The sequence below is a fragment of the Eutrema salsugineum genome, unplaced genomic scaffold (genome assembly GCF_000478725.1).
Source record: "Eutrema salsugineum unplaced genomic scaffold, Eutsalg1_0 scaffold_14, whole genome shotgun sequence".
NCBI lineage: Eukaryota > Viridiplantae > Streptophyta > Magnoliopsida > Brassicales > Brassicaceae > Eutrema > Eutrema salsugineum.
In genome coordinates this window covers 8,505,224-8,575,491 of record NW_006256877.1, presented here as the reverse complement: position 1 = coordinate 8,575,491, position 70,268 = coordinate 8,505,224, and the positions used below count along the sequence as shown (strand labels likewise).

At 39.1% G+C, this 70,268-nt stretch overlaps 6 protein-coding genes and 2 pseudogenes across 6 annotated transcripts; 4 read left to right on the top strand and 4 right to left on the bottom strand.

Annotated features, from left to right (window-relative positions):
* Nucleotides 1-12,586: 12,586 nt before the first annotated feature.
* LOC18022885 lies at nt 12,587-16,991 on the bottom strand (annotated as a pseudogene).
* A 14,030-nt stretch (nt 16,992-31,021) lies between these two features.
* LOC18022883 lies at nt 31,022-32,291 on the top strand. The gene is made up of 2 exons (XM_024158897.1): nt 31,022-31,087; nt 31,454-32,291. The coding sequence occupies exon 2, from the start codon at nt 31,456-31,458 to the stop codon at nt 31,993-31,995; it is 540 nt and encodes a 179-aa protein (XP_024014665.1). The 5' UTR covers nt 31,022-31,087; nt 31,454-31,455; the 3' UTR covers nt 31,996-32,291.
* A 1,862-nt stretch (nt 32,292-34,153) lies between these two features.
* Nucleotides 34,154-37,731, top strand: LOC18022882 (protease Do-like 10, mitochondrial). Its single transcript, XM_006405897.2, has 8 exons — nt 34,154-34,556; nt 34,981-35,226; nt 35,613-35,808; nt 35,983-36,242; nt 36,326-36,453; nt 36,597-36,800; nt 37,062-37,112; nt 37,290-37,731. Exons 1-8 carry the CDS (start codon nt 34,154-34,156, stop codon nt 37,536-37,538), a joined length of 1,737 nt encoding a protein of 578 aa, XP_006405960.1. The 3' UTR covers nt 37,539-37,731.
* Nucleotides 37,732-40,042: 2,311 nt separating this feature from the next.
* On the top strand, nt 40,043-41,558 carry LOC18022881. The gene is made up of 2 exons (XM_006405896.2): nt 40,043-40,445; nt 41,253-41,558. The coding sequence occupies exons 1-2, from the start codon at nt 40,262-40,264 to the stop codon at nt 41,477-41,479; spliced, it is 411 nt and encodes a 136-aa protein (XP_006405959.1). The 5' UTR covers nt 40,043-40,261; the 3' UTR covers nt 41,480-41,558.
* A 258-nt stretch (nt 41,559-41,816) lies between these two features.
* On the bottom strand, nt 41,817-42,929 carry LOC18022880 (NDR1/HIN1-like protein 6). Its single transcript, XM_006405895.2, has 2 exons — nt 42,366-42,929; nt 41,817-42,262 (listed from the first exon to the last, which is right to left on the bottom strand). Exons 1-2 carry the CDS (start codon nt 42,829-42,831, stop codon nt 41,967-41,969), a joined length of 762 nt encoding a protein of 253 aa, XP_006405958.1. The 5' UTR covers nt 42,832-42,929; the 3' UTR covers nt 41,817-41,966.
* Nucleotides 42,930-45,736: 2,807 nt separating this feature from the next.
* Nucleotides 45,737-48,130, bottom strand: LOC18022879 (B3 domain-containing protein REM14). Its single transcript, XM_024158837.1, has 7 exons — nt 48,077-48,130; nt 47,668-48,003; nt 47,402-47,497; nt 47,081-47,312; nt 46,681-46,775; nt 46,124-46,567; nt 45,737-46,034 (listed from the first exon to the last, which is right to left on the bottom strand). Exons 1-7 carry the CDS (start codon nt 48,128-48,130, stop codon nt 45,861-45,863), a joined length of 1,431 nt encoding a protein of 476 aa, XP_024014605.1. The 3' UTR covers nt 45,737-45,860.
* A 550-nt stretch (nt 48,131-48,680) lies between these two features.
* LOC18022878 (probable glycosyltransferase At3g07620) lies at nt 48,681-51,481 on the top strand. Its single transcript, XM_024158836.1, has 5 exons — nt 48,681-49,414; nt 49,506-49,636; nt 49,780-50,125; nt 50,630-50,955; nt 51,083-51,481. Exons 1-5 carry the CDS (start codon nt 48,911-48,913, stop codon nt 51,432-51,434), a joined length of 1,659 nt encoding a protein of 552 aa, XP_024014604.1. The 5' UTR covers nt 48,681-48,910; the 3' UTR covers nt 51,435-51,481.
* Nucleotides 51,482-60,320: 8,839 nt separating this feature from the next.
* On the bottom strand, nt 60,321-61,781 carry LOC18022876 (annotated as a pseudogene).
* Nucleotides 61,782-70,268: the final 8,487 nt, after the last annotated feature.

Here is a 70,268-nt window from a genome sequence, read left to right as displayed (position 1 = left end):
CAACCACCGTGAACCACCGCAAACCACCGTGTCGAGGGAAGTTAAGGTAGGTCGTTTAAGTCTAAAGTCTTACCTACCTAACCTAGTTTTCCATCCTGAGTCTGAATCTGACCTCCGCTTGGCACGGTTCTGGTTGGATCTCTGTAAAAACTAAGTTGTGTAGGTGAACGAGGGGGTTATCCGAAACCTTAAGAAACCATAATTTTCTCGGAAAGCCAAGGTGAGTCTCGGTGAGGGTTGCTTGTTGCTTGACTGCAAAGCAAGTATATATATATATATATATATATATATATACATATGTATATTGCGTGTTGCATTGCGATATGAATCCACGGCACGTGCACTAGCACATATTATAGTGTCGTATGGATGAGAGATGTGAGTTTTGATGCCATGTGTCGCTTCCTTCAGCCATGTGATGTGATGAGATATCCGGGCTTGCGAGACGGATATGAGAATGTTGTGAAATCCCGGGTTGAGGAGTGATGCATGATAGAAAACAGTCGCGACTTTTTAGCCTGTGTGGCTGGGGTCCGATTTGTGCAAAATGTGAGATTTTTCTTTGTGCGGGATCCGGTCAATGGCATCTGAGAGATTTGGCGTTGAGTGTATATTGGGTGTATGTATGGATAATACGTATATATTATCATGCATCTGATGTGATGATTATTGTTGTTGTGTGATGCGTGTTTTGTGTGATGTTTGGGGTTTTGGGTTATTGCATGAACGGTTAAGGGAAACCGAACTCACTGAGCAATTAATTGCTCATTACTCTACTTATTTTGCAGGTAACCAATAGAAATTACCCGGGATCAAAGGAGCTTAGGTCAGGCCGGTGTAGTTTGCTACCCTTTTGTAAAACAAGTATGTGTTTAATATGTATAATTATCTTTGAGCACTGAGCTCTCGGCCGGATATATATGTATTTTGTGATGACCTTTTAAACCTTAGTATTATATAAATAATAACGGTTTTGTGAAACTTGGGTTCTCATATGATATTAGTCCCTGTACGGGATGAACCAACCATCAAGCAAGCCTCGGGTTGAAAAGCCTAGAGACATGTCCGGTGGGATAGCACGTGCGGTCTCGACCTTGGGCTCTTGGACGTGCATGTTCTTGTTTGATTGGTGCGCGGCTAAGAACCTCAGGCCATCAGTCTGTGCATGCAAATGTAGCACCGTCGATCCGGTTCTGTTCTGAACGGTTGGTCATGCATGTTCTTGTTTGATTATTGCATGGCCGGTCATTGCACTCGGATCTAGACCGAGTCCAGGGTGTTACACTCTGGAAGCTTAATCAGACGTTAAAGCTCCCCGTACGAGTGATCTTTGAGATGTTTTAGCCGAGAAACTTCAGCAGCCGGTACGTGCTCAGGCTGAGAAATCCTGCCCTGGATTGTAGCCGAGAAACATCATCCTGCGGTACATTCTTTTGCCGATGAACTCCAAAATGCTTCTTTCACCATTTCTGATACTTTCTCCACCATTTTAATACCTGGTCTCATCTCTCCACTCCAAATAACCTCCAAATGAACCTGTTTAACACTCCAAACCATGCAAAACTCTCTTGGATCTAATGCAAGCTCCTAAGTCCTAAATCAATGCTTAAAGACCCAAAATGTATGCAAATAAGACATGATTTGGACTTAAATGTACACTAAATGATGCATTTTATGAATATATCAACTGGTCCTCTGAGACCTCTATGGGATTTCCATCTCCGGAGAGATGGTACTGCATGCTTTCTATCCGATCTGCTAGGAGGACGACCCACAGAAATACGACTTGTTCTTTCGCGAAGGTGCACTTTCTCTCGTCGTCCCTCCAGAGTGGGTGGTCGACCACCCCGTTCATAGAAGCTTTATCTATGTTGGGTATGCCGTCGCAGGGGTGATCAGGTCCGACTAGGCGCCCGCCGGTAAGTAGCTCTTCTAGCACTCCTATAACTTGTCGTTGTCATCTCTTCCATGACATTCGCTGACTAAGAATGTCCGCAGATTCCCCGAATTTTCAAAGCCCCACTATGGCTTTTCCATGGGCCTTTTTCGGGCTGGATGAGGACCTGAGGGATTCTGTTTTTCTTCTTCACCCATGAGTCGTCGACAACACTTCTCTCAACTCGTCTCCTGGGTCTCCCTTTGTGCCCCCAGGTAACCATACTTCTTTCTTCGACTTAGGCTTTTCCTTTTGTCCTCTTAGTCGTTTTCTTGTTGAGACCCATTCCTCCCTCTCATCCCTCATCAGAATATTTGAGTGCCTTGACGGAGGCTTATATCAGGTACGACCTTCACCGCTCGTCTGCTGATCCATTCCCATATGCCCCCCTTTCAGAAATCGAGGTCCCTGACAAGGGCTCTCTGCCAACCTGTAGGAGTCCGACTCCTTCTGTATTTCTTCCTGTGAGTGGGTCTCTTGGTTTTTGGCTGTCTTTTTGTTTTGATTCTTTTACGGTGGCGTGTTTATTCTCTCTTTGCGCCTGTCGCAGACTCCTCCGACTCCTAACAGGAGAGAGGATACTCTTTCTCGGGATGAAGGGGGGTTCCCACCGATGAAGAGGTTTTCTTCCCAGTCCGGCTTGCTTACTTTCTCCGCCACCCATCATGGTCTTCTTAAAAAACTTTTCATGTTGAGACCATCGCCATGGAGGGGTCTCACCTTTCAGCTTCTCGTGCCCACCTCGAGGACATACGATAGGCCCTTCGCGACGACCGGAGCGTTCCTAGTCACTACCAGTTGACGGGAAGTTCGAGGAACCCAAAGAGGCCACGCAGTTTGCCCTAGCTTCCTCTTTTCTTTTGTTTTGTTGTTGTTGTTCGGACCTCTTCGACTTATCTTGTAAATCCAGGATTTATCAGATGTATTTATATGTTTCTTTTTGCGTACTACCTCCTGGGTTATTGTCTTCCATTCCGACGCCCTTTTGGTTTCGCCGGTCTTGTGTTTCTTGGTTCATCTGCGCTGAATTCTTCGCCACTGACCGCTTTTGCTCGTGTTCCTGGGTTGTTGTCCTTGGATCTGAGTTTTATTGCTGATTTCTGACTTAGGGAAGGAAGATTTGTTTTCCTTAGAGAGTGTTGTCCCCCTCCTTTTAGGGCCAAACTGTTTAGGAGATTTTTGGTCCTCTTGTGGGGGCAAGTCTCCTGCAAAACCGAGAAATATGTGAAGGCAAGGAAAACACAATGGGGGTGTGTTTTCCAAAGGCTCTCCGATGCTCAAGTCAGAAACCAACCGAAAAGACCATCAAGTAACTAATCGGAAAGAATGGAGATATTGGAAAACGAGTGAAGGAAAGTGGGCTGAGAGGTCGTGAGAAGTGTGTGAGTGGAAACTCGCACAATCAATATTTGTTAAGGAAAAAGAGGGATCCAAAGCTTCTAAGTGAAAATCTCAAGAACAAAGATCGAAAAGTAGTTTTATTGCTTAGGGTTTCTGCGATTGCATAAACCGCCTAGCCAAGAATCTCGGGAGAGATTCTCGAAGATCTTCCTTTTCTTTTGTGCGCTGCCGACTCCGATCCCTTCTAGGGTAAAATCTCTTGAACTTGTTCATCGGGCCTCCGCGACTATCCGGTTCAGCCCGTTAACGCTTTCAACCTTCCTGCTCGGCCCATTCTACCGAGCCAGCTCATGATTTGGCTCGGTTCACGATGTCAATCGGTTTTGGTTTGGCTTTATCGAGGTGATCACTCGGTCTGTCGTGATTCAGATTGGTCTACGGTACCTGCTATGTTTCTGTTTGGCCCTTTTTTCAAGGAAATCGCGAAATTGGGCTTTCCGAAGACCAATTTTAACACTTAGTCTTTTTTAGGCCGTTAAACTTAACGGGGTGAAAACCGACTCCAACAGTTTGCCCCCAAGCTTGTTAGTTCGTATACGATGTTAACTGCCGGATCGCGCGATAAGTCCCTTTGCTGAGGCTTTTGGCTCGGATCAGTTCTTTGTTTCGTCCTTTTTTTAACCGAGCTGGGACACGTCGAGATGAGAACGCAATACCGAGCCAGTATCGCAAATTTATCTTGCCGAGCCAAAAGAATGCGCTTAAGGTACGTTTGATGATCCAAGCTAAGACGATGATGCTACTCCTGCTTTTACTGAGCCGAGATTAGTCGAAACGATGCGATGCCATAGAATTGCCGAGGTGAATTGCTTGGCTGTTTTGTTTCTGAGCCGAAGCGAAGAGGAGACTAGAGCGGGTTGTATTGCCGAGCCGAGGCAAAGAACAGATCAATGCGGCTGATGTTCCCAAGGGATCAGTGTTGGCTCGACGAGCTGCTCTCGATGAATAAAGCTGCGACTTATTTCGCCGAAACATTTTTATACGAATAGACAAGTTGACGAATTTTATCAAGATGAAGATCTTCCGAGATGAAAAGAGTTCCGAGCTACTTTGGAATAGGAATATGCCAAGGCTGAAAGTCATCGAGCCGAATTTTTCTTTTTTTAGGCTCGGCCCTGGGCCCTAAAAATTACTTTTGCTTCCCTGAGCCCATTATAGTTTGCTATTTCCCTTGGCAAAGTGGCCTCCACGCCTAAGTCCCTATATATACTCGAGCTTCATTACTTCCTTCTCACAATTTTCACTTCTCCAAAATTTCCAAAAAGGTAGCTCTCCCCTCTCTCCTCTCTGATCTCTCTCGTTTTTTTTTTGTTAGTTTTTTTCTGGGCCGCAGCACCCCCTAGTGTTTTTCATACAAGGTGTGGCGAGTTCTTTGATGTTTCCGATCTGCTCGAAAGTTTTTCGATCCACCTTCAAACTTCCTGATCCTCCTCCGACATTCTCTAGCTCCGCCTATCTTTTCCTGATTGTCTTTCGTAATCCGAGATGGCGATACAAACTGAGGCGGGCACTTCTTCCGATTCCGCGAGTTCCATTTTGCACGTCCACTGAGATACGATGGATCTCGCACCGAGCCCGTTTACAATTCGTCTCCTTGGGATTTGATGACGTAAAGCCCGAACTCGAGGGGTTTGATTTCCATCCTGCTGCGGCGAAACGGGAGCTCGAAATCACGATGGAAAAGTTTAGAGTAGGTCCTTCGAAGTCGTGAAGTTCTCAGAAGACAAAAAAGAAGAAACCAGATCCTCATGGTTCATCTCTCTCGCCAGAAGAATCATTACGAAGCTTGAGGCAACGTTGTAGGATTTCCGAGGAGATAGAATTTGTCGCGCCCGAGCCCTTTGACCGAGCCAACGATCCTTCACCGAACCATTTTACAGTTTACGAAAGTTTTTTCGAGCTGTGTTATCTTTAGTTTCCGTTGGCCAAGCCAATATTGCAATATCTCTGGTTACACGGGATCTCCTTAGGATAAATCATGCCACGAGGTCTCCAACATATGATTGGAATTTTTGTCCAATGCTACGAGTGCGGTATCAAAATCGGAGTCGACCATTTCTGCAATTTTCTAGAGATTTTGCGATCCTCTAAACCAGGGAGATATTATATCTCGAATAAAAGATCTTGGAGGATCATCGGGGGTTTTCCGAGCAAAGATAACTCTTGGGACGTTTACTTTTTCGACATCCCTGTTGACGAGGTTTCCGTCGAGAACGAATTTCTTAACTTGACCAAGACAGATAGGGGATCACTTGGTAGTCGACTCGCAGTTATTGTTTGCTTGTATCGTATTTCTTGATTTTGACGTTCTTCTTTTTTTTGTTCTTGCAGTTCGCGATCCGCTTCTGCCAGTTCTGGAGGATATTGCTCAGACCAAGGAAGTTCTTGATGCTCGTAAAGTTAATTGGACGAAGCATTTCTCGTTCAGGAGAGTTGAGAAAGCGAGAGCTTTATTTGCCGAAGCCCCTCTTAGTTCGGATTCTTCTACTTCTTCACACGATACGATCGGAAAGATGGTGCGATTATCTTTTCGCGACGAAAAGGAGAAAGCTGACAGAGAAAAAGCAAGCTGAGCCAAAGGAGCAGAGATATCGACCTCTCAAGGCGAGCCGACCCTTCCTCACTTAAAGAATCGGACGCCGAGGCTGCAGCAATAACAAAGAAATTCCTAAGGCTGTCGAGACAAACTCAGCTGACGCTAATGTTTCGGAGAAAGATCTCGAGATCCCTTTCGAGGAATCGGTAAGGATTTCACCGGATCATCCGAGGTTACCGCATCCGGTGACGAAGATTATGTCATCGTCTTAGATTTGCCGAGCCGATCGAGACCTTCTACTTCTGTTCTGACGAAGCACAAAGGTGGCTTGAACCAGAAGCAATCTGCTACAGGATGTGACAAGAGAAAGGACGTCGCTGTGCCGAAAAATAGACGCACCATACCGATCGATGGTGAAACCGCACCTTCTATCATCGATGACACTTCTGCTTTGGCAACGTGGCTCTTTTAATGAATGTTAAGAGCTAGTTGACTGGAAGATAGGTTTAAGTGTGTAGACTTTCGCATGACAGATCAACGGACTAGTTATGCCTGTACTTTGGTGAGAATTTTCGCATGACAGAGCAAGCTCAAATTTGGACATAAGATAGAGAAGACAACGAGCTTCCTAATTCAATTGGATTGGACGCAATCCAACGGTTGTATCATAAGTTATTTCCAATTTACTGAAGACATTTTCTGCAGTCTTGCGAAAAAAGCAAGAGAAGGAATGAAGTTTGGACATCATAAGCCAACCACCGCGGTCCAAGAGCTCGTGACCACGGTGAACACCATCCTCGCCACGTCTGAGAGCCTTCAACCACGGTGGACAAGCATTTACCAAACTTGGAGAAGCCCAACTCTGCGACAAGCCCATAAACGGTCCAATCGCCTGTTTTCAAGTCCAACTCATTCTCTCTTCACAAGAAGCCCTAAGGACGACCAGAAAAACTTGGAGACCTATAAATATGTATTTTATAAGACCTAATTTCGTGTGTGCTCCTTTCCCCTTGATAGGGAGACACCCAACTTTTGTTTCTTAGGTTTAGAGTAGGGAGATAGAGATTCTTCTCTTGAACCTTTGCTGTTTCTTTTCATCTATCTATTCAGTTTATGCAATCTCTTTTACTTTACTGCTTTTCTATTTCAAAACCAATGATGATGTTGTCAAGCTCAGCCATGTCTGAGTAGTCACCTTGCTGGGTGAAAAGGGCCATCAAAAGGGACCCCATGATCGATGAGATCTAGGTTTCTTAGGTTAAATGATTTCAATTTTAAATGATTCTCTCATTCATTCAAATCTTAACCGGTAACGCTGGAGTGGCTAACCAGTGTCCGATCCTAGGTTATAGCCGAGCCACGAAAGTTGATATGATCGTGACCAGCTCAGAGCACTCGTTCCAGAGCTAGAGAGATGGCTAAGGAGGCTCACACACTCATTGCCACAGAGGACAGCGATCACCAGGAGGTCGGAGCTCACATCTTCAACATCTCTATCTTGAAGAATGAAGAACCCAGTAACAATGACTAGGTAACTTAGATGATGATTCTGTACTCTTTTCCTTGGTGAGGATTTTGGAAGGCAAGGAGATTCTTCTCCAAGGTTTTTAACGAGGCAGAAATCATTGCTACGTCGAGTTACTTAGAAGTTGTTACTAATGGGTAATAATGTGCAAAGTCACAATGACTTGTGCACTTAGTATTTTGGCGCACCACTTAGGAATTTAGGGACGCCTCGCTGTTTTATTTTTTAAATCAAACTTCTTGTCGTTTTTATTTCAAACTTCATGTAGTTTGTTTCTTAGGGCTGCGATTTCTCTCTAAGTCTATTTAAGAGAGACCCCATGTATGATAAGGAACTCTATGCCCTAGTTCGCGCCTTACAGACTTGACAACATTATCTCTGGCCAAAGGAGTTTGTAATCCACACGGATCACCAGTCATTAAAGCATCTTAAGGGGCAGCAAAAGCTAAACAAGCAGCACGCGAGATGGGTTGAGTTTATTGATACATTTCCTTACGTCATTCAGTACAAGAAGGGAATGGACAACATCGTGGCCGACGCTTTGTCTCGACGGTACAGCCTAATCTCCGCTTTGGACGCGAAGATACTCGGTTTTGAGATGATAAAAGAGGCTTACTCCTCTGACTCAGACTTCTAGGAAGTTTATCAATCTTTCTCTAAATTTGCTAATGGCAAATATTTTAGAAATGATGATTTCCTGTTTTATGAAAACCGATTGTGAATACCTAACATTTCACTTCGTGATCTTTTGTTTAGGGAAGCACACGACGGCGGCTTGATGGGACACTTCAGAGTTACTAAGACCCTCAGCGTGGTCCAAGACCATTTCTTCTGGCCACATATGAAAAGGGACATGGAAAGAATCTGTAGCCGGAGTGTCACTTGTAAGTTTGCTAAATCCAAAAGCCAGCCACCAGGTATGTATACGCCATTACCCATTCCTAGTTCACCATGGACCAATATCTCTATGGACTTTGTTTTAGGCTTACCAAGAACTAGGAAAGGACAAGACTCGGTCTTCGTAGTTGTAGATCGATTTTCGAAAATGGCCTACTTTATCCCTTGTCACAAGACCGACGATGCATCTAACGTAGCCGATCTGTTCTTTAGGACCTAGAACCATAATCTCAGATAGGGACACTAAGTTTCTCAGTTACTTTTGGAAGACTCTGTGGTCCAAGTTAGGTACTAAGCTATGTTTTTCTACCACCTGTCATCCCCAAATCGATGGACAAAACGAGGTAGTGAATAGGACTTTGTCGGCTTTGCTTAGATCTTTCATTAAAAAGAATCTCAGGACTTGGGAAGACTGTTTGCCACACGTAGAGCATATAATCATGCGGTGCATTCTACTACTTTGTTTTCTCCTTTCAATTGGTTTATGGCTTTAACCCCCTTACCCCACTTGATCTTTCGCCTTTACCATTGTCTGAGCATGTAAGCATGGATGGTAAGAAAATGGCCGAGTTTGTCAAACAGATGCATGAAAAGGCTAAACAAATCATTGAGCGAAAAACAGAGTTGTACAAGAAGCACGCTAACAAGGGCCGGAACAAGAGAATGTTCGAACCAGGAGATCTAGTGTGGGTCTACCTAAGAAAGGATCAGTTTCCTGAAGAAGGAAAGTCCAAATTATTACCTCGTGTAGATGGTCCCTTCACAGTCCTTGACCGGATCAATGACAATGCATACAAACTCGATTTGCAAGGTAAGTATTCAGTAAGTTTTAGTTTTAACGTTGCTGACATACTTCCTTATGTTTCAGATGGTCCGGACTTGAGGACAAGTCCCTTTCAAGAGGGGGAGGATGATATGATCATGGACCCAGAGCATGACCCAGATAAAGAAGTCGAGGTTCCGTAAGCCCACTTAGCCGTTCCAGAAGGACCCATGACGCGATCCAGGGCTAAGAAGCTGGAAGGGGCGGTTCAAGCTGTGCTTTAAGTGATCAAGGATGGACCACACGACCCAGCATCACCCAAGATTGTGACCGTGCTCATGAACGTCGGCTGTAGCTAATCTGGTCCGGGTGATGGCTTAATACTCTTTTTCCTTACACCTGGGTTTGTCCCAATGGGTTTACCGGGTGGGGTTTTAACGAGGTTAAATCCATTGCCCACCTCTTGACCTAGATTCTTTTTACGGTCTGGTTCATGGGTCGGAAGTCCAAAAGTCCTTTTCCGTGGAGCAGTCCAAGAGTCATTCTGAGAACACCGAAGAGTCATTCAACGTTTTTAGTCTTAGCATTTATTTTCTTTTAATTTCCTAAGTGTAACCTTTGAGCTACTTGGCCTTCTATATAAGGCCTTTGTATTCTCATTTGGAACTCATTCACTTTTTTCTTAAAATTTCGAGATTTTCTCTTTGTTCTTTTGAGAACTATTTTTGATTCTAAGGTTGTCAGCCTCTTGAATCTTTCTTTTGGTTTATTGAGTTCTTTTCATCGGACTCAACGCAGCCTTCGATCCATCAAGCCTAAGTTTTCATTTTAAGTTGATTTAGGGGCATCAGGATTTTTGGGAACCTCGTTCTCACGCCTAATCATCTTAGATCCGCGGATTCTTATCTTTGTGCAGCCACCCCTCCCCCCTTTGTTCGTGATGATCACCGCAAGTTTGGTCCTAGGAATATTTGGGAGTTTCCACTCTCACGCCTTAGCATCTGCTTCGTGAATTTGATCTTGCCAAAGATCTATCTACCTCCATTGCCCAAGTGTGTCCGGTCTTTGGAGAAACGTATCAAAATGGAATGATTCCAACTTCAGTGGAAAGAACACTCAAATATCTCAAACTTTGGTGAAGAAACCTTCGGCGCTTTGGGATTGGAAGGTTCCCCGGCCGGCTCATCTCTGAAGTGCATTGAAACGATCAAAAAGGGCTTCTGGACCAGTGTTTACTCCGGAGACGCTATCTTTCAGCAAATGGCTTCAAAATAGATGATCTCAGATGTTCTGGAAAGAGTACTCAAAGACTTTGAATCTTGATGAAGGCCCCAGCAACTGAATCAGATTGGAAAGGCATCGTCCCACGCAATCTTTGTGACTCATCGGATCGGTCTTGAAGCTGTAGCGAGACACGTGTGTCTTCTGGTGGCCGTAACTCTCAGCTCACGACTCCAAATCCAATGATTTTACCTGTTCTGGATCCGTGACCTGATCTTATCCAACCTTTTTGAAGACCCTGTAAGCTGAATCGGTCGTTACAACTCCCCGGACAGGTAATCTTTCAGACGTATCTGATTGCTCCGGAATGGCTACGAGACAGGTCTGTCTTCCGGTGGCCGTATCTTTCAGCTCAATGCTCCAAATTCATCGATTTTAAATTTTCTGAAATCTAAAATCAATTAGCTTGATCTTTTCTGAAGACCCCGGAGGCTGAATCGGCCGGCAAGACCTTCCGGTAATGTGATTTCGGAGATGTGTCTGCACCCAAGATTTTTGGTCGAGAAACTTGAACAGCCAGTATATATTTTGGCCGGATTGATTTTAGCCTAGAATCTTCGACCATCAGTAAAGCATTTTTCCTAGAAACTCAAAATTGCTCCTCTACACCATTTTTGATCATTTCAACTCCACTTCTTCATCTGAATCACATTGTCCACTCCAAATAAGCTCCATAAGCACCTGTTTAACACTCCAAACCATGCAAAACTCTTTTGGACATATTGCAATCTCTAAAGTCCTAAAACAATGCCTAAAGACCTAAAATATATGCAAATGAGACATGATTTGGACTTAAATATGTGTACTAAATGATGCAATTTATGAATATATCACTGCACATTAAACTTTTCCATCATTGCCGCGAGCATCTTCTTCACCTCGTCCAAGGGTTCTGCTGTTGCGCCTGCATCTGTCGGAGGAGGGTTCTCCTTGCTTCGGGTATGATCTCCATCGTTGTTCTGGTCGTCTCTCCGTTCGTCTCTGGACATCTCTTCAGATCTCGTTCAAGAAAATTCTTGGTGTAAGAAAGCTTTATTTCCCTACAGACGGCGCCAAATTATGTCAGTCAAAACTCGCACAATCAATATTTGTTAAGGAAAAAGAGGGATCCAAAGCTGCTAAGTGAAAATCTCAAGAAAAAAGATAGTTTTATTGCTTAGGGTTTCAGCGATTGCATAAAAATTACATAATGAAAGAATTACATCGACTATTTATACTAAGTCTACAAACCGCCTAGCCAAGAATCTCAGGAAAGATTCTTGGAGATTTTCTTTTTTTTTTGTGCGGCTGCCGACCCCAATCCCTTCTAGGGTAAAATCTCTTGGATTTGTTCATCGGGCCTCCGCGACTATCCGGTTCGGCCCGTTAACGCTTTCAACCTTCCGGCTCGGCCTATTCTCTTTCTTCTTCGGCCCAATCCACTTCTCGTTTGCAGGTTACTCCTCTGCTCAGGTGCGCAGGGAATATCCCAAACCGGACCGGTTCGGCTCGGTTTCTCCAATCTTCCTGTGGTTTGGCTCGGTTCTTCCTTGACCAGCCGAGATTCCTCCGATTTATCTTGGTTTTACCGAGCCAGCTCACGGTTTGGCTCGGTTCAAGACGTCAATTGGTTTGGTTTGGCTTTATTGAGGTGATCACTCGGTCTGTCGTGATTCGGATTGGTCTATGTTACCTGCTATGTTTCAGTTCGGCCCTTTTTCAAGGAAATCGCGAAATTGGGCTTTCTGAAGCTTAATTTTAACACTTAGTCTTTTTTTTTAGAGGCAGTTAAACTTATGGGGGTGAAAACCGACCCCAACAAGAAGGGTGGAGTCAACTCTGGCCTTTAGCGGTGATGGGATTTTTGTGGTGAAATGAAAAGAAAATAAGAGTTTGTGGGTTAAAATGCTCCACAGTTCAGGAACCGCCGAAGAGAGGAAGTGAAGAGACGATCGGAAGAATGATTGGATTGTATGAGGTGCTAGTGCTCAAGGGTCACAAGTATCTAGAGAGATAATATGAAACTCGAGATTGCTAAGAAAGTGATCCCCTTCCTCGTTGGAAAGGACAAAGTATTTATAAGATTTTACCTGACCCGGGTTAGTATACCGGGTTGGTCTATGGATAGTAAGTCGGGTGGATCGGTCCATGATTCAGCTTGACTGGGTTCGAATCTTATGCTTGCGTCACGCTTCTGATGGTCTCACCAACTTTTCTTGGCGTGTTCTGCCTGCCACGAGACCGTTCCTTGGCGCGTCCCTTTCATCCTCAGTGTACAGGCTGGTTTGGCGGTTCAGGCGCAGTATGGCTCGCATTGATCCTCTGCTTTTCCCTCTGGTTCTTGTGAAAGGTCATTGTCGCCTGATACATGTAAGCAAGATGCATTAAATGCCAATCTTGTGGGTTTGTAAGGGTATGGGTGATCAAATTAGACTAAAGCATATTCCTATTGTCGAATGGAGAGAAATTTGAATAGTGTTTCCCGCTTATGGGTTTACTCATACCTGGCTGAATCCCTCGATACTTGGGACTTGACTGCCTGGATTGCTTGAACGCTTCAGCTCTCCGTGTACCTGTGCGGGCCACCTTTCCTTATATCCCGACCCTTCTGGATCACTGAGCTTGGGTCTAGGACATAGAGACCTCTCCTCCTCCTGACTACTTAGATTCCAACCTCCTTGTGCCTAATAGTGTGGCCTACGCTGTCAGATATGACGAACCCAGGAACAGGTGGCCGATCGTTTAGGGTTTAGATCGTATGGGGTCATAAGTCCAATGTGAGTCCTAATTTGACCCAGGAGGACCGTACCTACAAAAAAACATAAACACCATGTGCAAGCTAGTTATTTGTCCGAAGGATCGAATTAAGAAGGATCAAATTTATGCGTAAAATAGTGTATGCATTAAACTGAGATGGAGTTGGTTAATGTATGCCTTCATATATGTTATATAATGAGCCAACATTTACATACATAATAAAAAAAAATTATAATTTAATTATCATAATCAGTAAATATTTTTTCGGTTCCAAAATTAATTTATCAACCAAATAATAATTTGGTAAATATATTCCTCTTCAATAAAATATTTAGTTTTAACATTATTAATTTATAGAAGTTCGACTATAATGTAATAAACATGATCAATTAAATTAATAGCTAAACCAAAAATCATATGTAAATTGTGTTCTTCTGTCTTTCCTTCTTTATATGAGAATCAAATGTATACATAGAATATCCAATATATTCACAGAAAACATAATCAGAACAGTTAAACTTTACAAATATGATTTTTTAGTTTGCTATATATGAACTCCATTGAATGAATCAGAAGCAGGCTTGGGATTTTACCAAACCAAGAGTATCTCCAAGGACATTGACACAAGAATATTTTGCAGCTTCATTAGCATATCTCAAATTAATGTCATTCATTCTAATATGTGTGCATGGAGATTTAGAACTGCAGTCCAATTTTACGGCAATTTTTGTAGCTGATGTTCCTCTTATTCCTTGATATATTACATCGTTTATCCTCACTCCTGATTCCTAGATCATTATCAATAAATAAAAAAGTAATTAAGATACTTAGTTAGCTCCTTTAACTCTAGCTCATGTACATTTTTGTCAAGCATGTATATATTGATGATCTTCTTTCTTAAGTTGCACGTTTAGTTATGCATTGTAGTAGATTAGCTTTTACACACAAAACATCTAAGAAAATTTTGGAAAACAAAAAAAAAATTCCTTCTTTCTATATTTTTCGTATAAAGAATTCGAAAATTTTTCGTTAATATTAGAAGTTGAGAACTTATAACAATTAAAGAAAAAAAAAAAGTTACCTCAGATGGACAGTTAATGTTATGAGGACAATAGTGTTGGTCAATGATGAGAGGAAACTTGACATTGAACATGAGAGATTCCAAAAACCGAACCCTTTGAACAAACCAGATGTTGGATTAGCCCATGATTTAATCCTTAATCCATTGTCTGTTCCTACAAACACTGTCTTCTTCACCGTCACATTTTGTACCCCTTCCTCTTCCCTATCCTTTCCCAAGCTCCCAATGCTGCATTTTATTGAACCATATATTACAAATTTTCTATATATAGACACGATTCATGTGAGTGCATATAACATATGTCCATGCATGGTCTTGCACATTTCCTATAACATTTATTAGTTTAGTTGATTTCTGTCCACATGGATAAGTTCATCTGGATAAACTCTCTCTGCATTTTTATCTTTGCTTCAAGCCCATGCATTGTTTAATTGTATGTCAAATTATGACATATATGTATACAAAATTTTATATTATATTGCTACACGTTATATGTTTAGTGCATTGGATGAATATATTCATATATATATGGCTTAGAATTATAAAAGTTACGTAAATACAAAATGGTGACTCACCTGATTCCATGACCAGGGCCACATGCCCACATGTGACTCGTTCGACCCACAAGTTCTTGGTTCCAGGTCCAATGGAGATACAATCGTTACCGGTTTTGATGGAAGCGTTATGGATTTCAACATCAGTGGAAAGCTGAACATGAATGCCATCTGTGTTTGGGCTTTTTCCATCAGCCAAGATCCGAATATCTTCGATTTTAACATTGCGGCATCGGTTAATGACGATGTGGAACATTTGGCTGTTCAATGACAGCAGTCCCTTCACCTTGATTCTACTCGAACCCATAAAACTTATGGTCTGTATGATTTACATACAAATGAAAACAAATATTCAGAGATCTAGTATCATAGACATCTAATACTAGTCTTGCACTACGTAAGAGACCATGATGCTTATTTTCAAAAGTATATTATTAAATTCTCATATCACTATATGAAACGGTATCTAATGTAAAATATAAAACATATGAACCATTCCGTTCATTGTCATTTAGTTTAGAAGAAAAAACCCATATTTTGTAGAAAATTTGATAAATAGTTTTCTGCTTTGTAGAATCAAGAAAAAAAATTATGGGTTATGAGGAAGGACGTAATCATCTCTAATAGCTTATTAAAATATTTAAAAAAAAAAAAAAATCTAATTGATTTTAAATTCGAAACCGTTTATCGTAAGATATCTATATGGTTTAATCTATGGACAAAAATACCTAAATCCGCAATTCCGTATTTTGATAAAAGAACAATACTAAGCAATAATCCTTTTATTGACTCGCCTATCGTACCGTAGCACCAGATGGACAGTTGTTGCTGGAGGAGCCCTTGCAAGCCCACAGCGAAGGTCCCTTAGCGTCAAGAGAACCACCGATAACAGAAACTCCAGTGACTCTTTCAAAGCTGAGCCATGTTTCTTCTCTCCCAAGACACCTAAAATCCTCCGAACCAACAAGAGTACCATCGATCCTCAAAAAAATATCAAGGCTCTTACAACTTTCACCTTTGAAACGAATCGGGCTAAGCAGATATCGCCCTTTCGGTACGTATATAACCGCATCATCCGTGGAACCGCAAGCTGCCCCCACGCCTTGGCAAAGGCTGGAGCTGAGTCAACAATACCATTAGGTTTTGCTCCGAAGCTAAGCACATTTATTTGTTTTCTTGCATAAGATGGTCTTGTTGACAAAGACAAGAATATTATTATTGACGTAAGTATGTAAACGACGTATGGCTTTGTGCTTTGGACCCTCTCGATTTTGTTTCAAATGTGTTCTTACTTTAAATCTAACGGAGTTGAAAACAATATAATGAACTAATAGTGCACCCTAAAAAATCGTTAGTCTATTACTTATAAGCGTTTTTAGTATCATTTTGAAAGGTATTATAATAAGAATATAAAACTATATATATATATATATTAAAGATAATATTCAAAAGAAAAATAACTTATAATAATATATTGACCCCGTAGAAAATAGTTTCTTACGTCCACCACTGATGAACTCACCGGCGCGTCACCTTCACAGGATACTCCCTCTTATACTGCTATCTTCAAGCACTTCATTAAGTTTGGGTTCCGGTCCCGGGTTCCTCACTTGATAGCTGAAGTATGTCGCAAGCTAAAGTTTTTCCCCAGCCAGCTGACTCCAGTGGCCTGGGGTCTCTTATAAGTGATCTTTCTGGGATAGAAATTTCTGGAAAAGATCTCTGTGGCGCTTATAACGTGAAGCCAGTGCTTGAGGATGAAACTTCGGACGACGTTCGCTTTGCTCTCCAGATCCCGAACAAAGCCAATGCTCTGATCGCATCTCCTCCGGAGAACCCCAAGAAGTGGTGGCAGTTTTTATTTTTCTTCGTGTGTCTAGTTCCCCCGGTTACCGCATTAAATGGACTCCTTGCTGTGAGCTTGTCTTCGCCGCCTATTTCATCTAGTCTTCCCTTCTCACTCAGCTTACTTTCGTTTACTATGACAGATTTCTTTTTCCACTCCAGATCCTCCAAGGTGCGCCTTCCGCAGCCTTTATTACATCTTCTGCAGCAACTGAGGTTGTTCACTTTCCTGCTGAGTTAATTCTGCATCCGCGCCAGCTCTCTCTATCTCCTGGAGGAAATTCCCTACACTTTCAAATGTACTTCTGCTTTCTCTGGATTTTCCCTGATCTTGTACCCATATGGTTCTTTCTCTAACTTTCCTTGTTCCTTTTCTTGCATCTGCAAGCACGCGGTACGTCCATCTAGAAAATATCAAATTTATCCCTAACACCATTCATCAAAATAAATATGCCATAAATCTCTATTAGTATTTAATGAAATACAGTTTCTCATAAAACCAAGAACTAGACGAATTAACTTGTTTATTCTTTTGATAGATTCTTATAATTGATTTGACGTGAAAGAGATCCAATTGAATTTGAAATTAATTTTATATTTTTAATTAGTTATTTTTTTATTTGTTATGGAATTCAATTCTATTAGAATTCAAAATGGTAAATTTGACTGAGCACATAATCTAAATTTTTAATTAAAGGAGCTAAATTTTATTTCAAATATGTTCTTACTTTAAATCTAACAGAGTTGAAAACAATACAATGAACTAATAACACACGTTAAAAACTTGTTAGTTTATAACTTATTAGCGTTTTTCGCACAATTTTGAAATATATTATAATAAGAATATAAAACTTTGATATATATTTATATATATATATTAAAGATAATATTCAAAAGATAAACAATTTATAATAATATATTGACTTCCGTAGAAATAGTTTCTTAGGTCTGCTCGCCACTGGAGCTTCTTATATTGTTCACTTAAGCAAACATTTTTTCCATTAATAAAATCTATTTCAATATTCACAGAATTTCTACTGAATTAATATTTTGAAAACTTAAAGGTTGTTTTTCTATTTTAAAAATTTTGCTTTTTTTAATCTCCGAACCTATTCAGGCTGTTGACCAAAAAAAATTGTGTTTTTTTGCTTAGAAGAAAAAAAAAAAGAATTACGTGGACCGGATTGACCCAGCATGAGAAACACCAATTATTTGTTTCTCATAAGCAGAAATCAAACACCAATGAAATACAGTTTCTCATAAAACCAAGAACTAGACGAATTAACTTGTTTATTCTTTTGATAGATTCTTACAATTGATTTGACGTGAAAGAGATCCAATTGATGGACCGTGATGGGATCGATTAACTGACAATTATTTGTTAATTAACTCTTTTGATTTCTGCTTACTCATAGGACCTAGTCTCCACTTTCCACTTCCCACTTTCTTATCTCCTTTGTAGGATCGATCAATTGCTTTTCTTTGTGTATTTAATGGCCTCAAAGTGAAGATACTGGATTAGTCTGTAAATTATCAAAGATAAGTGTTTGTGCTCTTATTTTAACAAATCCTATAATTGGGTTTTGGGACCTTTCAGAGCGGGTCGGATCAACCCGACATATATTTGTTAAGACTTAAGACTTAACTCTTCTTCTCTTCTTGGTATCTACGATTCTTACTGAAGGCTTACGAGGTCAGGTAAAAACTTCTTACAAAAACCCTAATTTTGTTGATTCATCGTCGTTTACTGGAAATCTCTAACTTGCCAGGTACTAAACAAAAACAAACAAAAAAAAAACGATTTTGAGTTTTGGGTCTCGCACTCTTCTCATCTTGTTAAGATCTGACCCATTTTTGAAGAATTTTATAAAATTAAAGAGTTGGTTTCGAACTTCTTAGGGTTTGAAAGATTGTTTATTTATTGTCGATATGAAGAGCTAGGGATGGTAATTTAAAGAGTTAGGGTTTTTGGGTTTAGGGTTTTAAGGATTGTGCGTTTTGTCATTTTGAAGAGCTAGGTCTGGTAAATTAAAACGTAATTAGGGTTTCTAGAGTTTAGGGGTTTAAGAATTTTTAATTTTTTGTGGACTTGAATTCTAGGGTTGGTATTTTGTGGATTTCGTAATGTGGTATTATTGCTGAGGTGGTTCTTGCTTTCATCTTGTAGGCGTGTAAGTTGTAGCTATGGATGCTCAAATGCAGATGCGATTACCGTTGTTTAATGGAGAGAGCCATGAGCTTTGGAGTATAAAGATGAGGACTCTTTTGATGGCCCGTGACCTGTGGGATATCGTAGAGAATGGAGTCTCTGAAGAAAATACGAACCAGTCTTTGGAGGAATCGGCTAAGAGGCAGAAATATCTGAGAATCAAGGACATGACGGCTCTTCACATGCTGCAAATGTCGGTAACAGACTCTGTTTTTCTCCGGATAGCAAGAGCTACATCGTCAAAGCAAGCATGGGAGATTCTCAAGGCAGACTTTGGAGAGACCAAGAATATTCAGTGTGAGAAAATGGTGGATCTTATACGGGAGTATAATCTCATGGTGATGGAGAACGAAGACAGGTTTCATGAGTTCATTGAGAAGTATATGGAGGTTGTGAACCGGGCAAAGTTCTATGGACACAAGATTCCTGATCGAGATCTAATGCGTAGGCTTTTTCGCAACTTGCCTCCAGTTAAGGTTGAACTACGCTAAAATCATGATTGATTGTGAGAAAATACACTCTGTGAAGTTCTGCAAATCTTGCGAGAAGTCGAAGATGGGTTTAAGGAGGCTGAAGAAGCTTCGCTTAACAACAAAACCTCGGAATGCTACTCCAAAAACAAGAGAGATAGACAATAGAGAGTTTTCTACCTATGTTTCTTATGCTGAAAGAAAATTAATTTAGGAAGTAAGCAAATGTTCTATTTTGGTAGTTTTCTAATTCTTAAATCTTAATATAAAACAAAATGTTGAATTTCGTAGTTTGTTTGTGTAACATCCCAATTTCGGCCCAATTAGGGAAAGCCCATCAATGCCAAACCCACTCCAGAAACCCTAGTATAAATAGGGAATTAAATGAGAAGGAGCCTCATTTGTCTTCTAAAAACCTAGCCACCCAAAGAAAAGAGAGAAAGAGAGAAGAAGGGAAAACCGCTGCTGTCTTGTTTGACAATTTTCCGACGATCCGTAAGGAACCACGCGACGTACAACCTATCCAAGTGAAGCCCCGAGTGTCTTCTTTCTAGAGAGACTAAGTTCATCCGGATCGGAGATCTGTGCCGGGAGATATCGCTGTTTCCGTGTCGGGTGTCCAGATCTGCTTTGTTGCTAAGGTGAGGATTAGATCTAGGTTCTTCTTCTTATTCTTTTATCTTCTTCTGGTGTGGGAAGTCTAGATCTGATAAGTCTAGGTTGTTTTCATGTGCATCTAGATAGATCCATGTATATATATATATATATATATAATTAATATGAATTAGGACTCTCATTAGAGGAAGCACCAGCATACCTAATTGTTCACCCTGCTTTGTGGTTAGTGTTTGGAAAAAAATAGCTAGATCAGGTGTCCGTCTCGGTGGAGGTGTGCCGAGGTACGGATTGATTGCTGGATTAGTTCCGTCTATGTGACCGTGGCATTAATTCATCGTCAGGTGGTTAGACGAACCACCATGCATGTCTTTGTGACCTGGCAATGTTGAGCATGTCTGTGTGACCTGGTGCCTGTCTTTGTGACCTGGCGATGTAGAGCCTGTCTGTATGACCTGGCGAAGCCTGTCTGTGTGACCTGGCGGAGCCTGACCTGGCAAGATTGGAGACGCCTCTTTGATAGTTGTTTGTGCACTTCTAGAGTGCTTGTTTGTTGCTTGTTGGGTTTATACTTGTCATATTGGTTGGAAATGATCGAGTGGGAAGAGTGCCTGGTTTGGTTCTCACTGAGTAATTTCCCCAAATTACTCACCCCTCTCTTCTAAATCCATATTACAGGTGAGTCTAATGAATGTGATTGTGATGATGTTTGGGAAGAACTAGATGAGTAGCTCTAGTGTGGTGTGCCTTCAGAGATGGAGGAAGTTTTATTTGTTTTAAGAACTATTTCGTATTTTCTTTTAAGACAATGTTTTCTATTTTATTCAAATTCATTTTCAGTATTTCATTTTTAATTGTAAGACTTGGATTTGGGTTTGGGTTGTTATTCAGAATTTATTGGCTTAGGATAGCTAATATCACCGGTTTAGCTTGGTTTCCTTCGGAACCCAGGGTCGGGGTGTTACAATTGGTATCAGAGCCTAGGTTCGAGTTAGAAAAAAAGAGAGTGTTAAGTCTAGAGTAGTGGGGTTCGGAATCGGATTTTAAATATATATATATATATATACATTAAAAAAATAAAGTTTTCAAATATTTTTCTAATATTTTCGGATTTAAAATAAAATAATTTTAATTTTAATTTTCAAAAAAAAAGTGAATTTTGGATTTAAAAAAAAAAAAACCACCACCTGGATTAACCTCTCTAGTTTTTTGTTTGTAATTTTATTTGCAGGAAGTTAGTTTTTACGGGACCAGACTGACTTATCTGCCTTTATGTTTTGTAATGAAGATGCCTCTGAAAGCAAAGAATGTGCGCAACAGATCCCAAGCTCGTCGCTCCAGTGAGGAGGAAGAGACCACTGGCATGAGAGGAAGTGTGAACCGAGTTCCAGTGCACCAACAGCGTAACCCACCGCCAGCCCCAGTGGACCAGCAGGGTGGAAATCTTGCTGGAAATGTGCCTGTTCAAGTGCCAGCCGCAACCCATGCTGCAGTCTTGGAGGAGTTGTGCCGCTATCAGGAGATGTATGGTCACTTGAACCCTGAGGTGGGTGTGAATGCCCAGCAGCAGCAGCATCAGCAGGAGAATGTGCCGCCACCAGTGTTTGTTCAGCCTCAGAATGTGCCTCCGCCGCCCATGCATGTGCCGCCACCTATGATTGTGCCGCCAGTGTCTACTCAGCAGCAGCATGTACCTCCGCCTCCCCCAATGCCTGCTAATGAGTCTGGTCTGACGTATTATCAGGCCATGAAACATATGAGGGATATGGGGATGGAAGCCTTTGGTGGAAGATCTGATTCAGTGTCTGCTGATAACTGGAGAAAGAGGCTAGAGAGGAACTTTGAAGCCATGAGATGTCCGGAGGGTTACCGGAAAGACTTAGCCGTGCAATACCTGAAGGAAAAGGCGCTGATATGGTGGGAAGGTGTAGTGGAAGCAACTCAGGGTCGCTATGTGATGCAGGAGACGGTTAATCCATTCTAGTCTACTAGTTATTTTCCTTTTTAAGTATTTTCCTTTTCTAATTAGGATTCTAGTAACTTTCCTTATCTCTAGGAATTTAGGAATTACCTATTTTATGTCTTAGGCTTTCTCTATATAAAGAACCTTAGGAGATATGTTTTAGGAACAACTTTCATCATAACTATTAATCAAAGACTTCGAGTTTTCGAGCTTTACCTTTCTGGTGGATTCCAGAGCATATTTTCTTCGAGCTTGTCGCTTGCGAGCTTGAGTTTCAATTCCAAGACCAACGCTTGTTGTCTTGGTGCATTCCGACTGCGTCAAGTGGTATCAGAGCAGGTTTTCTCCTACTCTTTTCAAAGCTTGAACGGCTATGGGTGATCGACCAGCATCCGGAGCGGACATCGAGAGTTTGAAAGTGGATCTCGCCACTTTAAACACTCGGATGGCGGAGATGCTAACAGCAATAGCGGGTCTACCAGGGCAGATTGCGAACGCTATGCAAGGAGGAGGAGAACAGAGGGGACCAAATCAGAATCAACAAGGCGGAAACAATCCGGCCGTTAGGGAACAAGTCCGGGTCCAGCAAGGTAGAAACAATCAACAACCCGTTGGGAACATTCGGCAACGAGGCAGGAACAATCGGGTAGTTGTTGACAACTCCAGTTCAGAGGAAGACTCTGAAGAAGAAGTAGAGGAACAAGAGATTCAACAAAACAATCAGGATTACCGGGTGAAGGCTGACATTCCATTGTTCTATGGGACTATGGGTGTAGAGGAGTTTCTCGACTGGCAAATCGATGTTGATCGATTCTTTGATGTTATGGGCGTACCGGAGAACAAACAGGTTAAGATGGTGGCAATTAGGTTGAAGAAAACTGCCGCTGTATGGTGGGATAAGCTGGTTGTCCAAAGGCAAAGACAGAGAAAGGGTCCTGTTAGGACATGGAGACGAATGAAGCAGCTGATGACTGAGCGGTTCTTACCAGAAGACTATGAACAGATTCTCTACAAGATGTACATTGATTGTGTACAAGGAAGCAGGACCGTGACTGATTATACAGCTGAGTTCTTACGTTTCTCTGAACGTAATGACTTAAACGAAACAGAGAATCAGAAGGTGGCCAGATACATCAGTGGTCTAAGGGGCTCTCTTCAAGGAAAAATAGGGTTACAGACTGTGTGGACGATTCAAGAAGCATCGAGTCTAGCCTTGAAAGCGGAATTGATGGAGAAATCATCTCGGGGGTTCACAACTTTCAGGAGACCCTCGGGTCAGAACAACTTCGAACCATCCGGAGAGAAGGACAAAGGTGTGGTTAACAGAGATTCCAACGCTACCAACAAAGGAGCAAGTAGTTCCAATAGTGGCGTTCAAAAGGACAAAGCACCCGCTCTGAAACAGAGCAATTCTTATGCTAGGCCAACCATCGACAAGTGTTTCCGTTGTCAAGGAACAGGTCACAAGTCGAACGTCTGTCCCAGTAGAAAAACGGTGGCATTGCTAGAGGAAGAGGAAGACGACTTCATGGAGAATGAGGAGTATGAGGGAGTTGAATTTGCGGAAGAGGAATCTGAGGACAGAATCAACATTGTGTTACAGCGACTCTTGCTATCATCTAAAGAAGGGGGTCAACGCAAGAATCTGTTTAGGACGCATTGTTCTATTCAGAATAAGGTGTGCAATGTGATTGTTGACAATGGGAGCTCCGAGAATTTAGTTTCTCAGAAGCTGGTGGAATATTTGAAACTTCCCACAACTCGTCATGAAAAGCCGTATAGTCTCGGATGGGTGAAGAAAGGGTCTAAGGTAGGAGTTAGTGACACTTGCAAAATTCCTCTATCAATTGGTAAGCACTACAAAGAGGAGATAATCTGTGATGTCTTAGACATGGATGTTTGTCATATTCTCCTTGGGCGACCATGGCAATATGATAACGACATAACGTACCGAGGATGTGACAATGTGATCATGTTTACGTGGGGAACTCATAAGATTGCAATGGCACCTGTTAAGGATTTTGGTAGCGTTACAAAGGAGAGGAAGTCAAGCTTCCTAGTCATGTCACATGATGACAAAGAACTTGACAAGGCTGTTAAGGAATCAAAGTGTTTTTATCCGATTGTGGTCAAGGGGTTGATGAGCGCCGTGACGGAGGAGACAACAACTCCACGTGAGGTTTTAGAAATTTTGGAAGACTACAAAGAGTTAGTTGCGGAGGAACTACCTAACGACCTGCCCCCTATGCGTGATATTCAGCATCACATCGACTTGATTCCAGGTTCTAGTCTACCTAATCTTCCCCACTATCGAATGAGTCCTAAAGAGAATGAAATTGTAAGAGACCAGATTGAAGATCTGCTGAGGAAAGGGTTAATCCGCGAGAGCATGAGCCCTTGTGCTGTACCGGTTCTTCTCGTTCCAAAGAAGGGTAATCAGTGGCGAATGTGTGTTGATTCTAGGGCCATCAACAAGATAACAATCAAGTACCGGTTTCCTATCCCACGGTTGGAAGATATGCTGGATGAGTTAAATGGATCGAGAGTGTTTTCGAAAATAGATCTTCGAAGTGGGTACCATCAGATTCGAATCAGACCTGGAGATGAATGGAAGACTGCTTTTAAGAGCAAAGACGGATTATACGAGTGGTTGGTGATGCCTTTCGGATTGTCAAACGCTCCTAGTACTTTTATGAGACTAATGAATCAAATTCTCCGTCCTTTCATTGGGTCTTTTCTGGTGGTTTACTTCGACGATATCTTGATCTACAGCAAAACCAAAGGCGACCACTTGGAGCATCTAAAACGGGTTTTGAAAGTCTTACAAGAAAACCAGCTGTACGTGAACTTAAAGAAGTGTACTTTTTGCACAAACAAGCTGCTATTTCTTGGGTTCGTCGTTGGTGAGGATGGAATTCAGGTGGATGAAGCCAAAGTAAGTGCAATTAAAGAGTGGCCAGTTCCTAAATCAGTAACTGAGGTGCGCAGCTTTCATGGTTTAGCCACTTTCTACAGAAGATTCGTAAGAGACTTCAGTACCATTACTGCACCCATTACTGAATGCTTGAAGAAGGGGAAGTTTCAGTGGGGTCCGGAACAAGACAAGAGCTTTGCGTTGATTAAGGAGAAGCTTTGTACTGCTCCAGTTTTAGCTTTGCCGGATTTTGATAAGGTGTTTCAGGTGGAGTGTGACGCAAGTGGTGTGGGAATTGGAGCTGTATTGTCACAAGAGAAGCGACCTGTTGCTTTCTTTAGTAAAAAATTGAGTGACGCACGTCAGAAGTGGAGTACGTATGACCAGGAATTCTATGCTGTGTTTCGAGCTTTAAGGCAATGGGAACACTATCTGGTTCAACGCGAGTTTGTTCTCTTTACGGACCATCAGGCACTCAAGTTTCTTCACAGCCAGAAGGTGATAAACAAGATGCATGCGCGTTGGGTTAGCTTTCTACAAAAATTCCCTTTTATTATTCAGCACAAGTCTGGAACACTCAATAAGGTAGCAGACGCTTTGAGTAGAAGGACTTCTCTATTGACTACGTTAGCACATGAGATTGTGGGTTTTGAGTTTTTAAGGGAATTGTATGCACAAGATGAAGAATTCAAGGAATTGTGGAACAAGTGTTGTGGGAAGCATCCTTCGGCTGATTTCCATATCCGTGACGGTTTTCTTTTTAAAGAAGATCGGCTTTGCATTCCTTGTTCTTCCCTGCGCGAGCAGCTGATACGAGAACTGCATGGTGGGGGTCTTAGTGGTCATTTGGGACGAGATAAAACCATTGCAAGTTTGGAGGAAAGGTATTATTGGCCGCATCTTAGGAAAGACGCTGGGGTTATTGTTCGAAAGTGTTATATCTGTCAGGTTTCCAAGGGACAATCGCAGAATACAGGTCTTTACATGCCCTTACCTGTTCCTGAAGATATATGGCAGGATTTATCCATGGATTTTGTGTTGGGCTTGCCGAGGACACAACGAGGTGTGGATTCTGTGTTTGTTGTTGTTGACAGATTCTCCAAAATGACGCATTTCATCGCTTGTAGGAAGACAGCAGATGCGACCAACATAGCCAAATTGTTCTTTCGAGAAATCGTACGTCTCCATGGGGTTCCTAAATCCATCGTTTCAGACAGAGATACCAAGTTTCTCAGCCATTTCTGGATTACTTTATGGAGGATGTTTGGAACGAGTTTGAAAAGAAGTTCTACAGCTCATCCACAGAGTGATACGAACAGGACGTTGGGCAATATGATACGAAGTGTTTGTGGTGATAAACCAAAACAGTGGGATCTCGCTTTGCCACAAGTGGAATTCGCATACAACAGTGCCGTGCATTCAGCTACAGGAAAATCACCATTTTCCTTGGTGTATACCTCTGTCCCGAAGCATGTAGTCGATTTAGTGCCATTACCAAAAGCTCCTGAAGTTAGTGCATCAGCTGAGGCAATGGCTAAAGACATTTGGAAACTAAAGAAGCGGTTCGAGCAAGATTAGAAGCAACTGGGCAAAAGAATAAAAAAGCAGCAGATAAACGTCGAAGGCTCAAGGTTTTCAAAGAAGGAGATGAAGTGATGGTGTTTCTCAGAAAAGAAAGGTTTCCAGTTGGTACTTATCGCAAGCTTCAGCCTCGCAAGTATGGTCCTTTCAAGATTTTGCAGAAGCTTAATGACAATGCTTATGTGGTGGATCTCCCAGACGACATGAACATCTCTCCTACGTTCAATGTCGCTGACATTTATGAGTATCATGCCGATGGTGTCCTTTATCCAGATGAGAACTCGGGGTCGAGTTCTTTGGAGGTGGAGGAGACTGATGCAGGAGACGGTTAATCCATTCTAGTCTACTAGTTATTTTCCTTTTTAAGTATTTTCCTTTTCTAATTAGGATTCTAGTAACTTTCCTTATCTCTAGGAATTTAGGAATTACCTATTTTATGTCTTAGGCTTTCTCTATATAAAGAACCTTAGGAGATATGTTTTAGGAACAACTTTCATCATAACTATTAATCAAAGACTTCGAGTTTTCGAGCTTTACCTTTCTGGTGGATTCCATAGCATATTTTCTTCGAGCTTGTCGCTTGCGAGCTTGAGTTTCAATTCCAAGACCAACGCTTGTTGTCTTGGTGCATTCCGACTGCGTCACTATGAGTTAACCTACAATGATTTCAAGGAAGCATTTGCTGGAGAGTACTTTCCACCCGAAGCCTTGGATCAGATGGAGAGTGCCTTTGAAGAAATGCGTCAGGAGAACCTCTCTGTGAGAGAGTACAAGGAAGAGTTCAATAGGTTGAGGAGATTCTCCAGGAAGCACTTCACACAGGCTGACTTAGTCCGTCAATTCATGAAAGGTTTGAGGTTGGAGCTGAAGAGCAGATGTTCTGTCAGGAGGTATTCGACCTTGGTGGAGCTGGTGGAGACAGCTGCCATTCAGGAAACCAATTTAGAGGAGCTGAGGAGAGCTAGGCAAGCTCAAGCTCAAGCTCGACCATCTCGTATTCCGGAAGCACCAAAAAGGACCTGGGATGACATAGCAGCTTCGGTAACAATGGTGAGAGCTCAAAAGTGTCAGCGCTGTGGAAAGATGCACATGGGAAGGTGTGGTGTGGCTAAGTGCTATGGGTGTGGTAGTTTGGGCCACATAGAGAGGGAGTGCCCAGCAAATGCAAAGCATGGCAAGTGTCAGCGCTGTAGAAGGTATGGACACACCCTGAGGGATTGCAGGGCGGATTTGAGCAACCAGGAGGGGGTGAAAGCAGCACCGGGATTGCTCCCAACGCCACCAGCTAAGAGACAGGATGTTGGAGCTCGTGTTTTTGCCGTTGGAGATCCTGAGGGAGCAGCGCCGATCGCTGGTAAGTAATGTTGTGTGATATTATATGTTGCTTGTGAATAGGAATGTAGAAGAAAATGCATAACTAGTCATAAGTACACATCATCTAGGATCGGTCTCGGTAGGTAGGCGCGATTGCATATACCTTGTTCGACACCGGTGCCACAAGTAGCTTCATGAGCCTGGGGTTGGCCAAGTGTTGAACTTTCTCTGGGAAGTTCACCCCAGGTCTAAAGCAGTGGGAACTGCTGGAAGTGAGCAGGTGGAGACCATTGGTATCCATGAGGATGAGTCTATCTTGATGGAAGGAGCAGAGTTTCCTTGGACTCTAGTGGAAATGAAGTCGGGCTACTATGATGTTATCCTTGGAACAGATTGGCTGAAATATTATGAAATTGTTCTGAATTGCCGGAAGTCGAGGGCCTATGCTCTGCATCAAGAAGGTCGGAAAGTCTCTCAAGGAGTGAAGGCCGACACGGGATATGGAGGAAGGATGTGAACCTTTCTTGGCGACAATTTCCATGGTTGGAGAGGGAGCATATAAAAGCCTCGAGGAGATACCTATGGCAAATGAATACGCGGACGTATTTGAGACATTGACGGGACCACCGCACAAGAGAGGAGTCGACTTCACTATTGAAGTAGAACCAGGGACAGCCCCTGTTTCGAAGGTTCCATATCGGTTGGCACCGGCAGAGATGGCTGAGCTGAAGAAACAATTGGAGGACTTGACGGATAAGGGATTTATTCGGCCAAGTAGCTCACCGTGGGAAGCACCAGTATTGTTTGTGAAGAAGAAAGATGGAAGCTTTTGACTTTGCTTCGATTAGAGAGGCTTGAACAAGGTGACCATCAAGAATAAATATCCCCTGCCAAGGATTGATGAGTTATTGGACTAGCTAGAGGAGCTTCATGGTTCTCCAAGATCGATTTAACATCAGGCTACCATCAGATTCAGATAGCAGAGGAAGGAATTGTCCTTTGAGGTTGGTGATATGGTATATTTGAAGTTGAGAACCTTCAGAGGAAATGGCAACCATCGGAAGATGAAGAAACTCAAGCCAAGGTACATGGGACCGTACCCTATCTTTGAAAGGATAGGAGAGGTGGCTTACCGCTTAGAGTTGTCCAAGGAGTTAGTTGAGTTCCATGATGTGTTTTATATCTCGTTTTTGAGAAAAGTTGTGAGAGAGCCAGAGCTTATTTTGTCTCAGCCGCCAGTAGATGTGAGGAAGAATTTTTCGGTAGCCTATCAGCCTGTGGCAGTGTTGAAATTTCGGGAAATGGAGGTCAGTGATAAGAGGAAGCCATCAGTTAAGGTTTGTTGGGAAAAGGACAGTATCCGCGAGGAAATTTAGGAGTCAAAACAAGAAATGCTGAAGGATTACCCAGAGCTCTTTCAGGACAAGGGCGAAACCGGAGGAGTTGGAGAGAATTCGGGGGCGAATTCCTTGGAAGTCGGGGAGAGTTGTAACATCCCAATTTCGGCCCAATTAGGGAAAGCCCATCAATGCCAAGCCCACTCCAGCAACCCTAGTATAAATAGGGAATTAAATGAGAAGGAGCCTCATTTGTCTTCTAAAAACCCTAGCCACCCAAAGAAAAGAGAGAAAGAGAGAAGAAGGGAAAACCGCTGCTGTCTTGTTTGACAATTTTCCGACGATCCGTAAGGACCACGCGACGTACAACCTATCCAAGTGAAGCCCCGAGTGTCTTCTTTCTAGAGAGACTAAGTTCATCCGGATCGGAGATCTGTGCCGGGAGATATCGCTGTTTCCGTGTTGGGTGTCCAGATCTGCTTTGTTGCTAAGGTGAGGATTAGATCTAGGTTCTTCTTCTTATTCTTTTATCTTCTTCTGGTGTGGGAAGTCTAGATCTGATAAGTCTAGGTTGTTTTCATATGCATCTAGATAGATCCATGTATATATATATATTTAATATGAATTAGGACTCTCATTAGAGGAAGCACCAGCATACCTAATTGTTCACCATGCTTTGTGGTTAGTGTTTGGTAAAAATAGCTAGATCAGATGTCCGTCTCGGTGGAGGTGTGCCGAGGTACGGATTGATTGCTGGATTAGTGCCGTCTGTGTGACCGTGGCATTAATTCATCGTCAGGTGGTTAGACGAATCACCATGCTTGTCTTTATGACCTGGAATAGCCTGTCTATGTGACCTGGCAATGTTGAGCATGTCTGTGTGACCTGGTGTCTGTCTTTGTGACCTGGCGATGTAGAGCCTGTCTGTATGACCTGGCGAAGCCTGTCTGTGTGACCTGGCGGAGCCTGACCTGGCAAGATTGGAGACGCCTCTTTGATAGTTGTTTGTGCACTTCTAGAGTGCTTGTTTGTTGCTTGTTGGGTTTATACTTGTCATATTGGTTGGAAATGATCGAGTGGGAAGAGTGCCTGGTTTGGTTCTCACTGAGTAGTTTCCCCAAATTACTCACCCCTCTCTTCTAAATCCATATTGCAGGTGAGTCTGATGAATGTGATTGTGATGATGTTTGGGAAGAACTAGACGAGTAGCTCTAGTGTGGTGTGCCCTCAGAGATGGAGAAAGTTTATTTGTTTTAAGAACTATTTCGTATTTTCTTTTAAAACAATGTTTTCTATTTTATTCGGATTCATTTTCAGTATTTCATATTTAATTGTAAGACTTGGATTTGGATTTGGATTTTGGAATAAGAATAAGATGTTATTCGGAATTTATTGGTTTAGGATAGCTAATACCACCGGTTTAGCCTGGTTTCCTTCGGAACCCAAAGTCGGGATGTTACAGTTTGGCTCTTAAATCTTAATATAAACAGTAAAATGTTGCCTTCTTGAATTATAAAATGTTGAAATGAAACCATGATTCAGAGACTTTAGCATCATGGCAAGAATGTGTGTAGTCAAAAAGAGTGAGACGTGTAATAGATACAATTCTTTTCACTTTAAACTTTCGACATGTATCATTTTTATATGGTTAGTTCAGTAGAGGGGATAATAACATACATTCTATTAGGCTATACTAGATTAGTAACCTTAAGCTTATGCATATTGGAATTATATTTTTCACGAATTAATTCATCTAAATTCTTTGATAGCATTAGTAAAACTTAAAAATTATGGACTATTAAAAATATTTTCTGTAAACTTATCAATTAGTTAATATTTTTATAAAATAATAAAATATTAAAATCTCGATATTATTAATTTACAGAAATTTTACAGAATTATTTTTTGAGAAATTGATTTTTCTAAGCTTTTTTTTGTTAAAAGAAAAAAAAATACATGGACCGAATTGACCAGCAGGAGAAACATCTAATCCATAATGGACCGGGTCGGGTCAACCAGATATATATTTATTAAGGCAACGAGACTCGGTAAAAAACACGAGACTTTAACTCTTCTTCTCTTTCTGTTCTTGGTATCTCCGATTCTTACTAAAGGCTTACGAGGTTCAGGTAAAAAATTCTTACAAAAACCCTAGTTTCTTGAATCTCGGAAAAAAATTCCGTCGTTTACTGGAAATCTATTACTTGCTGAGCACAAAAAAAAAAAAAAAACGATTTTGAGTTTTGGCTCTCGAGCTCTTCTCATCTTGTTAAATCGGACCCATTTTTTGAAGTTTTCATAAATTTTAAAGAGTTGGGTTTGAAAAATTATCTGTTTATTGTCGATTTGAGCTAGGATTGGGTTCTAGATTTAAGGGTTTTGAGAATTGTTTTATCTTTGTTTGTGGACTCGAACTTAAAAGAGGTAGGGTTTGGTAATTTTGTGGATTTAGATATGTGGTATTAGCTGAGGAGATTCTTGCCTTCATCTTGTAGCTATGGAAGCTCACATGCAGATGAAAATCCCAGTGTTTAATGGAGACGACCATGAGATTTGGAGTATAAAGATGAGGACTCTTTTGATGGCTCGTGACCTGTGGGATATCGTAGAGAGTGGAGTCTCTGAAGAAAATACGAACCAGTCTTTGGAGGAATCGGCTAAGAGGACGAAAGATCTGAGAATCAAGGACATGACAGCTCTTCATATGCTGCAAATGTCGGTAACAGACTCTGTCTTTTTCTTGATAGCAAGAGCTACATCGTCAAATCAAGCATGGGAGATTCTCAAGGCAGGCTTTGGAGAGACCGAGGAGTTTAAGCGTAGGAAAAGGGGGGATCTTGTGGGGGAGTATTTTAACATGGTGATGAAGGAAGAAGACAGCTTTGATGAGTTCATTGAAAAGTTTATGAAGCTTGTGAACCGGTCAAAATTCTATGGAAACGACATTTCTGATCAAGAGCTCATCAGTAGGATCTTTTGTAGATTGCCTTCAAGGTTTGATCAGGCTCGAATCAACATTCCTCGTGGAAAATATTAAATAAGTGAAGTTGTGTACATCTTGCGAGATGTAGAATATGAGTTTAAGAAGCGTGAAGAAGCTTTGCAAAACCACAAAAACTCCAAAAACAAGAGAGGTAGACGATATCGATAGAGAGCTTTTTCTACATACTGTATGTTTTTTTGGTTGCTGAAAAACAATTTAGGAAGCAAATATTGTGTCGCTTAATGGTCGAGAAACTCTAAAATAGAGGTGCATTTGTCTTGAATGGTTATCTCTATTTTTCCCTCTAAAAATGAATATTCTCAATATATTTTTTTGTTATTTGTTCTTAACATCTTTTACTAATAAAATTTATGAATTGGTTCCACTTATTTTTTTTTACAAAAACTTATATAAATTATAATAATACTAATTTTGATAAATAAAATTTGTGAATTAATATTTTATTTTACATTTTATAAAAAATTTCATAAATTATAGTAATAGTAACATTTGACTACTAAAATTTTTAACCACTTATGTTATTTTTTTATGAAAGTTTCAACATATTAAAATAATACTAAAAATTAAAATTTATAAATTTAAAAATAAAATTGCTGTTATTTTTTGTTTATTTTTATGTATTTTTAATTTGTAATTACTTTTTGTAGTTTAATTTCAATGAGAATTTTTATATTTAATAATATCATATGTTGTTTTTTAAACTATAACTAAAATTATCACATTTATATTTATAAAAAATATACTTTTGCATAAATATAAAGATTTAAAAGTTAAAAGACTACTTTACATATAAAAAAAGTTTATCTCTATTATAGAGGGAAAAAATAGAATTCCTCTATATTTGGAGGAAAAAAAAAGCAATCTCTATTTTAGAGATGAAAATAGAGGAAGGTTGGAGCATAATCTCTATTTTCACCTCTAAAATAGAGATGGATTAAAGATGCCTTTAGTAGAAAAATGGAGTGAGATGTGTGTTCACTTATTCTGTAGATAATGAACAACCACTCACAATATGTATTTTGGTAGGTTTTTTGGCTCTTAATCTTAATATTAATCAAAAATGTCATATTCTGGTAGTTTGTTTGGCTCTTAAATCTTAGAATTCAATACTGAGATGCTGTGCTCTTGAGTTATAAATTACTAGATTTATAATCTGCGCGTAGCGTGGAATTTCAATTTTTAAACAGCTAATTCATCATATTTATTTTCTTATTTTTTTGGATTTTATTAGACTCCTTCTCTATCTTCATATTATCATACATTGTTACTTTTATTTTCGGTCTTCTTTATCATCTTCAACATTTTTGTCTTCATATTTTCTGAAATTCTTTTTCATCAGCTTTGTGTTATTCTTCGTCTTCTTCTTTATCTTTCTTTTTCTTCATTTTCTTCTTCATCTTCATCTTCTTCAACTTGTATTTCTTTTTATTTTCCTTTTTTTTCATTTTTTTGTCATATTATTTTCTGATTTTGTTTCGTTTCTTATTTTTACGTATCTCGTGTATGTATTCTTCTTCTTTTATTTCGCCTTCATCTACGTGCTTTTCTTTTTATTGATTTTTTCTTCTTCCTCCTATTTTTCTTATTCCTTTTTCTCGGATTTTATTTTCATTTTCATTATCGTCGTTTTCTTAACTACTTCTTTTTATTAATTATTTTTCCAACTTTTATTCTTCTTCTTCTCGATAAAAAAATAATGATTATAAACCATGCATAAATTAATTAAGTCATTAACTTTAGTATTAATGTTTTTTATTTTAAAATATAATTAATACTACTTTAAAATGTATGAATTAATTGAATCATTAATTTTAACTTTTTTTCTAAGCTGATCTTGACTCTCTAGATAAACTCTCTTATTATATAATAGATTGAAATCAAATCATAGAACCGGGTAAACCAAAAAAATCTAAAAACCAATTAAACCCAGCTGGACCGAAACAAATAACCGAATTCCCACTCCTGGTTGAGGAGAAAATACTAATTTTGGTTGTGTCTCTTTGCCTTTGAATTTTTCAATATTGTGCTTTTGCTCTCTTGAGTAAAACTTAACTAGACTTGGGGAATAATTGCCTTTAAACTTAACCCAGATTAAACCGGTCGGTACGAATTGGTTCAAAACCCTGTTAAACAAAATAACCTAGCCGCTTAAAACTCTCTCGGAACCCAAAACAAAGGATTATCGGAAATAATGCTGCTCCGGTCAATTCGCACCGTCGAGCAGAATCTCCGAAGACTCTCCGCTTCTTCGTTTTCTGCATATCTCACGTCACCTTCCTCCGTACGCAGAGTATCAGCGACGGAGAGTGCTTTCTCTTCTCCTATTTCTCGATTCTGTTACTCCGTTTGCGTCTTTCCACGAAATGAGAATCGATACACGACGACATCATTGCCGGTTTCTTCACGGTGGATTAGCATCAGAAACATGTCTCGGCGGAGGAAGGTCGGAAAACGATTGCCGGCGGCGGACGCGGCGTATTCTTCTGCCGTAGATTTGGCGCTCGACTCGGTGGTGAAGATCTTCACCGTTTCCACGAGTCCTAGTTACTTTCTTCCTTGGCAAAATAAGTCCCAACGAGAATCCATGGGCTCTGGTATTTTAAATTACTCTCATTCTTTCGTTTTCCTGAATCACTCTGTTTTCTACATTGCCAAGTATCAGACTTTGAGTTAGATTCGTGACTTCATAATTTTAGCTTACATTGTAAAAAATCTTAGAATTGCTTGAGGTTATGTAGTTGATTAGGAGATGATGAAGTGTTATTAGGTTGTGTTTTGCGGCTCTAACTTTGTGTGGTTTTGGTTGAAATGATAAAAATATAAGATTTTGAGTTAACTTCTGACTTCATAGTTTTAGACTGTAAGTCTACATTGAGGAACAACATTTTGTAGCATTTCTTGAATTGCTTGAGGTGTTAGTTTTGTAGTTTATTAGGAGATGATGGAGTGTTCTTGGTAAGGAGTTTAAATCGTTAGGTTGTGTTTAACTTTGTATGGTTTGGGATTGAAATGATGTAGGATTCGTGATATCGGGAAGGAGGATTATAACGAACGCGCACGTGGTGGCTGATTACTCCTTTGTGCTTGTTAGGAAGCATGGATCGCCAATAAAGTACAGAGCAAAAGTTCAAGCGGTTGGCCATGAGTGTGATTTGGCCATCTTGGAGATCGATAGTGAAGTGTTTTGGGAAGGAATGAATCCGTTGGAGCTAGGAGATATACCGCTTCTACAGGGAGAAGTGTTCGTAGTTGGCTATCCTCAAGGTAATTTCCTGATGATAAGTTGAAATAGTTCTTGCATAGATATAGAAAAACGAGTAGTTTTAAACGCATGAAAGAAGGGCTTATGCGCTTAGGTTTGCTGCAATTTTGTATTTCAGATGGTCTCGTCGTATGTATATTGGCTACTAGCTCCAACAGTGCATAATCGTAGGTGGAGATATGATTTCTATCATCCACATATGTTGTATGATGTTTGATGATCAAACTTATTATGTTTTACTATGCAAATCTTTCTAGGATTAGTTACCTGCTAGGGCTTCACATTCGTAGAGTTTCTTTCATGGAAAGCAAAATACTTGAAATGTGCATTGTCATGTGAATAGAATATTTGTGATGTTTAAGTTTTGATGTTATGCGCTCTAGTGCAGGTGGTGACAACATCTCTGTTACAAAAGGTGTTGTTTCTCGAGTTGAACTCACACAGTATGTTCACGGCGCCACCCAGCTGATGGCTATACAAATAGATGCAGCTATTAACCCTGGAAATAGCGGTGGCCCAGCAATCATGGGAAACAAAGTAGCTGGTGTAGCGTTTCAAAACCTTTCAGGTTCTGAGAACATAGGGTGAGTCAGGAACTGTAAATTTCGGGTAAATTTTTAGGTCCATTTGCAATAACAAACCAACGTGACTGGAAAAAAGAGTAAAAAACAAAGTTATCATGAGTTTTATTTGTATATAGGTGTCTTGACAAAGCCAAGGTTTAAACTAACATTTTAATTTCTGGTTACAAATTGCAGCTATATAATTCCAACACCAGTAATCAAACATTTCATAACTGGTGTTGAAGAATGGAGTAAATACGTTGGTTTCTGCTCATTGGGTGTATCATGTCAGTCTATGGAGAATGTTCAAATCCGTAATACTTTTCAGATGAGTTCTGAAATGACAGGGGTTCTTGTAAGCAAACTAAACCCTCTATCGGATGCTCATAGAATTTTAAAGAAGGATGATGTAATTCTCGCATTTGATGGTGCTCCTATAGCAAATGAAGGAACGGGTATGCTTTCCTTTATTTCCATGAACTTTAACGCTGATTTTTTGCCTAGTTTGCTGATAAAAGTGAGATTTCATGTACTGCAGTTCATTTTAGGAAAAAGGAGCGGATAAATTTTGATCATTTGGTTTCTATGAAGAAACCAGATGAGACAGCCTTGGTTAAAGTCTTGAGGGAAGGAAAAGAACATGAGTTCCGCATCACTTTAAAACCTGTAAGTCATTTGGTCTGATCTCTAAAGATATGAGTATGACTTACTAAACCTTTGTATGTAGTTTAATCGTTTCTTCACACTCCATCTCTAGAGTGGACAATCATTTCTTCTTCTGAAACTTAGTAGATTTTTGTTGCTGGCAGCTGCAACCGCTGGTTCCAGTGCATCAATTCGACCAGCTTCCAAGTTATTACATATTTGCGGGTTTTGTATTCGTACGTCTCACTCAGCCATACCTTCATGAATATGGAGAAGATTGGTATAACATTTCTCCCCGTAGATTATGCGAGCGTGCGTTAAGAGATTTACCCAAAAAACCCGGTCAAGAACTTGTCATTATCTCTCAGGTTTGTACTTTCCTTTTGTCTAAGTTTGGAAATTTAGTGTCCAGACAACTTCTTTGAAATCCAAAAGAAGTCCTAATATCCTTTTTGCCACAATCCAAGTTTTGTTCACAAAAGATTTTCTTCCACAAACGTTATTAAATCTTCCTATTTGTTACAATATGTTTTGGGATAGTATCCTCAAAATCAAGTTTTTTTTGGTTTGAATATCAAACAAATATAACAATCTCTCAATACACTGATAAATTGGTCTCTGGTTGATAGGTGTTAATGGATGATATCAACACAGGATACGAGCGCCTTGCAGAGTTGCAAGTAAGTAAAACTATATGTCTAATTCCCCTCTAATTTTTAACCATATTCATATGATCCTTTTGTCTCAACATGGCATACATTTTTTTAGAGTTGGTAATTAATATAACCAATTAAACATAACAGAATGCCAACGAAATATATGAACGAAAAAAACTGTATTTTTGTTTGTGGACACAGGTGGAGAAAGTGAATGGAGTGGAAGTGGATAATCTGAGACATTTATGTCAGCTTATAGAGAACTGCAACACCGAGAATCTGAGAATAGACTTAGACGAAGGGAGAGTACTCGCCTTGCACTACCACTCCGCAAGAGTTGCCACTTCTTTGATTTTGAAACGGCACAGAATAGCATCTGCGATGTCCAGCGATTTGCTGATGGAACAAAATCCAGTGACCGAGTTGGCTTCTTGTTCCACTGCGGTTTGAGGCAACGCCGAAGCATATCGCATGTTGTACACTTGAAATTAATTCATATTAGCAAAAACCACATTGTTGTTTGTTCGTAAACATTTGGGATTTGATTAGCGGCTTTTCACGAGCCTGAGGTTTGGAGGCGAAAAAGGAAGTTTTAAGTTAGGCATATATTTTTTCGTAGGCATATATTTTTTCGTAGTTTCTGTAAGGGCATTAGGTTTTGTTCACTTTAAAAGCAACCTTAGAATTTTAGGTTTTGTTCACTCTAAAAGTAACCTTAAAATTTCAAATTTGAGGTTTGCAGTTTTTATTTGCATTTTAGTCCTTATAATTATATATTTCATAAATAATTACTTTATTTTTTATATTTATCATTTTAATCCAAATAATTATGTTTATATAAATTTATCTTATAATGTAATTTTTTATTTTATTAAAAATTTTATGATATAATTTTAGTTAATGATATTTTTAATGTCTTTTTTGTCATTTATAAAATTGTATGATTTTTATTAATAATAATTAAAAATAAAGATTATAGTGTAATATTTAAAATTTTGTGATAGTAGATTTGAGGTTTTGCTTTTGGAAGACAAACACCATCAAACTTTAAATTTAAGGTTTGGCCAACTTCAAATTTGAAGTCCTTTTTGGAGATGACATAAGAGCCTCATTTCTTTAAATTAAGGCTGTTATGTGAGAATTAATGGTAGTTTAGTCCGAAATGACAATAAATTTTGTTACTTGACTAAAATGAAATATTTTTGGTATTTCAGTCTCGATATTTCGTGTTTTATAATGGATTTTTCAGATCTTTTAATATATTTAATAAAATCAAGTTTTGAAACTTTTCAAATATTTTAGACTTTTGACTTTTTGGTCTTATCACCCATTTGTCGAGTCTTGATAAAATCTAGAATCATTGCAGAGTCTAAACGCTAGCCATAGAAAGGACGTTAGTTTATTCCCTTTCCTTGGTTAGAGAATCTGGAAAGCGAGAAATGATCTTATTTTCAATAATAAGGCATGGTCAATTCCAGATATTGTCAATAAGGCTCTACTTGATTATCAACTTTGGAATGAGGCTGCCCGGCTTAATCAGTCTCAATCTCAGTTGATTCATGTTAATTCTAACGCTTCGGAACGGAATGTGAACCAAATGAAAACATTTCAAGACGTGCTTAATAGGACCACTGACTACTGTTGTCTAACGGATGGTTCATGGGTTTCTCCAAATCAATGTGCAGGCGTAGGTTGGGTTTTATATAAGAAAAATGGCCAAATGGTTCTTAGAGGACAAACAGCAATCAAACCTACCCCTACACCACTGGAAACAGAAGCTGAAGCTTTGAGGATGGCAATGATTCATACTTTGAGGCTAGGATACAAGAACATCATGTTTTGTGGAGATGCCTCAAATCTATTCCAATCGCTTGCAACATCTTCAATAGCTGATGGTCCAAAAAGAAGGAGTCATTCCTTGCTATCTACTTATTTGCAAGATTTCAATAATCTTGCTCATGGAAAAAGTGTCATAAGTTTTCTTCAAATTCCACGTACTATTAACTATGTTGCTGATAGGCTTGCTAAGGATGCTAGAACTAAAATTTTAAACCTTGTAATAACTTGGAACTCTGTACTTTAACTTTTCTGTTAATAATAAGGACGACAAAAAAAAAAAAAAAAGTTAACCTTCCAAACCTTGTTTAGAGTGGGCTTGTGTAAAGGATTAGATAAAAGACTGCTTAATTTCTTAAAATGTTACCAAGTGGGTTTTGGTTTAATGGCTTTTCTTTTTTTGCTAAAGAGGAAAGACTTTTCAATTGAAATACACTGCTTTTTAAAGACTGACTTTTTCTTTAGTTAAGAAGTTTAGAGAGAAAACATTCAAAGAATCACACAATATGATTAGAGAAGGTAAATGGGTAGAGAATAATGCAAGGACTCACTTATGACCAAACTCGTCCGCTTCGGCCACGCCTTCATTGACCACTAACAATAGACACCGGTCCATGCCTTTTTAGGCCCTAACCGAAAATTAAAAATGTGCCATATTCATTGGTTAATCAAACTGAAAAATAGTATTATAATTTTTTTTACTAAAGATAACCTATAATTGTTTTAGGATCCTAGTCCTACCACTATATCTTTTACATTTTTGAGAAGGTTTATTATCGATATTTCCTGTAAGATCAGCTAGGTTGATGCAGCCATGTCAACAACTTGCGGAGATTTGGCTCGTCATTGTATTCAAGACCATTGATTCAAGTGCGAGAGGAGTCATTATTATTGAACGCCAGACGCCAAAAACTCCATAATTTATACTGCTTATCAAAAAAAGGAGTTTTTTTGCTAAGAATATTAACATCATTTGATAAATAAAGGTTTTACGTGATTTTGATTACTTAATCTATAGACTGGTCCCTAGAAAAAAAATAAATAAAATCAGAGTAAAATGTGTACACGGCCGAAGTGAACTAAGCCCGATTTGGTTTAGAGCGTAGGAACTAGAGAACTTTTCATTACTCTCTCTTTTTCCAAGATAAGAAAACAACAAAAACAACAAAAATCCCTTTCCGTGTCTTCTGCGAACTGTCACATCCGTACGTGCAACGTGGAATGACGAAAACACCCTGCAAGACTTAATAGTCTCTCTCTCTCTCTTTCTTTTTAGTCTCTTTCGGTCTTGGTTTCTTGGACAGTGAAAAGAATTGGAGAAAGAAAGCGTTTTTGTGATGTTGTCGTCGTCGTGGGAGATGCAACTAGTGGATACGGCGAAAGAGGAACTCGAGATTCTTCACACTCAATATCCCAACCGCTTCGCCTACCTCAAATCCGACCTTCAATCTTTCATTTCTAACCTCCGTGAAGATCACGCGCCACCGTGTGTCTCCTCCTCCTCCGTCGTTCTCACTCAAGGTACTTGTACAATCCTCTTCTTTCGTGTGTGTTCGTATATGGGACTGATGAAGTGATGATGAAAATAAAATGCTTTTTATAAGTAGAAAAAAAAATGAGATGTTTTATTTCTGAATTATCTTGTTTTTATTTGTTTCCACCACTACGTAAATTGGATTTTCGGATGCCAAAATTAAATTGATTTTGACAACACGTCTTAAAAGAAATCTCGACAGGACAAAAAAAGATTTTTTTAATCATTTTTTCTGTCCCTTTTTATTTGGTTATGTTTTCTTTCTAGAAAGGAAACTGGAATATTTTCTGATCAATTTTATTCAGAAACTTTTGTTTACTAATTTCTCAATAGTGTCAGAACAAACAGTTAAATAGTTTGATAACTACATCACCCATTCACGGAAATTTATTTTTGGTGTAATGTGATTGGATAAAATAGTATTTATCATAACATTAAAATTTTGGTTTTGATTTTACAACCGCAATTAACGTTTGTTTTCTTCAAATAATAAAAAAGAAATTAAAAGTTTGATAGATTTTTATATATTCGCATTTATAATGATCATCACTCAGATTTTGCTGTGCTCCATTCACACTACTTTTATTACGAGTGGTTTCTTCCAAAAAAGGTGGTTAAGCAGTAAACCAGAAACTATTTTCTATTTATTACCCTAGTTACCTTATCATAATTACCATCCTGACATTATCTTCTATATAGTTACTATCATGAGTCATGACTTCATCATAGTTTGAATATTAATTTATATATCATTGTATTAGCAGCCACTAAGTTGTTGTTAATGCATTGTACAGAATCATCAAACTGTCAGAATAAGCAGAAACACAAGAAGAGAAAGTACACTGTGACCAAATTTGGAGACCAAGAATCTTCATCATCAACAACGGTAAAGATCCACAAGAACAATAACAAGATGGTCCAGAGAGTGGTTACAAAGAGAAAAAACAGAGTTGAAATGGTTCTTGAAAGGGCTCAACACTGTCTCCAGAAGATAAGAGACGTGAAAGCCTCTTTGTGTTGAATTTCTTTTTACAACGTTTTCTTTTTCTTGTTTTGGGTTGAAATGTAAGAATGTTACCGACCAAGAAAACGTTGTGCAAGTGATGGAATTTAAATGCTTCTCGAACATGGGTGTAGTTCAACAAACTGGCTTGATTAGTTTGAGATAAATAGCAAAAATGACGGAATAAATGAAAAATTATTAACTAGATCAAGTTTCTGCAGAATAACTAGATCAAGTAAAAGTGTCCAATTTTTTTTATATTAAAATGTTATTGGCAAAACAAAGAAATTAACATTTATGAGCAATTACAATAAAAATGTATATTTTTATTAATTATTCCATTTACAAGGTGTGAAACAAAACTGTTTGTTTATTCTTTAAAAACCAAAAGTAAAGGAGGCTGATGGTGGGTCGGGGGGAGAACTACGACTCAACCCCTCCATATATATTGTAATACAAACTCCGATTAAATAAAATAAAATATGATTTTGAATGAAAAATGAAATTATAGTCTAAATCTAAATTTGCAATTACTACTTCTAACCCTAATAACATTATTAGCAGCCAAGTTATCAACGGATACACCACACCTCACCAAGAATTTTACTTCCATCAGCTTTAGTTTCCCGAGTTTAATCCTAACCGGTTGGGTAACTCTAATCCGCAACGGTATGCTTCCAGTTAACTGTTGTTGCTCTTGCAAGGTCGTCATCAAACCGGTTGCATTCTGAGTATAACCAGTCATTTCTACGAATATAGTAGTCGTATTCTCATGTCCTTGGTAGAATTTCGGCAGTGATCCTGTAATTATTACAAAATCACGTTAACTTTCTAAAATATTTCAATTTTTTGTTTTTATGATTAAGTTAGCAAAAAAAAAAGTTTTCAAATTATTTTAACGTACCATTGCTAAGTCTGGTTTGCATGTACAATACGCTAATTCTGCTTCCTTCCTCATAGTAAATTCCGATCTTCGAATTTGGATTTTTGGCGGTAATGGTGACGTTAAACGCCGTGGACAAACTCGAATCTTGGTTAAGCGTAAACCGGGTGAGTTGTAACCGGTCGATATTGTAATCCGGTAATTTCGGTCTAAAAACAAGGTAGAGTATACCAACGGCCGCTCCTACGATGACAACAAGGAGAAAAAGAACGAGGAGCGTGTAACACAGGCACCTGCACCAACAACTTCTTCTTCCTCTTTTGTTCCGCGGAGGAAGATCCAACGGTGGTGGTTGCGTCAGAGAAACCTTGGTGGGGTCACCGTGTTCTGATCTTGAGGAGCCACGTGGAACAAGAGGAGCCGTTGGATGGGTCGGAGGTGGAGCTTCCGGGTCGTTAACCGGGTGGATTTTCTGGTGGTCGGACATGTTTACACGTTCTTGCAGAATGGTTTTGAGAAGTTTACAATTCAAGAAGTCTCGAGGTTTTAGAGATACATAAAGAGAAGAAAGATTTAATGGAGAGAGAGGATCTTCTTCACGTTTTCTTTTGGTTAATTGTATTTATAACATATGTTTAGGTGCTTTGTTTAATACTAGTGTACAAAGAAAAAGTAAGAAAAGGAAACTTCTTCGATTGAATAATAAAATAATTAATACAAAACGTGTATTTTTGAATTCTTTAGCGCCTTGTTTGGACCGTAGTCGTGAATGCCTGAATGGTTGATTAGTCGAATGATTTTTGGGTTAAACCAAGAATAATTAACCGTCAATTCTGGGTTCCGAGGACGTAAAGTTGAAAGTTCGTGCATGCACCACATGTACAACGGGCGTAACAAGTTAATATTTATATTGTAAAAAAGAATTACAATGATCTCATTCATTTCGTCACTAATTCTCTATGTTTTCTTTTATTTTTTGTTTCTCCTTTTATCCTATTTTTTCCAATCAATACTACAATAGAGTTTTTTTTGTTTTTTACGTGTTAGACACTTCAACTTTTTATGTTATGAACTGACACTTCATAAAAAACAAAAAAAACCAAAGAACCAATTAAAAACACAAAATACACATCAGATTTAATTATTATACATATAATTTACGAAATTTTAAGGAAAACAAAAAAATAAACAAAAACATCTCATCCTACAGAAAATAAACAATATTTTGTTAGTGAGACTAACAGTTCGTTCTCTCTGCTATACGGTTCAGTGTTTTTTTGAATAAAATTCTCTCTCAAATTATCTGTTGTATAATATTAAAAAAAGATTGAAAGTATTAATTAGTTGGAAATTAGAGCAAAATTAAAGAAAATATTTACTGTTTTAGAAAAGCATTACACAATAATAAGGGTCTAAGTAATATTCATTCACAAATGACACAATAAAATCCTAAAAACGGATATTTGTCTTAATTCATTGTTCTCTTTTGTGTTTTCGTTTCCATTTTTTTTTTGTTTTTTATAAAATGTGAATATTATATCAAACACCGAATGAAACGAATTGGTGAAACAATAATTTTTAATCCGGGCTCAAAAAAATAAATAAAACTATCCGAGAGGAACAGGATGGCAAAACCAAATATGAGTTTAATTAGGACTAAAACTAGACATATATGAACCAGTTAGAAAGTAAGCTAGTAGGATTGTGATGCAGGCGAGCAAGCAGAGCATCGCGAACAGAGCGATCAACAGATCGAAAGACAGATTTGGGAGTTGTGGAGATACGTGTTGCGTTCCATCCAGAGTAGGCAAACCGCGGCTTGAACCGCAAGGCAACGCAGAATTTTTGGCGAGTGAGCGAGGTGATCTCGATGAAAGCCAAGCAATAAGAGTCGGCCAATTCAAGAAAGGGACCGTCGAATGACCGAGCTTAAGGAGTGTCTGCAACCAAACTTGATGAGCAAAGTCACATTGGATGAGCCTCAGAAAGACTACAGTTGTAGCAAACACTAGAGTCAACAATTCCCCATTGAGTCAGTCTGGCGAACAATTCCCCATTGGGGGGGGGGGGGGTGGTGGTGGAGAGAAGCATATCTCTAAGCTCCTTTACCTGATGTATCCTGGTTCTACGGCCAGGAAGAATCTATCCATCGGAAGTGGTAGCTTCATTAACGCTACTCCCTGCAGGGATCCCGAGAAATCTAGGCCCATCATTTCCAACAAAATCAATCAGAGGGCCAAGAATGCACCAATGATCAAACTAGAAAGAGCACCCTTCCTCATTGCCAGTTGAACAATGAAGGAATCTCCAAGCAAGAGGACGCAAGCTGAGCATGACTTTTCAAACCCAAGAGGACGCAGAAGAAGGGTCATAGGCCCAAAAATTAATCTGTTTCAAGCGATGCTCTTGGACCCATGCAACCGGAGCCACTGCCTGAAAACAAGAGCTATATTAACTTCAGATTAAGAACTTTTTTCCACACTGAGAAATTCCGAAGCCCAAGCCCCCTTCACTTTTTGGTAAACAACAATGTTTCCAAGAGATTTTCATGCCAGTGTGCTTGGTAACATCGCCAGACCAGAGGAACCTGCTACATAGTCTTTCAATGACCTTTAAACATTCTTTAGGAAGAGAAAAGGCACTCATCCAGAAGTTGACCGAGCTGTAGATACCAGAAGAGATTAGTTGCAGACGTCCTGCAAAAGAGAGAGTCTTAACCATCCAGCTCGCAAATCTAGCTGAAATAGCATCAAGCAGGGGAGAGTACTCGTTTTTGTTTTAGTTTCGATTCATCCTAATTCTCAACATTTTGGTTTTCAGAAATCAACATAATCTAGAAGACCGACTTATATATCTCCTATTGCACCAGGCTTTCAATTGAATTATAAGAAGCTCCTAAGGCTTTATAATTGTGAGACATATAGGTACACTTAAATCTCTTTGAGGTAATATAGGATGATATGATGCCGAGTTTGTTTCTTACAAAACCTTATTGCAAATATGCAGAATTTGGTGAACGTGGTGAATTGAGTAACCTGCACTTAATAGGCAAGGAGCTGTAAACGGAGTAAACATGAACGACATTACATTTTGGACAAGAATTAAGGTGTAAAAGTTTATTGGTTTTGAGTTTTCTTGCGATCTTTACTTAAACGCTTGGTGTTTTATTCTAACAATTCTATCTTTAGTGTCTCTCTTTGGTTGTTTTTGTGAAATGTTGAGATTTATTGAAATCAGAGTATTATCAACTAAAGTTGATTTAATATTCACAAACACACCAGTTTTACAACATACTTAAAAAATAGCATACCACAAAAGATACTTTTGAGTTAAGCTGATCATTGCTAAATTACGCACAAAATATATAAGACAGAAAACGATTCATTCCAATTGGTCTTGGTCACTTACAAAAGCTAAAACATTAGTTTCATTTGGTCTCTTACTTCACCTTAGAGCAGAACTGAAGGACACATCTTGTGTCTCCTTCCCAAATCAGCTTCAACAAGATCGGTTCACCTATCTCACACAGTTAGCTTTGAAGAAATCTTTCCAGCCTCCTACCAGTCTTATTTTTTTACCTTTCTCTGCAGACCGCAGATTCGTATACCACTTCACACCGTGTTTATCCAACAGGTGCATTTTAGTCTCCTCATTTATGCCATGAAATTTCGTGAAGGTTACCGGAAGATACTGAAAACAAATATTCAAATAAAGGATTCAAGACTCGAGAAGAATAGTAACAAGACAAAAAATAGACTAGGAGTGATGAAAAAACTAACCAGATTAGACTTTGTGAGATTGTAAGGTTTAAGAGTTAAAGTCAAAAACAGGTTTTGGGATGCTGAAGATGAAGCTTTCCATAACGATCTAGGATTCTTGAAGCTCTTCTCATCTTGGTCCATCTCTTCATGATCACTTTCTGATTCTGTGGAAAGAGACTCTATTTCATCACCTTCTGAGCACTCTTCTTTGGATTCTGTGGAGGTCAAACGTAGAAACAGATTTCCTCCTCTTTGGATTAGTTTGAAAGTGATGGAATCCCCAGCTCTAAGTCCATTGGCTCTACAGAAACTTCTCCAACCTCGTCTGATAAACATTGTTCCACATGATGATCTCTTTTGTTTCAAATTCAACGTCCATGATGTACCCTTTTCATTCATCAGAACAATCTCTCCACATCTTCTGTTTAGACCATTTTCCCTCCAAAATTTAACTGGAAGACGCTGAAAATTCATTACAATACAACTTTTAGACCTAATGATCAAATGAGTCTCAAGTTCATTATAAATATAATATAAGAGTTTTAGTTTATCATTCAAAATTAAGAGTACAATACCAATGAGTCATAACGTAGAGTTGCAGGAGATATTTTGGCAACAAAACAAGAGGGATCTAGTGAAGAAGAAGAGGACCCTGCTTCTGTTTTTGGATTCTTCTCCACTTTCTTCTTCCTCTGAGTCTTCTCTGAAAAAAAAAGAAGAAAATCAATCCAAGTGGTAATAGTCAAAACTGCTTCTCTCTACTTAATTACTGCTCCATATTCCACGATATAAGCTAAAAATTACAAATTAAACATTGTTGCTTGAGCACATTTCCTAAATGTCTGAGAGTCAAAAAACAGAGAGAGAGAGAGACAGAACACAACTCACCCTCGTCATCGCTTTCCGGTTCTGTGGAAAGGGACTCTACTTCATCACCTTCTGAGCTCTCTTCTTCTTCTCCAGACTCTGTGGTGGATAAACGTAGAACCGGAGTTTTTCCCCTTTGGAACAGATTGAAAGTGAATAAATCTCCTACGTTCAGTCCATTGGCACTACAGAAACTTCTCCACCCTCCTCTGATGTAAATCTTTCCACATTTCTTTTGTTTTAAAGCTAGATTCCATGATCTACCCTTTTCATTCATCAGAACGATCTCTCCACATCTTGTGCCTAGACCATTTGCCCTCGCAAAACTCATTGGAATATTCTGAAAATTCAATACAATACAAATATGATTTTTATCAAACTAGATCCTAGTATAAGAGATGAAAGTGGTTCAAATTAAGAGTAGGATACCAGTGCGTCATCACTTAGTGTCGAAGGAGCGACATTTGCCACAAAACGAGAGTGATCTACTAAAGAAGAAGACTTTGTTTCCTTTCTTGGATTCTTCTTCACTTTCGTCTTCTTTGAAATCTTCCCTGATAGAAAAGAAAAGGAATAGATCTTACTAACTTATAAAATGTCAAACTGATTCTCTCTACTTCCACATGCATATTCCAAAACCAGGTTTAAACTTTGTTACTTAGCAAATTTATTAAGTATCAGTCTCAGGTTTAAACCAGCTCACCAAGACTGCTCTTGTCGTCTGAACAAGACTCATATTGAACTTCACAGCCACTAGGCCCCAATATTTCTACGTGGAAAGACATGCCTTTCTCATGTCTGAAAATGAGAATGTCACCGGTTCGAAGATCATGTGCGAGAGCAAACTGTTTCCAACCATCAGTGAGTTTCTGGCCATCTTCTTCTATCTTCACTTTCCATGCTGTCTTTGACACGTCTGATCTCAGCTTAGCCGTAGTCATCTTCTGTTCATTTGTTCCTTGTATATACTTGGAGAAGAAAGCTACAGGAATCGTCTGAAACAACATGCAAGTACAAAACCAAACCCATCTCTCAGTTAGCTTCTCAGAGAGACATAGACAGAATAGGAAAAGAGAGACACAGAGAAAGAGAGAGAGAGAGTACCAAGTGGCTGTGGAATCCAGGAAGAATAGGCTTGAAGAAATGTTTATTCACCATCCTCAGAAGCTTTAGATCTCTAGAACTCTACACTTCAATTTTACTGGAGAAATGAATGTAAATAAACCAAGTTATAGACGACGTCTCAGTGTCTTGTCTAGTGAAGACCTTCTTCTTTTTGGTTGGTTAAAGCCCATAAGTGATCTTTAATATAGGATCCTATTTATTGTAAAGCTTCTATTTTTTTTTTTCACTATATATCCAGTGCTTTCTTCTTGAAGAATGCAACAAAGACAAAACCACTGAAATTGATTTTTTCCACTCACAGTTTCGTTTCTGACATAATGATTATTGTCTAAACGAAGAAGAAAACGTACCAATATCGTTCTGATCATCATTGTTGGTGACTTGGTGCTCATTGCTCAACATGAAAATGAAAATAAGAACGAAGAAATATATTTATTTATACTCAAATTCTGTGTTCACACTTGCAACTAATCTATAACTCTGCCACATCAGCAGACTCTTCCGTGGAAAGTCAATGCACCAAGCTGAGCTTCAACGGTTTGACTCTTCTTTCTTCTGTCTTCTTCTTCGGGGATCTCTACGGACTACGGAACAGTGTCTAGGATCCATTGTTGCGTCTCTTCCAATTTCAATTTCTTTAAAGTCCCCATTAATGATGGACCTTTTCACTTCCGATTAATTAAGATCTTCTTCTGATGCTCTCTTCTTCCCTCATTTTGCTGTTTCGGGTCAGTTTCTGAAGGTATCTGATGAGTTTTGAATCCAATTCTATCGCAATTCATCAGTTTGGTGGTGTTCGTCTTCCAAATTGCGATGAGAATAGTTAATCGATTAGAGAGATTTCAATACTCCGACATCCGCAGATTGCTGTCGGGGATCATCGTCGTCACAGTTGGTTTTGTTGTTCTGCTTGTTCTGTGTTTCGGTCTTCCCTGTCGCAATGCTTCTTGCTTGTCTCTGGTTAAGGTTTCAGGGTTTGTAGACTCTCAAGTCTCTTTGGTCAAAACCGAGATGAAATACATAAATGTCTCTACTGATGTTGATGTTGATGAAGATGAAAAGGGGAAAAGAAAGAAAGATTACTCGTTGGATATCGATAGAGAAGATGATGATGTTGCAATTAGCAAAGTCAAAGTAGAGCTTAATGTATCTTTAGAGAAGCCTAAAATGGCAGTTGAAAGTTCGGTTTTGGTTAGTGGTAAAGATAGTAGAGAAGGTAATGTGTTGTCTATTATAAGACACAAGCAAGAAGCTGCAGTTTCTATAGCTCAGATGAACACATTGCTGATCCAGAGTCTTTCTTCTTTTCAATCCCCTGTAAGATTTTTTGATTCTTGAAAAGTCTCGATTTTCAAGCTTTCAAGAAACAAAGATAAACTGAAACACATCTCACTTCCATTTTATGCAGAAGCCTCGGTGGTCATCTGTTCGAGACTCTGAAATGCTCGCTGCGAAAACCGAGATCGAGAACGCTTCAGGTGTGGATGGATTCATTGGACTTGATGCTTCGGTTTATCGAAATATCTCCAAGTTTCAAAGGTGCCTCTCTCTCACACAATGTGTCAATATCAGCTTCTTTTTTCTTGTTTCTGCAATTCTGAAGATCTTGAGACTGTTGTCGTTTGTTAAAGTTTGAGACTTTTGGAATGTTTGGAGTAGGAGTGATGTGTTTGGTTATTTAGGAGTTATGACTTGATGGAGAGGAAACTCAAAGTTTATGTGTACAAGGAAGGAAAGAAACCGATATTCCATAAGCCAATGCCTAGAGGAATCTACGCATCAGAAGGTTGGTTCATGAAACTCATGGAAAGCAACAAGAAGTTTGTAGTTAAAGACCCGAGAAAGGCTCATTTATTTTACATACCCGTCAGCATAAAAGCTCTAAGGACCTCTCTGGGACGGGATTTTCAGACACCAACGAGCCTTGCAGACCATTTGAAAGAATATGTGGATTTGATAGCAGGAAAGTACAAGTTCTGGAACCGAACTGGTGGAGCCGATCATTTTCTTGTTGCTTGCCATGATTGGGTACACAATCATTTTCTTTCTGTCTTTCTTTTGTTCTTATATGTTTATGAGAGTCATGATACATCAATGTTAAGATCGTTTCATGAAAATCTTCCTAGAACGTTAATCCGGTATTGATACGAATCCAATAGTTCCATATCGAGAAACGGAAGCTCCTAAACATTTAGGAAGTGATCAGCAAACATGCTTCTAGTTCCTATGCTAATTAGGAAGTGTTCTGTCAGTTTTGAGGATTTATTATAAGTATGGAAAAGTCGTTGCTGAAGGTTTTATCAACTTATATGAGGGAAATGGGTTCTGTGTTTTTGGTGTTTACTCTCTTTATCCATTTGATTTTAATAAAGAATAGCTTTTGGGGTTTTATTGCTATCCAGTGATTCTATACTCTAACAGGTAACCAAGTGAGGCCAAGGAACATTGTTTTTCCTTCTGTTTGTACCTTTTTTGATGCTAAGATGTGTGTAAAGCTCAGAAAATCTGAGCTGTTTGTATGGTAACTTGCAGGGAAACAAACTGACAAAAAAACACATGAAGAACAGTGTTAGAGCACTTTGCAATTCAAATGTTGCACAAGGCTTCAGAATCGGGATCGATACAGCTTTACCGGTCACATATATACGCTCTGCTGAGTCCCCTCTTGAGTACCTTGGCGGAAAAACTCCATCTGAAAGGAAGATCCTCGCTTTCTTTGCTGGAAGCATGCATGGATATCTCCGACCGATCCTTCTTCAGCTTTGGGAGAACAAAGAACCTGACATGAAGATTCTCGGTCCAATGCCTCGTGACCCTCAAAGCAAGAAACAATACCGTGAATACATGAAGAGCAGCAGGTAAACCAAAACGAACCGAAATGCTTAAACTGAATACTGAACTGAAATGTGTTTATAAACCGATTGCTTTTGTCATTTTTCATACTGCATTTGGTTCTAGGAGAAGTTAAACTCTCATTTCAAACAGGTACTGCATATGTGCGAGAGGTTATGAAGTCCACACTCCTAGAGTTGTTGAAGCTATAATGAACGAATGTGTTCCAGTTATCATTGCTGATAACTACGTGCCTCCATTTTTCGAGGTTTTGGAATGGGAGGAGTTCGCGGTATTTGTCAAGGAGAAAGACATAGCAAATCTGAGGAACATTCTGTTATCGATACCAGAAGAGAGATACGTTGGGATGCAAGCAAGGGTAAACATGGTGCAGCAACATTTCCTATGGCACAAGAAACCGGTGAAGTTTGATCTGTTTCATATGATTTTGCATTCGGTTTGGTACAGCCGGATATCTAGAGTTAAAACCAGGCCTAGACACTGAGTAGTGTATGTCACTCTATACTTTGATAGATTTTGTCGATCTTTTGTGCTAAGTCGTTGAACTAACAAAGATGAGTTTAGGACAAAACTAAATTCTAACTTGCGATTACAACAAGTGAATAAAAATTGGTTGGGTTGATGTTTTGTTTTCAAAGCTACAGAGATCTAGTTTGGGTTGATGTTTTGTTTCAATCTCTCAGACAAATAATGTTTTCTATGGAAAGGTTGAAGCTCTGCATCTTTTCACATAGAGATCACTAGAAGTTTTTTTTTTTATTCATTCAACAAAACTTTGTCTAGAAACTTATTTGTTCATTCTTAGTCTCATCTAGTGGCTACTCCATATCCTGCAGAGAAAATACTTCTTGAAAACAAACATATTTTGATTCTCATACAAAGACAGCAATCCAAAATAGAGAATCAGAAGCAATAGTACTAGAAAACCAGAAAGTTAAAATCCCAAGTTCATAAATCAAAAGGAGGCATCGCATCTAAAAAAGACAACTTATTCATGTTCAAGTTCTACTTCTTTTCCATGAGCAAAGAAGTAACCTCATTTAACAAGGCTTGCCTTCGCATGACATATACATATTCTTCATGGCCGTCAACACCCGTTCAGTTTTCTCGCAGAAGAGCTCATCATCACGCAACAACTTCATCTCCTTTTCAGTTTTCTTCTTGGTCTCAATCGGCACCTTGCTCCACAGTTCTTTCACGGAATCTACACCAAGAATCTCAATCGAAGGAACAAGAAATGAGTTTTCGAACCACTCAGGTTCCATCACAACGTGCGGTACATCCTCAAACAATTTTTTAAAAGGAATGGGTTCCTTCTCCTTCCAAACATCAGTAGAAATCTTCTTGGCTGGCTTCGAGGTACCTTTACTTAGCTGCTTTGCTCCTGATTTCACCGCATGAGCCTGGCCTGAACCACACGCCTCTTTGTTCTTGAAAATCTTTGTTGGATGATCTTCAGGCTTGTTCTGCTCGCTGTTGCTTGAAGATGCGCACGATGAATCTTCTAACGGCTGCTTGAGATTCTCCTTTGCCATGGGAGTGTGATTGACTTGCATTCTGTGAGTGAGTGGTGAAGTGTTAGGGTTATTGGTACAGAAACTAACTCCAAACGAGTATATATAAAAAGTTGAAGATAGGCTTTTGAGCTTCCCAAATGTTATAATGACATATTGACATGTTATGTTTTCCAGAAACAACAGTTTCCCAAATAGAGAGATACTAGGGCTTGTTGAAAGCGTTTGCGTTTTCTGAGAAAGTAATAATTACTCATGTTTTATATATATAATTTTTTGGATTCATATATTAATTTTTTAAGTTTTTGATGCATTTTTTATTAAAGAACGTTAATCATTTGACTACTTTAAAAATATAATTTTTACGCTTCAAGAAACAAGATTAACTGAAAACATACATCGCAGTGCTTGCGTTATGGCCCATTGCTATGCCAAAATAGAGAACTCCATCTTCTCTTTTTGTAACCAAAACAATTTCAAGAACCTCATGTGGTTGCTATATATATATATATATATATATTTTTAATTGCATGAACATGTTTGTCAAGAAACGCCATAGTATGTTAAAAAAAAAAAGAAACGCCTTAGCAAAGATACTAAAGCTTACTGGCTGATTATAGTCACACATGTAATACAAAGCTTATAACATAATGGAACAAAAAATTTAGATATGAATATCCTTAGAAAAAAAAAACAAATCATTGCAGTTTGAAAATCGAAAGAAGAAGATTAGAAACTATCTAATATATAAAGACAGAAGGAGGGCTCTCCAGCGCCGACGCATCAGCACTCTCTTATTGGTCAATTTTTTTAACAAGTAATTCATTAAATAACATAAATAGATATAAATTATTTAATTTATATTTTACTATGTTAAATGAAAAAAATATTAAAGCATAAATTTGGAATAATAATAACTATAAAACTACAACACATAAAAAATATAACAGTCAAGAATATAAGAGAATGTCAAAAGTATAAAGAAAATGATAGAAATGAAAAAAAAAGAATATGACAATATACAAATTTTTAAAAGTACTGATTGGAAAGATAGATTCAATGATATATATGTAATAATAAATATGAAAATGATAAATTTAGAAAGTTCAAAATTATTGTTATGTGAAGATTTAAATGAAAAAAAACTCAAAAAATATGCAAAAAGTTATTAAAATCATAAAAAATGTAAAATGGTCAAAAACAAATTATGAGCTTAAAACTGAAAATAATATGTTTAAAACAACAACTGAAGAATAACAAATAAAAACAATAAAACTAAAGAAAATATATCAAACAACACTGATATACATATATAAACTATCTAATTTACATTTAACTATGTTAAATTAAAAATAGTAAAGCATAAATTTAGAATAAATGAAATTTAAATTTATTAAAGTATACTGATTGTCTTCTTATTTTTTTTTTCATGTGATTTAATCTTCATCTTTGAACTAATAAAAAAATTCAATCAATAAAATGAAGGAAAAAAACAAGGGAGAATTACTTTTATAATGCAAATTCAAACCAAATTTGTCTTCTTAATATTTTTTAAAAATATTTGTCCCTTTAATGTTTATATTAATATTAACCCAATTTTACCCTTAAATGTTCATATGATTAATTATTAATATATATTTAAAATTTAATAATATTCATTCCAAAAATAAATGTTTGTTATTGTCTCGCTTCTTCTCCTAATATCTCAATGAGAGCTTCTTCCATGTATTCTCTAAACATTGTGTAATTTATGTACCAACCTCCCTCAACTCAGCAACGTTCTTCACTGTTTTTTTAATTCAACAGTAACTAACCTAACTCGTTTTTCCTCATCAGTCACAAAAATCCACTTCTTATCTGTCTCTGATTTTTATAAACCACGAGTGACATAGGTAAATTTAGAAAAAATCTGTTTGATCAATGGAAAAGAAAAAGAAGAAGATAGCGATGACAGCAAAAAACAAAAAAAAAAAAACAAAAAACGTAAAAAAATAGATAATAAATGTGGAAAAAAAATAAAAAATTTTCAAAAATATTCAGTCTAGATGTTAACCAATTTTTCTAGATTTTCTCAAAATTTGGTAGAATACCTATTCTACGGTAATGTAGAATGAAGATCATATGTAGAAGAACTATTCTACAATAACGTAGAATCCGGTCTAATAAGTAGAGTTAATATTCTACGAAAATTTAGAACTTTGTGTATTCAGTAGAACTTATAATCTACCGTAATATAGAATATCGGTAACATTTAGAATACATTTTCCACCAATCGGTATAACATATAAAGAACTATAGAAAATAAATTCTACAGGCTGGTAGAATGTATAAAGAACGATAGAAATTGGATTCTATGTAAACGTAGATTGTAGAACACGCATTCTGCCATACATAGAATCAATTTTAAAAATATTTTTTAAAAATATTTTTCATTAAATGATATTCCAAAATATTTTTATTTCATTTCTAGGTATTTCCGAAATTTAGAAAAAATAGTTTCAATTTTATTTTTTTATTAAAATTACCGTAATTGATTTAAAAGGGCAACTATGTCAAAAAGTGACAAAAAATAGAAAACATTAAGGGGACAAATGTTAATTAATTTGACTTTATAAAAGCAATTCTCCTAAAAGACAAATTTGAGACCAACAATAAAAACAATTGTTAAAAAAAATTTCAAACAACTGAAAAAAAACAAGAACTGTATAAAACTACAACACACAAAGAATTATTCAATAATAGAGAAGATAAGAGAATATCAAAATTAGCGAGAAAAATAATAAAAAAGAAAAAAATAGAATATGACAACAAATAAATATACAAAATTTTAAAGGTATTGGTTGGAAAGATGGATTCAATGAAATATATGTACTAACAAAATAATAAAATAATAAAATGAAGAAGCTCAAAATAATTGTTATGTGAGAATTTTATTAAAAAAATTTGAAAAAATGGATAAAAGAAGTTACTACGATCATAAAAAAATGTTAAATGGTAAAAAGTAAGTTATGAGGCTAAACCTGAGAACAAGATATTTTTTTAAAAAAACAAGCAAACAACTGAAGAATAATAAATAAGAAAAATAAAACTTTAACATAAAAAGTTAAAAATATCAAAAATAGAGAGAAAATAAAAAAGAAGAAAAGAAAAGAAAAGAATATATATGGGAACAATTTTGAAGTCTGGGCGTTATCGGACTTTCCGTCCCTTCCGGGCCTCTTCCCGAGTACTTCTATTTACCAAAATATGAGCTTACTCTTTTGAAAAACAAAAGAGCTAGGCATGACAGATCCACAAAAGGATATTTATCCTTGGATCCTGTAGTATATTTAGAAAGCGAGGAACGACAAGATCTTCAACGGGAAAGAAATTTCTCCAGTAGATACTTTGATCCACACCAAGATTGAATCAGAAAGCTGGAAGCTTGCAAACGACCCAGAAGAAGACGAAGACGCAACAGACGAGATTACCCCCACTCCTTGGCTCCCGATTACTCTACCTGATGCCCCGAGGTTCCCGATTTGTCAGGTTGATGCATCCTGGACAGGCAGCGGCCTGGTTACTGGGCTAGGGTGGAGCATAAAGGAGGATAGGAGTGGTGAGACTTTTGGCCTTCAGGGCTGTCGTAGAAGCCTCTCGGTCCTTCATGCCGAGTTGGAGAGCCTCTTATGGGCTATGTCTTGCATGAAAGATCGACTGACCTTATCCGTCCACTTTCAAACCGATTGCTTGGATTTGGTAAGCATGTCAGAATCTCCATCGGATTGGCCATCTTTCTTATCAGAGTTGGAAGTCTTCCGCAATCTCCGAGAAAGCTTCTTAAACTTCATACTCTCTCATATTCCCAGAAGTTCAAATGTCCGAGCGGATAGTCTTGCAAAAGGAGCTCGAGCAAAAGACATTTTCTTTTCCCAAATCATTCATAACGAGCCAGTTATGGGAGGTTCTTCTGAACCACCTTTTAACGGGCCAATAGTGCTGTAATAGTTGGGTAGTTGAAAAAAAAATATATATATATGTAATAAGAAAATATGAAAATGATAAACTAAAAGAGTTAAAATTGTTAGTCAGGATTTTGATGAAAAATTCAAAAAGATAATATAGATGAAAGATGTTACTAAAATAATTAAAAAATGTACATTGAAAAAGTTAAAATTTATCTCAATATCAAAATTTAGATCTAGGAACTTGCAATTGGGATGAAGGAATTAAATATAAAATTGATAGTTATAATTAAAAATCTAAACATATTCATTTATATAAATAAAAAACAAGACCTGTGGATAGCACGGATTTTCTCCTAGTCTAATCTAATATATAGTATATTAAGGGGGCTCTCCGGAGGTTGAAACAGGAAAAACGTTTTGAGACCAAAAATAAAAGCAATAGTTAAAAAATATTTTCAAGCTACTGAAGAACAATAACCAGTAACTATAAAACCACAACACACAAAAATTAATGATAAATCATCAAAAAGATAAGAGAATAGAGAGAAAATGATTAAAATAAAATAAAAAATATAGTAAGAAATAAATATACAAAATTCAAAAAGAACTGGTTAGAAATATGGATTCAATGAAATATATAAAAGAACAAAATTTAAAAATGATAAATTGAGAAAGTTCAAAATTATTGTTATGTGATGATTTAAATGAATAAATTTGAAAAAAATGGATGAAAGAGGTTACTAAGATCATAAAAAAATTAATACTAAAAAGTAAGCTATGAAGCTAAAACTGGAAAAAATATATTTTAAAAAAACAAACAACGGAAGAATAACAAATAAAAAAATAAATCTAAAAAAATATATTAAATAACCTAAATTTAATTAACCTTTTTAATTTACATTTAGTTATGTTAAACTAAAAATATTAAACCATATACTTATAATAAATGAAACTCAAATTTGTTAAAGTGTAGCAATTGACTTTTTATTTTATTTTTCGTGTGATTTAATCGTCATCTTTGAACAACAAAGATAACTAAATCAACAAAATAAAGAAAAAAACAAGTTTTAAGACCAAATAATAACAAAAGTTAAAAAGATTTTGAAGCAACTTTTAAAAAAAATAAGAGCCAAAAAACTACAACACACGAAACAAAAATTCAATAAATATTTGAAAAGATAAGAGCATATCAAATTAGATAGAGGAAAATAGAAATTAGCAACAAATAGATATACAAAATTTAAAGGTACTGGTTAGAAATATGGATTTCAATAAAAATATGTGTAAAAACACAATACAAAAATGATAAATTTAGAAAGTTCAAAATAATTTTTATGTGAGAATTTCAATGAAATAAATTTGAAAACATAGATAAAAGAAATTACTAAGATCATAAAAAAGCAAATAGTAAAAAGTAAGTTATAAGGCTAAAACTGAAAACAATATGTTTTTTTTAAAAAAACAAGTAACTAAGAATAACAAATAAGAACAATAAAAAATAACATAAAAAAAAATCAATAAAGGATCGAAAAAATATAAAGATATCAAAAATAGAGAGAGAGAGAGAAAAAAAAAAGAAAAGAATATATATGGCAACAATTTTGAAGGTATTAGTTGGAAAGATGGATTGAATTAAATATGTGTAATAAAAAAATAAAAATGATAAATTGAGAAAGTTAAAATTATTGTTAGTCAGGATTTTGATAAAAAAACTCAAAAAGATAACAAATGAAAAAGCTTACTAAAATTATAAAAAAATGAAAATTATATATTGAGAAAGTCAAAAATTATATTTAGATCAAAATTTAGATCAAGGAACTCGAAATTTGGATGATGGAACTAGAAAATAAAATGATAGAAGAGATTACTAGAGTTATCAAACAAAAAAATTTATACAAAAAAATAAAATTGATAATTTAACTAAAAATCTAAAACATATTCACTTACACAATAAAACAAGCCCCGTGCATAGCACGGATTCTCTCCTAGTATATATAAAAAGCAAAAATAGCTACAGAATAACAACTACATTTTAATCTAATTGCAGGATTTAGACAGTACTATAATTTAATTTCAGGATTCAGACAGAGCAGATTCATGGGTCTCTGTTCTAAAAAAAACATAATAATGACTTGAGTCACTACATGAAAATGAAAAACGTAATCCGAGTGAACGACACAGTATCTTGTTGTAAAGAGATAAGTAATAACAAGCACAGTTTAGTACAAAACCAAATTTTAATTTGCGACTACAACTAGTGAATAAAACTCCCATGAAGTGAAGCAAAGCTGCAGAGCTCTAGTGATCTTTTGGTTGATATGGTTTGCTTAAAAACTCAGAGAGGTAAATTATATTATGGTTTCTAGGTATAGAAACCTTAAAGCTCTGCAGCATTTTACAGACAGATTCACTAAAATTTTATTGATTCATTCAACAAAAATTTTGTCTAGAAACTCATTTGTTCATTCTAAGTCTAATCTAGTGGCTTCTCCATATCCTGCAGAGAAAATACTTCTTGAATGCAAACATATTTTAATAACGTCTTCATACAAAGACAACAATCCAAAATAGAGAATCATAAGCAATAGTACTAGAAAACCAGAAAGTTAAAATCCCAAGTTCAAAAACAAAAGGAGGCATTGCATCTAAAAAGAAAAGACAGCTTAATCATATTCTATTTCGCTTCCGTGATGACAGAGGTAACCTTACTCAAGAGAGCTAGCCTTTGCAACACACATTCATCTCTCCTGCTCTTCAAGATCTCTTCAACGTTCTTGCATTCATGTTCACATTCCTTCAACAACTTTATCTTCTCTTCAGTTTTCTTCTTGCTCTCAATTGGCACCTTGCTCCATAGTTCTTTCAAAGAATCCACACCAAGAATCTCAACCGATGGAACAAGAAATGAGTTTTCGAACCATTCATCAGATTCTGTCACATCAAGCGATGACTCCTCCTCCACATCCACCTTAGCCTTGCCGGAACCACAAGCCTCCGTCTTCTTAACACTCCTTTTTGAATGATCTTCTGGTTCGTTCTCTTCTGTGGGAATGATGGTATGCTGGTTGTCTTCCTCTTCTCCGGACGAAATAACCAGCACGTCCTCCTCACCGTCGCTTGAAGTTGCAGACTTTGCCATTGTAGTGGGATTGATTTGGATTCTATGAATGAGTGTGTGGTGAAGTTTAAGAGTTTTGTGTACAGAAACTAATCCCAAACGAGTATATAGAAAATCTTCCAAGTTTAAGTTGAAAGAGACTATTCCCAATGTTGTAGAATGATGACCTATTATGTTTCCTAGAAACAATTTCCCCATAGAGATATTAGGTCTGCTTGAAGACGTTTACGTTTCCAGATAAGTAATCATTACTCCTTTTTTTGTTTTAAAAAATGTTTTATATACTACTTTTCGGCTTCATAAAGATAAATTTTCTAAGTTAGGCTTCAAAGAAAGCATATATCAATTAAAAATAGAACAAAAAAAATCTGAATTAAAATTTTGGACTCCAAACGAGTAGTATAAAATAAAATTTCAGCTTTTCCCAATGTTATAAAATGATGACCTGTTTGTTATGTTTACAAAGAATAGTTTTCCGATACTAAGGTTTGTTTAAGACGTTTTTGTTTCCTGATAAGTAATCTTTACTCTTGTTTGTTTGTTTTTTTGTTTTTTTGTTTTTTTGTTTTTTTGTTTTTAGTGTTTATCATATTTTTTCGGTTTCATAAAAATTAATTTTCTAAGTTTTTATGCACTTTTAGGCTTTAAGAAACAAGATAACTGAAAGCTTACATCTTAGTGTTTGCGTTATGGCCCATTGCTATACAAAAAAAAACTGGCAAAAGAGAGAACACCATCTTGATATTTTCAAGGTGAATCCAACTCAATAAAATTAAAAAATTTCAAGAACGTCATGTGTTTGCATGAACATGTTTGTCAAGAAACGCCTTAGCCAAGTTACTAAAGCTTACACTGACTGATTCAGCAGTCGCGTACCTCTTGATGAGATCCACCACTTCTGGTCTCAAAATCTCCTCCCTAGTTGCTCTGTTATAGTCACACATGTAATACAAAGCCCCCAACGCGTAATTCACCTGTTAGGAAACAAAACGGTTTTTCTATTTACAACAAACCAGCGTAAAATCAATGAGGCGAGAAACCCTGTATACTCACAGTGTTCCAGACAGGGCTTGATAAACATTTGATTATAAGTCCATCAGCCTCAACAATTGTAGCAGCATTCTTTGGCTCTGCACATGAAGAGGAAAGAGCATGAATTTGATTATAAATAGCGAAAATAGTTTAGCCATCAGAGTATATTCCACTTATATTTCAGGCATACCGGCACAAGCATTGCATATTCCTCCTATCCCGAATTCCACAAGCTTCTCATTTGGCTCTGTTATACAGTCTATGAATAGTTCCAAGACATTTAGCTGCTCAATGAACACCATTAACATTTCATCATTACAATAGCGTAATGGGGTATATTCAGGTCCTATATGGTGAGGTGAGCGATAAAACATGAGCAAAGTCGAGGTTACCTAACATAAAATGGTATAGCTGTAAGGGTCATATGCGAAATTCGCCAAGTTTACAACAATTCTCTCTTTTGTTTCTGCAGGTTGAAGACAGTAATCATGTTATCGATACTTAAGTGAGGAAACCAGAGATATAGTAGCTTAAGGATTGCTAAGCTATATCCTAATAGAAGCAACTAAAAGTTATGCAGCAAATTTTTGCCATGAGAACAAGTTAAAAACGACATAAAATTTAACAATTTAACATATTCTATATATGAAGCCTATGATCATATATCCCATAATAATTTTTGCTTATGATGTTCCTATACCTGGCTATAAAACTAGGACTACCATCAATCTACGACTCTGGTCAACGAAGGCCCCTTCAGAATTTGATTTATCTTCATACAACTCTGGGAAGCATACTGAGGCAGCAGAAGCTCTATTTAACGCTGAGAAGGTCTGTATCTTTCTACTCTCCTCTTAGCCTGCATGAGCATCATCAATGCGCAGAAATTTTTTATTTAAAATAAAAATAAAATGTCTATAGGAAGATGCATTAAGTTTCATTTAAAGGTTGCTTTCACATTTGTGTTTATCAAAGCAAGCACCTTTAAATTCTATCTTATTCATGATCTATTTACAATAAGTGTATATATTGAATGAGAACGAGCAGAATTAATTACTTATTACATGAAGATTTAGTCTTGCTTCACTTGTTCTTGTTTATATAACAACGAGCTTTCGAGTATACATACTGAAAATAGTTGTTTTATTCCCTTCTCCCATGATGGAATTAGATTTGTTACGTGCTTTATCCAGGAGATGAGTCAAATGAAGGAAAGGCATTTCGTCGGAAGCAACAGTACACTCTGTGCTCGGCCTCGCTCCAAGATATCATTGCACGTTATGAGACAAGGTCTGGAGGAAGCATCAACTGGGAAGAATTTCCAGAGAAGGTTGCAGTGCAGATGAATGACACTCACCCTACCCTTTGTATACCTAAGCTAATGAGGATTCTAATGGATATGAAAGGACTAAGCTGGGAGGACGCTTGGAAAATCACTCAAAGGTACCTTTTTAAGTTGCTGAAGTAATCGTAGAACTCCACACTGTGTCTGTTCCTATAATCTAGTTTCTTGTTCTTATTTGTTTTCAGTGTGTTTCTGAAAAGTTGATAATTTTTCTAGGACTGTATGATAGAGAAAGAAGAGATGAAAGAGACGATTGTATTGATTGTAGAGAATGTATTACAATTGTAAACGCTTGTATGTAAATCTAGTTACACTCTCATGGCCAATGCAAGTAGATTCCAGATCTCATAACAATCTAGCGATAGCGTCTAGAGTTTACAACAAAAAAACATAAAGAACTCAATCTCCCTCCTATCTCATTTATAAACGACTCACACTCATAACAGCAAACCCTCTTCTTCATTCGGAGTCTTTGCTTTACTCTTCTTCATTTGAAATTGCCATGTCATCAGTTGCTTCCCCTGTTTCCAATGGCTTCTTGTTCATTCTTCGAGAATACATTCTATGGAAGTACTTATCAATACTCCCTCCATTGAAATCAAGCTTGCCCTCAAGCTTGTAAGTCGGAAACCTCTCTGTAAACTCCGAAAGCAACATCCAAGTTGTTGTATTGTATCCGCACACGAGGTTATTTAGGTAAATGTATTTAGGTGGAGCTCGGAGATTCTTGTTTGAATAGAGGTGAGATCGATATGATGTTTTCGAGGTGATATCACGAGGTCAAGTAAACGAGGTCAGAGTTGAAGATTTTAAGTATCGAGTGTTTTAGTCTTTTTTCAGATTACCGATCCCGTATATAAATGAAGTTACAGGGCTATTTATAGTGTTCAAATTAGGTTACATCTCTGTCAGAGTAGCTTGGACGGCCGGGTAGATAGACCTGACCGACCGTCTATCGGAGTGTCTCACTGGCGAGCTGTTTCATCAACGTCGACGTGGCGAGCTTCTCCTTCAACGTCGACGTGGCGAGCTTCTCCTTCAACGTCGACGTGGCGAGCTGCTCCTTTGTTATGGGAAGCTCATCTCTTCGAACGACCTCGTTTTAGCTTTATGAACGGGCTTGTTATTCTTTGAGCTTGTTGGGCCTCTCCGATTTGCTAACGGGCCTGGTTAAAATTACAAAAAGAGGGCTGTGCTCAGCCCACCTACAACAATTTCCCCCCCCCCAGTCCGTTGATGGAGATATTACTTCGATATTCAACACATCGAGCTGGAGAATCTTTCATTTTTTTTGGACCTCGATATCGATGCGGAGTCTTCGGAGTCGAGGTGATACTTAGGAAGCGATGAGTCGCTAAAAGCAATGGTCGTCTTGGGTAGCAAAGAGTCGCGAGTGGGAGCGTGATTTTCGGGAAGCGCGTGGGATCCGCTACTAAACAGAGTACTGGGAAGCGTCCGGATCATGATTACTTTTCTCGGTAACCGCTGTTTTTTCTTCCTTATATATTCTGCTCTCCTCCTCTTCTTCTCATTTTCTTCTCCGTTTACAAAAGGTAATCTTGCTCTCCCTTCTCTAGAATTCCTTTCTCTCTCTAGAACTCGTCCTTTTGTTATTTTTGTTTTTATTGTTATCCGACATCGAGTAATGTCTTTGGGGGGTCAGCGTATCGAGTCGAGCTTAGAGTCTGGCTCTAGATCCGAACAGGAAGCTTCTGGGAGTGCTAGCTCTTCCCCTGAGGTGTCTTCGAGGTCTGACACTCGATCGGATCGAGGAGAATCTCCATTGATTGAATTGACGGATTGAGTCCGTTCTGATGGGGCGTCTCCGCGAGGTGAAGTGGATCTTCAGATAGTTCCTTTCGAGGAAGATCGATGTGATGGGGAGGCTACAGAGCGTGTCGAGGACGAGGTCGACGAAGGGGGTGAGGAAGAAGATGAGCAGGGCGAGGAAGAAGAACAAGATGAGGAAGCTAGACCTCGTCGCAAAGGTTCCAAGCGCAAAGGAGCCATCAAGAATCGATTAGTCAACATTCCGTCTCAGATGACGGCTCAACGCCTCGAGGAGTTTCAGTTACGATACGGTTTTTGAGGCGAGCTGATGGCGCCAGGGCCTGAAGATCGGCCGTGGCATGCTCCGGAGGGCTGGGTCACGCTTTACGAGGCGTGGTTCAGTCTCTGTCATCTTTGGGTGCCTCTGCCGAGGTTGCTGACGGACTATGTAGACCGTCGAGGTATTGCGTTCTCGCAAATCCTTCCAGCGGGGATTAGGTTCATGGTTGCAGCTCTTTTGTTTGGGAGTGAGGTCGGTGTCAACGTTGATTGGCGTTTTTTCGAAGAAATGACCACCGTCCAAAAGAACAACTCGATCCCGGGGACGTATACAATAAAGGCGAGGAAGGACTGTTCTTTGGTCTACCCTGTCAACAGGACGCCGAGCTGGGAGACGTCCTTCTTTTTTGTGAAGGTGGATGAGAAGTTGGTCGTCGACACCTCCAGGAATTTTAGGAACGAATGGAGCGACAGCATCGGTAGATCGCTAGTTTGGTCATATCTTGAGTCCTTCCTTGTCTTTTATTAATGTTTTTTCGTCTTTCGCAGATCGAAACGTTCAGCTTGAAGCGTTCCCGGAGAACTTTCACGCAAATCTTCAGAAGATCAGGGCTGTTGGGATACAACATTGGCCTGATATACATCGTCGAAGGGTCGAGGCTGCCATCACTCGCATCACGAACGGTAAGCTCGATATTTTTGATGTTTCTTCCGTAATTGACATCGCCTAACACATTTTTTGTTTCAGCTAGTTGGAGGAGGGATAATAATCTGCAGGAAAGAGCGATTGCAATGGCTCCAATTCAAGTTAACGCGCCCAGCCTCGCTGCGCGCCTGAAGGCCAAGAAGAGCGGGAGTAAGGATTGGGGTCCTTCTGCATCTCGGCCTGCACGCACGGATCCGGTGCCGACCCAAGAAGAGGTCGAGGTTGCTCCTCAACACGATGTGAACTTCGAGTCTGTCGATGAAGGTGGGGTCGAGGCTCAGAGTGCTGAAGACCAAGTGTCTACTCGGAAAGTAGACGATGAAACCGACGAAGCCGCGCAGCTGGCGAGGCGCGAGGAGAAGAAGCAAAAGAAGAGGAAGCGTGAAGAGAAGAAACGGAGGGAGGAGGCCGAGGCTGCTCGCCTCGCCGAGAAGAAGGAGGTCGCCGGGGCTAAGGCAAAAGGAAAAACAAAAAACCTTCCAGGGATGGCGACGATGGCGGTCAAGTTGGAGCGGAGGCTGCGAGCAAACGGCCTAGGGTTGATCCACCTGGTAATGACAAGGCCAAAGAGATTGACTGGAGCTTATCGTTCGAGTACCCCGAGTCGAACAAACCGTTTGTCAACAATGTTGATAGATGCGCAGAGCTGTTCGGGATGATAAGGGGCTCCACCTCCGAGGTCCCCCCTGGTACCGATGGGGCTTTCAAAGACATGGCGAGCTTCGGCTTCAAGGTATGTCTGGAATCTTCACTTTACGCTTTAATTGGTGGTCTAATCTGTGAGCTCGACCGATATATTTTTTCTGTTTTTGTTTTCAGTTCATCGCGAGCTGCAACCGCGCTCGAGGTCAATACATTCGCTGGCTCCGGAATGGCGCCGCTCGGTTAAAGGATGCCCAGATTGCCGGCGAAAAGGCAGTGAAAGAGCGTGACGCCGCCATCGAGCAGCGAAAGGTCGCCGAGGACAATTGGCAGACCATGAAAAGGAAGGCGGAGCAGCTCGAAGCAGGGGTGAAAGAGCTAACCGACAAGATCGGGGCGATGAAGCAAGAGAACCTGGATTTAGTCAACAACCTGCAGATCGTCAACGAGGCCAAGATCCAGGTCGAGAAGTCGATCGCCACTGAGGTCGTCCGGGCACAGCGACAAGCTAAAGAGAGGATTGAGACGGAGACGACACGGATTTGGGCGGATGCTGAGGCAAAGTATTCAGGTCGTATCGATCGGCTGAGGATTCGGGTTGCTTAACAGGAGACGATCGAGAAGGTTAAGCTCGATCTGGTTCAGGCTCGAGGTACATTGGAGTGCCTTGATCTCTTGAAGGAGATGTCTGAAGCGGAGTTGAGAGCTGAGCTGGAATCGTCAAAAGCGCGGCTGCGAACAGAAGCTCGAGAACCTCAGCTTCACGGATCTTGAGGAAGGCGACTTGCCTCCGCCTTACCCTGAGACTCTAGATGGTGGTTCGGATCGAGATGATGCCGAGGACGAAGAGAACCGTGACGGCGGCAATGAGTCTGAAGAATAGACCTTACTTGCCTTTTCTTATTTGTTATTGCCTCTTTTCTTTTGACTTTTTTTTATTTTGCCTTGTTTGTAAGGACCCGACCTATTTTTATTAATCAATGCTCTTTTCTCGAAGTACCAGCTCGCGATTTGAGTTATAAAGAGAGAATAAATACGAGGTATACTTAAGCAAAACAAAACAAAATAAATACGAAGTATTAGCTCGCAATTTAAACAACAATAGATTCGAGATGAAATGCTTGATACGAGGTGAATAAGTGATGCGAGGTAAATAGAGCGATAGGTGCGAGATAAAACTCGGCTTAAGGGAACAATAGGTGCGAGGTATGACTCGGCTTACCCTGTTTTATTTCATTAATCGTGTCCGAATAGTGAGAATGATCTCGACGTAATTATTCGGGTGATTTAAGAAAGGGTGCGGGACTGGTCCCGACTTATTCTCTTACAATCGTAAGGTTTTTGTTCCTTAAGATTTGCTGAGAGATTGCATTGTAGGGAAATGCGTATTAGAAGATCGAACATCTAGCTAGGATGTCGATGTAAAGATATCGATGTAAAGATGTCGATGTAAAAGTTGGTATAAACAAAAATTTTATTAATAGCTGTACCTCGTGAGAGGTTGCCTACGTACCCAACAAACTGGGATCAAGCCGATCGTAGTTCACATTCGAGATCTAGCTCGACCGAGTATACCGCTTAATGTTCATCGAGTTCACGATCGTGGTATCATTTCACCATCCATTGTCATCAGCTCGTAAACGCCAGGTTTTACAACGTTGGTGATTTGGTAGGGGCCTTCCCACTTTGCACCCAGTTTTCCGGCGCGGTATTCTTCGGTATTTTCGAACACCTTGCGAAGGACGAGGTCGCCAGCTTCGAAGTGCCTACCTTTCACGCGTTTGTTGTAGTATCGTGAGATTTGCTGCTGATAATTTTGCATACGTAACAGAGCGTGATCTCACTCCTCTTCGAGCATGTCGAGGCTATCCTTCATCATTCTTCCGTTCCTTTTATCGTCTTGTGTCAACATCGTTCTGCGTATGGTTGGTAGACCGACCTCGGCGGGAGCTAAAGCTTCCATGCCGTGAGATAATGAGAAAGGGGTCGTGACTTGTTATTGAGGGATCGATCCCAGGCATGTCGCTTACTGACCAGGCGAATGTCGATGTGTTTCGGCGAAGAAGTCGTACGAGCTCGACCTTGATCTCCTCCTTTAGATCAGCTCCGATTCCTACGCATCGTTCGGGGTCGCTTTCGTCGATGTTTACTTGGACGACGAGCTCCTGCTTGGGTCTTTCTTGGGTTGGCAAATCGGCTTGAGTTACGGGTAAGATCGTAAGACATGCCTTGGCTGGGACCGTGGATTTGAATCGAAGCTTGTGCTCAGCGGCAAAGCAGAGTCTCGATATCTCTTGAGAGCCTCGAATGGTTTTTACCCCGAACGCGGTTGGGAACTTGAGGCATTGATGATAGGTCGATGGCACCGCCTTCATGGATTGTAGCCAGGGCGTTCCCAAAATTACGTTATAGATGGCGGGTTTATCGACGACGACAAATTTGACGAGGCGGGTCGTCTTTGCCGCGTAAACTGGGAGCCTGATCGTCCCGATCGAGTAGACCGTATCTCCGTCGAATCCTGTAAGTAGCTTAACCGAGGACTTGAGGTGATGGTTCACCAGTTCCATTTTGTCAAGCGTTTCTTTGAAAATCAGGTCGACCGAGCTCCCTGTATCAACTAGTATCCGAGACACTTCGCAATCTGCGATCCGCAGCTCGACCACAAGCGGATCGTTGTGTGGCATGTCGACTCCTTTCGTGTCGGCCTCGGTGAATGTGACCGCATCACTATTGGCGGTCTTGGGACTTTTGACTTGCCATTTTTGTGCGAGCATGACCTGGCGGCCGTACTTTTTTATTGACCTGACGGAATCATTACACATCGATAGGCCTCCCATGATAAAGAACACCTTCTTTCGAGATGCCAGAGGGGTGTCACCTCGAGGTTGGTTACCTCGATCTCTCTTTGCGAGATCGTCGTTGAATCGCTCATTCGTTGGGGGAGGAGGCGGAAGTTGCTCGGTGGGAGCCGTTGCTTCGATGTTTCGTGGCGCGGCGTTTTGAGGCTGGTTTGGTAATGCGATCTCCCCCTTTCGATATTTGGCGAGCAAATATGCCTGTAGTTCGCGACACATCGCAGTTGGGTGACCGTATTTGTTGTGATAGTCGCAGAAAGGTCGTGCCTCCCCGCGATCTCCTCGTTGCCAGGTGTTCGATTGGTTTTGATATTGGCGATTTTGTTGTTGTGGAGTGCTGATGTTATACGTCGCTCCTCGGCGATTGTCACCTCAATAGTTATTGTCTAGGTGTTGTCGAGGTTCCTGATAATCTTGTTTGGGGATTTCTTTGTGGGGTTGCTGTTTCGGCGCAGCTTTTGCTGGTGACGCGATCTGTTTTTCTTGCTCGTCCTCGATGTATAAGGTGGCACGGTGAAGCGCGTCTTCGAGAGTTCGGGGTTTGCTGAACTTGAGGCTGTCCCGAAACTTCGAATCGATTCGCAGGGCATTCCGAAGAGCGGGCAGCGATGCTTCGTCAGTCACGGTGATCCGAGAAACGATCGCATTGAACCTGTCGATGAAAGACCGAAGGGATTCTTTTTCGCCTTGTTTGATCTGGTAGAGGTCGGCACTGGAAACTGCGCCTTGGATATACATCATGTACCTCTTGAGGAATGCAGTCGACAATGCTTGGTAGCTGTCAATCGAGTTCACCTTTAACTTAGAGAACCAGACGAGGGCCGTGCCGCTGAGATTTTCGACGAACAGTTGGCAAAAGCTTGCATCTTTCTCCTCGGGGGTGAATCGTGCTCGGCCCATTTGAATGCTGAACGCGGCCATAAATTGGCTTGGGTCAGAGTTGCCAGTATACGTCAGGAGATTGAACTTCACTTGAGTTCTTATCGGGAAATCGGTGATTCGGGTCGTGAACGGTGTGCTTTGGCTTTCTTTCAACACACGGTCGATCTCAGGTGCCGAGCTAGTTGCTTGATGTACAAGCGAGGTCATGGCTCGCAGTTTGGCCCTCATTTCGAGCATTTTTTCGTCCTGCTGTGAGTTTTTTTATCTGAAGCCGACGTGCTTCGTGTTCAGGAGCCCCGATGTTCACCTCATCGCAGTTCGAGGTTGGATGATTTTCTGTTGTTGGTGGTGCGAGTGAATCTCCGAATAAAGCACTTTGTACGCGCTGAATCTCTTGGGCTCGCCTCTCTGGGGCTTGGGTCTCTGACGAGTGTAATATGTTGACTTGATCTTGACAAGAAAGTTGTGCCGCGGCGAGCTCGTTCAGTCGAGCGCTTGTCTGTTGATTCAGCTCTTCCATTCGAGCAATCATTGTCGCAAATAATGTTGCGACGTCAGCTGGAGCTGGTGTGCTTCGGTTTACGTCCTGCGCTTCTGGGTGCGAGGTTGCGTTTTCCACAGGATTCATCGTTGGTGATTGCCTATTCGAGGTCTCTGGATTGTTAACCGGTGACGCGTGAAGTCCCTCCTCGGTTGTAGTTGAGATGGGTAGACTAGTTGTCTCGTTGATTTGAATTCCTGACATTATCGAGCCCCTCTTTGCGTAGAAAGAAATCTCTTAGCCCCACGGTGGGCGCCAATTGTTGTATTGTATCCGCACACAAGGTTATTTAGGTAAATGTATTTAGGTGGAGCTCGGAGATTCTTGTTTGAATAGAGGTGAGATCGATATGATGTTTTCGAGGTGATATCACGAGGTCAAGTAAACGAGGTAAGAGTTGAAGATTTTAAGTATCGAGTGTTTTAGTCTTTTTTTTCAGATTACTGATCCCGTAATAAATGATGTTACAGGGCTATTTATAGTGTTCAAATTAGGTTACATCTCGGTCAGAGTAGCTTGGGCGGCCGGGTAGATAGACCTGACCGACCGTCTATCGGAGTGTCTCGCTGGCGAGCTGTTTCATCAACGTCGACGTGGCGAGCTTCTCCTTCAACGTCGACGTGGCGAGCTGCTCCTTTGTTATGGGAAGCTCATCTCTTCGAACGACCTCGTTTTGGCTTTATGAAC

Coding starts and splice junctions, on each gene's coding strand:
- LOC18022883 (XM_024158897.1), top strand. CDS start 31,456: ATGGAAGCTCACATGCAGATGAAAATCCCAGTGTTTAATGGAGACGAC.
- LOC18022882 (XM_006405897.2), top strand. CDS start 34,154: ATGCTGCTCCGGTCAATTCGCACCGTCGAGCAGAATCTCCGAAGACTC. Junction 35,227..35,612: donor CGTAGTTGGCTATCCTCAAG/GTAATTTCCTGA, acceptor GCTCTAGTGCAG/GTGGTGACAACATCTCTGTT. Junction 36,454..36,596: donor TCCGCATCACTTTAAAACCT/GTAAGTCATTTG, acceptor TGTTGCTGGCAG/CTGCAACCGCTGGTTCCAGT.
- LOC18022881 (XM_006405896.2), top strand. CDS start 40,262: ATGTTGTCGTCGTCGTGGGAGATGCAACTAGTGGATACGGCGAAAGAG. Junction 40,446..41,252: donor CTCCGTCGTTCTCACTCAAG/GTACTTGTACAA, acceptor TGCATTGTACAG/AATCATCAAACTGTCAGAAT.
- LOC18022880 (XM_006405895.2), bottom strand. CDS start 42,831: ATGTCCGACCACCAGAAAATCCACCCGGTTAACGACCCGGAAGCTCCA. Junction 42,263..42,365: donor GCAAACCAGACTTAGCAATG/GTACGTTAAAAT, acceptor TAATAATTACAG/GATCACTGCCGAAATTCTAC.
- LOC18022879 (XM_024158837.1), bottom strand. CDS start 48,130: ATGGTGAATAAACATTTCTTCAAGCCTATTCTTCCTGGATTCCACAGC. Junction 47,498..47,667: donor AGAGCAGTCTTGGTGAGCTG/GTTTAAACCTGA, acceptor ACGAAAGTGAAG/AAGAATCCAAGAAAGGAAAC. Junction 46,568..46,680: donor CTCTACGTTATGACTCATTG/GTATTGTACTCT, acceptor ATGAATTTTCAG/CGTCTTCCAGTTAAATTTTG.
- LOC18022878 (XM_024158836.1), top strand. CDS start 48,911: ATGAGAATAGTTAATCGATTAGAGAGATTTCAATACTCCGACATCCGC. Junction 49,415..49,505: donor TTTCTTCTTTTCAATCCCCT/GTAAGATTTTTT, acceptor CATTTTATGCAG/AAGCCTCGGTGGTCATCTGT. Junction 50,956..51,082: donor GAATACATGAAGAGCAGCAG/GTAAACCAAAAC, acceptor CATTTCAAACAG/GTACTGCATATGTGCGAGAG.